The following is a 64830-nucleotide window of genomic DNA, read 5'->3' as shown; positions in this document are numbered from 1 at the left end:
GAAAACCATCATTTAAACTGAAGCATCTATAGGAAACACTAATATAAAACATAGATGCAGAACAAAACCATGAATTGAAGATCCATAAGACAAAAAAAAACAAGGAAAGGGAATCATAATCGAATTACAAACATCAACAAGGCAAACATCATGTCCAAGCATCTGCCAACTAGGGTTCCAGATCTATGAGAAACAAGAGTGAGACCAGATCAAGAAGGAGAGGAGGAGGAGGAGATGATCAGTACCTGATCGGCGTTGGGCTTCGTCTCCGATGGGTGCTCTGTCGGAGGAGAAAGCGAGATCGGGGCCGAGACTGTGGAAGATGGCCAGGGAGAGGATGACACCGGTGGAGAGACGGAGAGAGTTACAGTGCTGAGAGAACTAACTCAAACAATATTGTTGAAGAAGAAGAGACCGAGACCGAGAGAGAGAGAGAGAGAGAGAGAGAGAGAGAATGAGAGAAACACAAGACAACCATCCCCGAATTTTGACATAGAAAAATATTCCAGTCTGACTGGAATATTGTTTTATGCTAGATTTCCCACTTTATGGCATAATTTTATAGTGTAAAATAGATACCCAAACAACCATTATGCTATAATTTTGTGAAAATGTAAAAAATGCCATAATGTACGGATTATGGCATATTTTAGGCCTATCCAAATAGACCCTAAATTCCATCATGGTTTGTCTTTTGGCATTGCAAATGGGGGAGGAGGAGGTAGTGGGGGTGGTGCTGGTGCTTGTTGCTGCCTATGCTCACGCACCAACCCTACCTCTTTGCTTCATTAAATTTAGCATAGCTCCCTTGTTGCTTGTCATATTCGTCCCCTATTCAACAAGAACTTTCATGGCCTCTTCAGCGGGGTGGCATTCTGCGAGGTAAACACAATCAAAGTCAAGACTACTAAACATCTCTACAAATTTAACTATGATATAGTAGGTGTCAAGCTAAAAGAATCATGATTGTCTAAAGCTTCAAATCAGATTGTTCTATCTAAGATGCTAAGATCAATTTTAACTAAGGGCTCTGATACCAACTAGATTTGTCACACCCCAAACCCGGTCTACAGAGCCTGGAATGCAGACAAACAACCGCATACTTACAAGGCCGAGACCAATTGAGTATGCAAGGCCTAAGAACCTGTCTCAAAATAGCATAAACATCTAACATAAGTACCAATTCAAAGCGAAAACTATAACGCCTTTATACAAGATAAAAATCAATTGACAAGGTTCACAAAAAGCAAAAAAAATACAATGCTAGTGTTTAGGTCTACTAGAAGATAGAACATTATTAACTAAAAGAAATTTAGATGGCGCTTCACTCAACGACCCCCGCTAAGCTATCCGCCAATAGACCCTATGCCTGATCTAAAAAATGGTGAAAACACAATTGTGAGCTCAAAAGGCCAGTAAATAACCACTAAAAATATTGGGATCACAACACTTCTCAAAAACTCAGAATTTATGTACAAATACTAAAACATAGCACAATACTTACCAGAATATAATTCAAAACAAATTAAATCAACAAACATATAAGCTATATCAGATAATACAGAATATATGTCTCCCAATTCACTATTGTTAAAACAAAATATCAGTAATTATTTATTTAAACTCAGTGACCCGAGTTAGAGGTTTAGAATTCATTTGTTTTCTCTCGGTAACCTGAGCCAGATTGTCAGAGGTCGTTATTCTTCACAGACAAAAAAGTGTGAAACTATAGTTTCTTAACAAAGATACATGTCAAAATTGTCCGTGTTTAATGCCAGTGACAAGGTTAGTGCATAGTTGATTGGGCATTAATTTCTATGTCAACATATTTCATGTTCACAAAACAACACACTATCAAAGTTTAGATTGACCAAAATACAAAGTAATTTGCCAAACAAAATTTTTAGCAATCGAGTGATCCCATTCTTACAATATCAAAATAAGCCAGTTATTTAAATCCAAACTTGAACAGATAATTTAAAAATATAATTATCTATATATATAATTTTCAAGCAAGTTGGAGAAATATAAATAATCATAAATTAAATAAAATATCTAATAATTCATAAATTAAATAATCAGAAATTAAATAAAATATCTGAAATTAAGAAATTAAATAATCATAACTTAAATAAAAATTTAAATAATTCTAATTCAGAAAAAAATCATTAATTCAAAATTTTAAATAGTTTAGAGACAATTCCAAAAATAATAATAATAATTAAATAAACACAATTTGGCTAATAAACAGTAATCGAATTATCAATAATAAATTAATAAAATACTTAATTTTACAAATTTAGCCAGTGTCAAAAGATGTATATACATGTATAATTTATATATGGCTACTTCCCTGATGCTTGCTATATTTCCAAAATCCAAATCTTATACCAAATCAAACTTGCTGAACATGCTCTATATTTTAAAATAAATTTCAAAGACATCAAAATCTCCTCGAAACATAAACAACATAATTTAAAGGATGCTAATGTGACATGCCTCTAATTAACCTTAAAAGGCACAGCACTAAAACATGAATTCCTAGCGTGTTGTTGACCTAATTGATGGCTGAGCAATACTTAATATTCATAAAAAAGAAAATGAAATGCCATACTCCTACATGCACAAGTGGGACACCATCTTGAACCCAAGCCTATTACATGGAAATAATTATTAAAAATAAGATATTACAAAGGTCTACACTAGCATTTAAAATCAAGGATTTTGCTTTTCACAACTCTAAACATTAAAGAAACAAAGATGAAAGGTTCGGCACTTAAGAAGATAATGTAAAATGGCTTTGCAGCGCATTAGAAATATGTCATCAATGGAAGAATTTGATGTTCCAAGTGGGACGGTGACATTAAATGTCAATTTTAGAAATGGATTCCTGGGCATTTGAAAGACATGAAAAACCAATACTAATAGACTCTTGAATGGTGGTTATACATATATATATCTATATATATATATAACAACACACCTAAAACAGAGGTTAATTTGGCTTAAAAGAAGAATCCTAATTCTCCACTGACAGAAATTCAGAAAACCTAATGACAAAATAACTATATAACTTGGGATTATTTAAATGAAAAACAACATGCATCCTGAATTCAAACAAATGCAACGGAGACTCAATAGAACCTCTTGTAAACAATAAAAAAAAAAGGAATTTACATGAAGACATATGATCAAGACAGGCGAATAATTAAAACTATACACACTTGCTTAGAATCCTTAAAATAGACATAACAACACCTAGTGAAACTAAAAACACACTAAATTTAAGATTAAAAGAATTTGCACCAAATTTCAAATACATAGCCATGCCAGTAAAACTACGGTTATAGGCTAACCTTGACTTTGAAAACCACTTTAAACCTTGCTTGACAACCACGCTCACGGAGAACTTCTCATCCCTTCCACCACACCTCTATAGCAATGAATAGAGAGAAAAGCTATGAAATCTCTCTATTCTCTTTTTTCCAATTTGAAACAAAAGAATCACAAAACATGGGAGGTTGCATGGAACATGGTTCATGATTGCTGAAAAGATAAGATTGGGGTTTTGAAAAATAAAAGAGGTTTTAGATAAAACAATAAAATATAAAAATGGGGTCCACAAACTACCCCCTTCAAAAAGTTAAGTCCTTTAAATTCTCACCTGATCATCAGAAAAGATACGGGTATTTCTTCTACACCTCCGATTCTAATTCCCAAGTGGCCTCACACTCTGCGTGATGGTTACATTGAACATTGACATAAGGAATGATCTACCTTCTTAGTACTTGTTCTTTGAAATAAACTACTTTAGCTAGCCACTCCTCATATGCCATCTCACTGTTAATCTAAAAGTAGGAGAACTGTATCACATGGTTAGGATTCGAAATGAACTTCATCAGCATTGAAACATGGAACACATCGTGTACTCAAGAAAGTCATGTCAATAGTGCAAACTGATATGCCACATCACCAATGCGCTCCAAGATCTCAAACGGAACGATAAACCGAGGGGCTAAGCTTCCCTCTAACACCAAAACCGATAACACCTTTAGCTACTATTAAGAGCACATGATCACCCACTTGAAACTTCAAACTTCTTCTTCTATTATCTACATAACTTTTCTGCCTACTTTGAGCTGCTCGTAGATGATCTCTGATCAGACAAACTTTTTCCACTGTCAACTGCACAATCTCTGGGCCTAACAATCTGTGTTCTACCACATCATCCCAACAAATAGGTGACCTATATCTACTTCTATACAGTGCCTCATAAGGAGCCATCTGAATACTTGCATGATAATTGTTATTATAAGAAAACTCTATTAAAGGCAGGTGTCAATCCCGAGCACCCCCAAAATCAGTCATACAAGTCTGAAGCATATCCTCCAGAATCTGAATTATCCGCTTAGTCTACCCATCGGTTTGCATGTGAAAAGCCATGCTGAATGTCAATCTGGTTCCCAAGGCCTTATGTAAACTCCTCTAGAAGTATGCCATGAATCAAGTATCTTGATTGGACACAATAGTGGTAGGAACACCATGAAGCCTCACAAAATGATCAATGTACAACTCAGCTAGCTACCCTATAGATATGCTAGTCATGATAGCCAAGAAATGAGCAAACTTAGTTAGCCTGTCCACCACTACCCACACACTGTCTGAACATTTATTGGTATGAGGAAACCCAGAAACAAAATCCATAGCAATATTCACCCACTTTCACCCATGAATGGGAAGTGGGTGAAGAAGTCCTGCAGGCCTCTAATGCTCCAACTTGACTTACTGGCAGGTCAAGCATTGTGCCATAAATCACGCGACATCTCTCTTCATATTATTCCACCAAAAGATACTCTTCAAAACCTTATAGATTTTGGTGCTTCTAGGATGCACTGAGTAGCTGGTATAGTGAGCTTCCTCCATGATTTTCTTTTTCAACTTTGAATTATCTGGAACACAAATCTAATCCTCAAACCTTACTGAGCCATCCTCATGAACTCTGAATAGAACTTGGGTGTCGCTTTCCACTTCTTGTCGAATCTTCTACAAATAACCATCTGCTACTTATGCTGCTTTAATCTTCTCAAATAAAGTGGGTCTCGCCACCAAACTTGCCAAGGACACATCAATACCCTTTAACACCACTTGTAGCTCCATTCGTCTCATATCATCCAAGATAGACTTCTCAAAAGTGATTAATGTAGCAACATTGCTGAAAGACTTCTTGCTAAGGGCATCAACTACCACATTTGGCTTTCTAGGATGATAACTGATAGTCAAATCATAATCTTTTAATAACTCCAACCATTTCCTCTGCCTCATGTTCAACTACTTCTGAGTGAAAATGTTTTTAAGGCTCTAGTGATCTGTAAACACCTCACAAGCCTCCCCATACAAGTAATGCCTTCAAATCTTCAAAGCGAAAATCACTGCAGCTAACTCTAGGTCATGAGTGGGGTAGTTTACCTCAAGCGGCTTCAATTGTCTAGAAGTATAAGCCACCACATAACCATTCTGCATCAATACACACCCAAGACCAGTTTTACAAGCATCGCTATAAATGGTAAACCCTCTACCAGGAGTTGGAAGTATGAGAATAGGTGCATATACCAACTGGTGCTTCAACTATTGGAAACTCTGCTCGTACTTGTCGAACCACTGAAATTTTGTTTCTTTCTTGGTGAGCCTTGTTAATGGTGCTGCTAAGACTGAGATCCCTTCCACAAACCGTTTGTAGTAACCGCTTAACACGAAAAAGTTGCGAACCTCTGTCACACTAGTTGGCCTTTTCTACTACACAATTACCTTTATCTATTGAGCATCAATGAAAATACCATTATCGGTTACAACATGACCAAGGAAAGCCACTCTGTCCAACCAAAACTTGGATTTGGAGAATTTTGCAAACAATATCTCATTCCTCAAAATCTCCAACACACCCCTTAAATGCTCCTCATGTTCTATCCAACCCTTGGAATACACCAGAATATCATCAATAAACATCACCATGAACCTATCCAAAAATGGTTTAAAGGTTCTATTCATCAAATCCATGAAATCAGCCGTAGCAGGGCCGAAATGCATACTTGGACACATCTCATGCCTTAATCTTCGGCTGGTGATATCCAGACCTGAGGTCAATTCTTGAAAACACTTGAGAACCTTGCAATTGATCAAAAGGATCGTCGATCCAAGGCTATAGATATTGATTCTTTACTATCATCTTGTTCAACTCTCGGTAGTCGATGCACAATCACAAACTACCATCCTTCTTCTTCACGAACAAAACTAGAGCACCTCACAAAGAAACACTCGGCCAAATAAAATCTTTCTCAAGCAAATCTTCAAGTTGCTTTTTCAACTCTTTCAGTTCAGCATGTGCCATTCTGTAAAAGGCCTTAGAGATGTGGTTAGTTCCAGGAACTAAATCAATAGAAATCTCCACTTCCTTATAATGGGAATAGTATCCAACACCGTCCTTTCTGATTTGGCATCGATAACCATTGTAAGAAATCCTGAGCAACCACCTAAGAGTAATTTCCAAGCTTGTAGGGAGGAAATCAGATGAGGTGGTGATGCGGAATCACTCCCATAAAAGGTGAATTCTGCCGCTTCAGGGATTTTAAAAACTACCTTCTTTGCATAGCAGTCAACTACGGCATGGGAGGTAGCCAGAAAATCCATTTCCAAAATGACATCATAGTCTTTCATACACATAACATGAAGTTGGGCGAGCAACTTATGAGCAGCAATAAAAATTGGGCAACTCACGCATGCTTTATCAACAAAAACATTGATTCCCAATGGGGTAGCAACACACAAATCATATTTAGCAGCACTATCAGGAAGAACATGTTTTTGAACAAATGAAGAAGAAATAAATGAATGGGTACCTCCATAATTATATAATGCACAAGCATATGCAGAATAGACCGACAAAGAACCTGACACCACTGCATTAGAAACACAGGCATCCTCCTCATTCATCGCACAAACACGCCTCTATGCCTTGGGCTTTTCTACCTCCTTCCCAGCACGCTAACCTGAGGAAGCTTGAGGCTTCAGTGTAGGCACATACCTAGAATTCTGCATGTTGGATCCCCTCTGTGCTACAGAAAACTACTGTGGACACTTTGCAATACGACGCTCCAAACTACAACATCTAAAGCAGACCCCAGTAGTACACTTGTAATCTGTAGTCACATGAGTACCTTCACAAGTAGCATATGGCATCTGCCAGATCGGCGAGGAACAGATGGGAACCCCGAGATCACGAAGCTGGTGGTCCATTAAAAGTCCGTGACTCACTCTATCATGCTTCCTATTTAGGGTTTCCTCCACCTCCAGGCTGACGGCTTCCTAGGTTTTCAAAGTTTTTGCCCCTATTTCTCTGAAATTTCTTCTGCTGATCCTTGGTGTCACTCTATGCAATCCAGGGCTTCGCATGCACCACAATCTCTGCATAGTTGGTCAGGTGTTATGTGGCTAACCCCTACTGAATGTGTGCATGTAGGCCTTCCTCGAAGTGTCAAGCTCTGCTCTGGTTGTCATCCACCAATTTCGGAGCATATCTGGAAAGCCTGTCAAACTCCAACTCATACTCATTAACGGCCATAGTTCCCCGAGTCAAATTCTTGAACTTTCTCTCAAAATGAACCATCTTGTTCCTGGTGAAGTATTTGCAGAAAAGGGTTTCCCTCAGTTGCTCCCAAGATTTGAAAACCTAGCCCTGATGTATGCAAAGCCCTCCACTATACCAGTAGTTCGCCTGATACTTAAGCATGTACACCTCGAACTTGAGCTTTTCTTCTTCAGTGCACTTTATCACTGGGAGCGCCTTCTTCATTTCTTCTACCCAAACTTCCATTTTATCAGGATTGGTAGTGCCCTCAAACAATGGTAGACCAGATCTCTTGAATTCAATTATGGTTTTCTCCTTTAGCGCTGTAGAAGGGGACGAGAAGGTGGTGGGGGTGGTGTTGGGTGCTACCTCTGATCATGCATCAACCCTACCATTTCCCTCATCAAATCCAGCATAGCTCCCTGGTTACCCATTGTATTCGTCCCCCTTCAGCCTGAACTTCCACGGCCTCTTTAGTAGGGGCTTCCTTAGCAGTGGATGCCTATCCCAACAATTCAGCTACTTTCCTGTTAGTAGCTCTACAGGATGGAATTCTGTGAGGCAAACCCAATCAAAGTCAAGACTACAGAACATCTCTATAAATTTAACTATGATCTAGTAGGTGTCAAAATAAAAGAATTATGATTGTCTAAAGCTTCAAATTAGATTGTTCTATCTAAGATGCTAAGATCAATTTTAACTAAGGGCTCTGATATGAACTAGATTTGTCACACCTGAACTTGGTCTACTGAGCCTGGAACACAGACAAACGTCACAAACTTACAAGGCCGAGACCGAATGAGCATGCAAGGCCTCAAAATCTGTCTCAAAATAGCATGAACATATAACAGAAGTACCAATTCAATGCAAAAACTATAATGTTTGTACACAGGATAAAAATCAACTAATAAGGTTCACAAAAAACAACAAAATTACAATGCTAGTATTTAGGTCTACTCAAAGACAGAACATTATTAACTGAAAGAAATCTAGACGGTGCTTCGTTCAACGATCCTCACTAAGCTATCCGGCAACAAGCCTTACGCCGTATTTGAAAAATAGTGAAAACACATTTATTAGCTCAAAAGCCAAGTAAGTAACCATTAAAAATATTGGGATCACAACACTTCTCAATCACTCAGAATTAAAGTACAAATACTAATACATAAAACAATACTTGCCAAAATATAATTCAAAACATAATAAATCAACAAAAATACAAGCTATGTTAGATAATACAGAATATATGTTTCCTAATTCACTATTGCCAACACAAAATACCATCAATCATTTATTTAAACTTAATGACCCGAGTCAGAGGTTCAGAATTTATTTGTTTACCTTCGGTGACCCAAGCCAGATTATTAAAGGTCGTTATTCTCCATCGACAAAACGGTGCGAAACTATAGTTTTTTAACATAGATACATGTCAATCGGTCAGTGTTTAACCCCCCAGTGACAAGGGTTAGTGAGTAGTTAATTAGGGACTAATTTCTATTTCAAATACTTCCTGTCCACAAAACAACACACTATCAAAGTTCATATTAACCATATTAAGCAAAATACAAGGTAATTTGGCATCAAAAGTTTAACAATCACATGATCCCATTTTTATAATATCAAAATAAGCCAGTTATTTGAATCCAAACTTCAATAGATAATTTAAAAATATAATTATGTGTATATGATTTTCAAGCAAGTCAGAGGAATATAAATAATTATAAATTAAATAAAATATCTAATAATTTAGAAATTAAATAATCAGAAAATAAATAAAATATCTGAAATTTAGAAATTAAATAATCAGAATTTAAATAAATAATTAAACATTTCAGATCATTTTGATTCAGAAAAAAAATTCATTAATTCAAACTTTTAAATAATTTAGAGATAATTCCAAAAATAATAATAATTAAATAAACACAATTTGACTAATAAACAGTAATTCAATTATCTAGAATAAATAAATAAAATACTTAATTTCACAAATTTAGCTATTGTCAAAAGATGTATATAGATAGTATAATTTATAAGTGGCTACTTAACTGATGCTCTCTAAATTTCAAAATTCAAATCCTATACCAAATCAAACTTGTTGAACATGGCCTATATTTGAAAATAAATTTCAAAGACATCAAAATCTCCTCAAAACATAAGCAACATAATTTAAAGGATACTAATGTAACATGTCTCTAATTAACCTTAAAAGACATAGAACTAAAACATGAATTGCTACCGTGTTGTAGACCCAATTGATGGCTGAGTAATGCTTAACAATTAGAAAAGAGAAAATGAAATATCATACTCCTATACATGCACAAGCAGGACACCATCTTGAAGCCCAAGCCTATTACAAAGAAATAATTATTTAAAATAAGGTATTACAAAGGTCTGCACAAGCATTTAAAATCAAGGATTTTACTTTTCACAACTCTAAATAGTAAAGAAACAGAGTTGAAAGGTTCTGGACTTGAGAACATAATGGAAAATGGCTTTGCGGTGCATTAGAAATATGTCATCAATAGAAGAATTCGATGTTCCAAGTGGGACGCTGACATAAATGTCAATTAGAGAAATGGACTCTTGGGCATTTGAAAGACATGAAAAAACAATACTAATAGACTCATGAATAGTGGTTATATATATACATACAAACATGCATACATACATACATACATATAACAACACACCTAAAATAGAGGTCAACTTGGCTTAAAAGAAGAATCCTAATTCCCCACTGACAGAAATTCAGAAAACCTAATGATATAATAAATATATAAATTTGGAATATTTAAACCAAAAACAACATGCATCCAGAATTCAAACAAATGCAAAATAGACTCAACAGAACCTCCTATAAACAAATAAAAAAAAATTGGAATTTGCATGAAGACATATGATCAAGACCGGCGAATAATTAAAATTGTAAAAACTTGCTTATAATCCTTGAAATAGGCATTACAACAGCTAGTGAAATTGAAAGCACACTAAAATTTAAGATTAAAAGAATTTGCACCAAATTTGAGACACATAGCCAAGCCACCAAGTGTACATGCCAATCACATAATAAACTATGTGTAAAAGTAGATTGTCGGTCCATATGGAAGAAAATGAACACTAGTAGTAACTCTAAACCCAAAAAATAACCTAAGTAATCAAATGTTGTGTGTAAACAAAAGCAAGCGAAGATAGGAAAATATGGAAAATAATAGGAGAGTAGTCAAGGAAGAAGGCAATATCAGGGCATAGCATCCCTCTAGGGTTATAAAGTGCAGAACCAAAGTTGTTTATGGATGCAATCCTATTTGAACCAAGAGATTTGCAGAATTATACTAGACCTTGATTTCTCAGGTAAAGAGTAACTGAATAGGTGCATAACTGATACAAACATCCATACAATCACATTGACACTCTATGAAACCTTAGTGTGAGCTAATGACAATCTCTTAAGTAGATAAGCTCCCTTGTAGAAAGAGATTATCCCTAATCCAAATACAAAGTAGAGATGTGATGTCTCCTAAAATCCACTCCATATGATGGGAGATGAAGTCTCCAAAGTACCCTAACAAGAGATGTACTCACTATTCTCTCAAATTACAGCAAGTCTATTCTAGCTGGTATTTCTTCTCATCTTGTAGCATACCAAACATGATAGCTAGGGCTTTCGCATCGTTAGCAACTAAGCATTCAAACACGGGATTAGATTCAAATAGAAATGATTGCAATTAAGAAAATAATTAAAGTATAAAAGATCCAACTACCAATTTCAAAAGTATAAACCCTAAAGTTCAGCTATGCCCAAACATCTACAAATTAAACCTCCATTAATGGAGGGCAAGCATCCAAGATACAAATATTAGGAGAAAACATGAAAGCCTTCAAAACACCCTTCTCAATTGTGCCAATGAAGAATTGCCGGAGAAGCCCTAGGAAGCTTTCACTCACGGCGCCAAGGTGAACTTAATGGCTACAATCTTTAATCCCCTTGAATGTTAATCTAAATTCCCTTTGAAATAGCTCCTTAAGTGTTGGAGATTTGTCTCTTATCTTTCCTAACTTTGCCTCCAAGAAACACCCAAAAGAAAATTGTTGAATGTTCTAAAAATCCTCATAAGTTATATTTAGACCCGACTACTTACGGGCTGCTTGTGGGCATAAGGACGTGGTGGTAAGGGAGCTGGAGAAGATGGTCGTGAGCTATACTGGAATACTTATGGCCATAAGTCACATCCGTAAGGTCTTTTGTTTGTGTTATGCTTTAACATACGGCCGTAAGTGAGGGACAGTAAGCTTAACTTGTTTTGCTTCTTGCGACCGCCTTACGGTTGTAAGCTGTAGTCATAAGCTCCTCTGGATGATCATTACAGGCATCCTTACGAGCATAAGCCTTTCTTGTAAGGTCCTTTGAATTAGCTCTGAATCTCTCTTACGGGCATAAGCATGCCCACGAGGTTCTCTGGAATTAACTCACGGCCGTAAGGTTGGTCGTAAACTGCCAATAAGCCACCCGGTTTGCCTTATCTTTGTTCAAATGATGCCAAGAGAGCTCCAATTTCATCGTTTAAGGTTTGAAATGCTTCATTTAGCTCTCTCTCATCTTGAGATACTGCCCTAAGCTTGAGAATATGAAACACACTATATTTAGCATTGAATTTCACAATATGACTCTAATTCATGCCAAATGAGTGTTCAAAGTAATATAAATTATATGAATATTGTACACTCATCATCCTTACTTCGAAAACCACTTAAAACCTTGCTTGACAACCACACTCACGGAGAACTTCTCGCCCCTTCCATCCACACCACTATAGCAATGAATAGAGAGAAAAGCTATGAAATATCTCTATTCTTTATTTTTAATTTGAAATAAAAATATCACGAAACGTGGGAGGTTGCATGGAACATGGCTCACGGTTGCTATAAGGATAAGATTGGGTTTTAAAAAATAAAAGAGGTTTAAAAAACAATAAAATATAAAAAGTGGGGTCCACACTTGACATCAACAGCTGAAGAATAGGCCAAACAAAACACCTTACGGTCACTTTTCGACTAATAGGCTCATCCAGAGAACCTTACGAGCATGCTTATGCCTGTAAAAAGGAGCATAAAGATTAAACAGATGACTTACGGGCAAGAATTATGCTTGTCATTTAGATCGTAAGGACCAGTAAAACGAGCTTACATGGAACAACACACGTCTGTAAGGGCGACCACATAAGCCATCCATAGAAGTTTATGGTCCAGGGCTTATGGCCATAAGTTGGACCTTAATATTAAGACAAAAGACCTTACAGGTGGGGCTTATAGCTATGAGATGCCCGTAAGGCATGTAACCATCATCTCCAGCTACTTACAGCCTCATTCTTATGGTCATAAGTGGTTAGGTATAAAAAATTTTGATGAGGGTTTTTTAGATATCTTTTGATGACCAAGCTTAGGGAAAGAGAGGAGAAACTTCTCCAGGCTTTCTAGGGCAATTCTTTGAGAAGTGGAGACTCACCTACCTTCGAGGAACACCATTGGAACCTTTAAAGAGTATCCTTGGTGGTATTTGTGAAAGGTAGGAGGAGAGTCCATTGACATCTCAAGGGGAAAGATTAGAAAAAGGGGTTTTAAGCTTTCAACTATGTCTATTACCTCTTGTGAATTGTTTGATTGTTCTCCTTTGATAGAGAACTAATTTGTAGTTATTTGGGCATAGATGAACTCTAGGGTTTATAATTTAATTGAGTTTGGTTGTGAATCTTGAATGCTTTTACATTGATTATTAATTGCAATCTTTCATTGTCGAATTTAATTGCGTGTATCTATTGTCTTGAATTCTATTGTGGTGAGAGCCCTAGATTCATGTTGGATGTGCTTATGTGATGATTCAAGAGACCCACCTAGCATAGACAAGCCACGATTGAAAGAGATTATGAATTCGCTTAGAGATAGGGTACTTTGGAGTTTAGAGTTCTCCTGCCATAATCCTTTCAAGTGAATTTACGAGTAATTTCATTCGTATTGCAATCGTAGGAGTAGCTTCAAGGAGAGATCTCGATTGTACTTTGTATGAGATTAGTGGCAGTTTCTTCGAGAGGAGAATTGTCTATATTTTGAATGCTTGTTTATTCTGATGATTAAGAGTTCATAGAGTGCACTATAGTCATAGAGTTGTCTATATGAGCACCATATGGAACTAATTACTACTCACCTTGAAAAAGGGGCAGTATGTTTTAAAAAGTCTCTCGGTTTAATTTGGATTACAAGACTTTACAACCATTATCTTGGACCTAACAGGCCCTAGAGGAAATCTATACCCGGCCACCCCCTCTCTATGCTTGTTTAGCCATATTTTCTTTTACGCTTTTAATTCTTATTTTCAATTTGCTTTCACGCCTCACAACTTGTATTATGTTAATTCTCATATTAGAATAAGTACTTATAGGATCTCTAGTTCTTTATAAATCGATACCCTACTTCTTAGCACATTTTAGTACTCAATATACACATACACTTGCGTTCTTTAGGTGACAATGATTTGTCCCTATAAAAAATCTTTAGTTCCTTTGTTATATAGATAATAAAGAAAGTTATGAATTATGGCTTTCGCTTTTGAGTTTGGATCTATGACCCCTAGTTTTGTTCTGTTGTGTTATTTGCTATTTGCTTTGTAGCTCTTATTTAAAAAAGACAGTGCTCAATTATAAATCAATTAAATTGATATTTCTCAAAATAAGAATCAATTTCACTAGCTCATGTTACCGAAACCCCAACGCCGTCCCCAAAAATCATTTTTTTTTTGTAAATTAATTTTAAAATATAAGAAATAAACCTCCCTCCTCCTCCCCCTCACCCCCAATTAAATTATTTTTTGTATTAATTCATTTAAAATTGTCAGAAATAAACCTGGTAACCAATTGAATTGCCTTTTGAAAAGTCAATACATTCAATTCATTTCAAAAATTTCCAGTTTGATTAATTTAAGCATGCCTATCCTACATATTGAAGGGGTGAGCTAAATTTAGATTAAATTTACCTTTAATCTCTGTTATCTCAATCCCAGCTAAAATAATTTCATAAATAATGCTGTTATTTTTTCATTTTTTTTATGAGATTTAAAAATTCATATTCATCATTTTCAGAACTCATATACATTGATCCATTCAAGAAAACTAAAGTCTCCTATTATGAGGAATTTTCAATATAATTTCTAATTTTAAATTATTTATTTTAATTACCATTAATTAAATCCAAGGGTATGTCAATTTTTTTTTATAAAATAGATAAATCACGCTTTAGGGCGGTGCAAGTGACCTTAATCTACCTATACATTCATTTTGAGTGATATGCATTCAAATAGTCTCTTCCGTAGTGACACAAACAACATGCATAAGAGACCCGATGCTCATGCTAACAAACCAAGATATTATCATTTGATTTATTTTTTTTTTATTTTTAAATTTAGTGTGAGTAAATTTTCCTTATGAATTTTACTTGATGTTTTTTTCGTTCAGTTGATTGCAGTCTTGATGTAAATTTTCCTTATAACTTGATGTATATATGAAGGCAAACAAACACAATGCTTTCTCATCATTTGATCCCTTCTCTTCATCTCCCTTGCTGAAGGTTGGGTGGCCATGGCCTCCCAGGAGTCTCTTGAAAGGATGCAGCTCCGGCAGAGCTACCGGAATGTCTGGCACACCCCTCTCATGAGCACAATCCAGGCTGATTTCCATTGTAAATCCCTTTCTATATTCAATCTGTTGCGTTCCTTCTTGTTCTTCATTGTGTTTCTGATCTGTGATTTGGTTTCTTTCTTTTTTTTTCTTTTTGATGTGTGCAGATTGGTGTCTCTCTCTATGGTGGTGAATATTCTTGGTTGTTTTTAACCGTGGTTTTTTTTTTCTTTATATTGTTAATTTATATTGCCCGAAAGCTCATCTATTAATGTATTTTTAAAATTCTAATAATAAAACAATATGATGAATGATTTTTAGGAGGATTTTTAGGAGTTTCTAAACTGGAGGTGATTCTGGTCGGTTATGGTTAATTTTGAACCTGAGATTTTGGTTTTGTAAATTTTAGAATTGAATTAAGCCATTAAAGATGATGGTTCGGTTTTGTTCCAAGGCAACTCGGTTCGGATTCCAAATAGTTTCAAAATTTTTAAATCTTATTCTTTTAATTTTAGGAAATATATATTTTTTTAAAATTAGATTGAAAAAAATTAAACTATATTATAAATTTTAAATTAAATTTGTACATGTAATTTTTTTAAAATAATTAGTCTACTTATTTTATTTCATAAATATAAAAAATATTATAAGAATTAAATTAAAAATAGAACCGAACGGTTTAGTTCCAGGTTCTAATTCTTATTTCTAATTTGCAATAACTTTAATAGGAATTTAAAAAAATCTGGTTCAAGATTCTTACAAACTCTAAGTTATTGAATTTAGGGAGTATGGGTGATAGGTCTCCTGAGTCATGTTTAGGGAGTATAAGTAATAGATCTTCTGGGTCATGTCATATGCTTTATGCGCTAAGGGGAAATAAATGTTAGTTTTGATGTAATTAGGTCATTAAACAATTAGTTCAACTAGTGGCATGTGTAAAAAAATATAGAATTAGTCTTGTTGCATTTTAATGCTCAATTGACATGCATTCACTATTTTGGTGTGTTTGAATTAAACTGTTCATCAAGAATTTAGAGGTGCAGAAAAAAAAACATGTCATCCTTTAATTTGTTGCTAGTTGGCACATAAATTTGAATAATAAATACAAATTGACATATAACCATCAGTTTGTTTTAGGGGATAGGGATGGGATAAGAAAGTATAAGAATGGGAAGAATTCAAAATTTTGATTAAGTAAAACAAAAGAAAGATATTTATGATAAAATTATCTTAATGGCCTTATACAAACAATGGGCAGTTTAAATAGTGAGCTATGCTTAATTTTTTAAATTAATTACTTTAATTTATTGAATTAATGTAATTAAATATTTCAGTTAGATTATTCATGTGAGTCGTATTTATTTTAATTATTATAATTAATATTGAAATTAAATAATTCACTTTAATTACTCTTCGTTTTAATTACTTACTACAGTTAAGTATTTCATTTTTAAGATAAATCATATCAATTATTATATTAATATAAATTATTTTAATTTGATAAAAATTTTAAAATGTTTTATTTTTATATAAATCATATTAATTATTATTTAATTATAATTAAATATTTAACATTAATTATTATTCAATACTATTATTATTATGACTAAATATTATAATTAGATAATATGCAGAGGCAAATATAGAATTCCCCAAAAGAGGAATGGTCATTCCTTTGGTGGGGGAATGAGATTCATCTTTTGGTGGAATCATTCATGCTAAACATGTGTATAAACAACATTCCTCCTTTGGGGGAATTATTCTTTCTATCTAAACACACAAGTGATTATTGATACGAAATTCTGTCCAAACTATAATATATATCAATTGATTTTTACATGAATCATCTCTATAAAAAAATAACATACAAGTTTTAATTAAATGCTGCTAGTATATAGGGTTCCCTGTGTTGAAATATCATCTAAGATCATCAAAATCTTTGTCTTATTGCATCTTCTTCTATTCTATCTAAACTATTAGAACACATGTTAAGTGCTCATACATAGGATTTTATCATAGGCAGTTTAGTGGGAAAGTCTTTTTGATTTCCTCTACTTCTCCCATTCTTCAAGGAACATATTTTGAAAGCTTTTAATAGTGATTTGCATATATCTTGACCGAAAGTATTGATGAATTTTTTTTATTGAATATGTAATATCTGTTACTTGGGGCTGCTGACCAAGTTGACCAGAGACAAGCTGGAGACCTTTGACTTTGACCGAGCATGTTTGAGAGCCCACCAACTTCTCTTGATTACCCTTAATTTGTGGATCTGGTTGGGTTACTGTGTGCTGAATTATTGGTGTATTTGTTTAAAACTAGAGTGGAAGGCTACTTCATCTTCAATAAAAACTCCTTCTCTTCATTCTCCTTCTTCAAGCCAGACTTATCGTTGAGAGTTCTGACGACCGAAAGCAACCTTCTCTGGCAACTCTTCGGCTAGTGTAGAGATAGGTGCCTTGCCTTGTGAGTTATTTTTGGTTCTTGAATCTTGGTTGTCTATCTAAAGTTTTCCTAGCCTCTTAATTAGGGAGATAATCCTTCTTGAATTTGTGTTTGTTCATATGTTATACCTAGTGTTAAGCTTGATCTTTGTCTTGATTAAACTTTGTTTAATTTTTAGCATGTTAAGTCTGAGATTTAATTTGAGTTGGTCTTTCATGGCATGGAGTGTAATTGTCATTTTGAATTATTATATGTGTATGTTGTAACTTAGAGAATGATGGAACCTGCAACCTTATTATTTTTGTTTTGATTTTATTTATATCCCTTGATTCTGTAAGCATGCTATTTAGCAACCTGAGAGCATGTTTGATTCTTTGTTAATTTACTTCACCTTGTATTCTTATGTATCCTTGCTACATTATTTATATTTTTGGCCAATGTTTTGATTGGGTTTTTAAAGTTGTTATCTTATAGGTTTATTTGTGTAAATTTATATGTGTGGGTATATATATATATATATATATATCAATGGAAGCATGCATTTCAGTTTTTCTTTAAGAATCATGTTGTGTTGGATTTAAAAGACTGCAAAGCATGTTTCCCTGAATTGAATTATTTAGATTAATGTTTGTGTATGCTTGTAGATTTAAATGTATATTCAGGATCATAGGTTAGTGTTGATTTTGAATCTTGGAAACTAAATTGTGCAGGTGTTATTCTTTTAAAGCTTTCATGGGGAATTTTTGTGAGAACATTTAAACATGCTTCTTTTAATGTGCATGGTTGTTCTTTTGTCATGCTAGCTTTGAAATCTTTTATTTGTTGAAATTAGCTCGGGCTATAGTTGTAAGTTAGGCCCGGCCCAAAATTTGTAACCTAAGTTATATTATTCTGTTTGGGTAGATCCGTAGCGAGTTGTAGTTTGCGGGACTTGGTGAACCCAACTCTGTAGCTCGGAGCCAGGTAGGCTCTCGCACTGTGTAATTCCATATATCTGGCAATAATTACTATGTAATTATTGCATTGTTTAGTAATTTCATTTATTTATTTATTTACGTGATATTTATGTTTATTTATTTATTTTATTAATGCATTATTTACTCGGTATCTCCTTTGTCTATATTTCGAATTTCTGTGGGTTTTTAGTACATCTCTAATTCTGGCTCACCCAGCTAGGAGGAGCAAGTCCAAGCCATGTGCACATGTTTTTCTGTAGTAGTGTTACCGGACATGCGTGTCCGTTCCGACTGCGGTCGAAGATCCAGCTCCGGCTGTTGATATTCTGTTCTGTTCTGACTTCACAGTCGATGATCAAGTCTCGTGATTTTGATTTCTGTTATCAGTCAGGGAGATATACATGGCTGTTTTCTGCGTATTTTCTGTATTTTCTGATTATTTCTGTATTCTGTCTAAATTATTAATTATTCTGCTATATCTGTATTATTATATTATTTTCTGCAATCCTACTGGACCCTTGTGGCTCATATACTCTGTGAATTTTCCTTTCATAGGATAAGAACAAGCTTAGGATCAGGGGGTTGTTCTAGGGCTTCTTTAGTAGTTGTGGTCTTGTCAACACCTATTTATTGAGGTTGTGAACCTTGTGTGCTATTTTATTCTATACGAGTGAGACTTGTATCATGTTTGTGTATTTTGACATGTAAACTACTTGTGTACTCTGTAGGACTGGCATAGTTCATATCTGTATTATCCCTGTTTCTGTGACTCTATCTGTAGTCGATATTATTGTTTTTGTTCTGCTTGTTAGGGTTGACTCTAACCAGGTCAAATCTGAGGCCTTGCACCCAGTGGGGCCCAGTTCCATTGGATGCGGCCGATCTGTCAGTGGACCCGGCTTGTTGGGCTGGGGCATGACAGAATATGATTTTCTCTTTAAATAGATAACAGATCCCATCTATAAAAGAATAAGAATTCTTTATTTAAGAATGCTTCCTCCTTTTTAAATAAGAAATTTTAATGTTAGTTCCTAAATAATTGATAAACATTAAAAACAAGAAAAAATTTAAATTCAACTAAGAAATAGAAATGATGAAGTTGGTTGATTGTAGCTCCTATTACTACTATTGTTTGAGGCTATATCTCTTCCTTATAAAAGCATCCACCACTGAACAAGATTTAAAAGATAAAGGAATTGCGTCATGAACAGCTAGAACTCCCACCTGGTCCTCTATGACTTATTGATTTTTATTTGGATCATTCCCTCTTAAGTATTACTTTTTAATCTCAATCTTAAACTAAGTGATTGAAGTGAATGCAGTTAGTTTCTAGTTGTGGTTTGTGTTTAAGATGATTCGGTGGATTTTATTTCATTTCTTAGTCTTAGTATGAATGCATTACTATGCATGTATTGAAAGCTCTTGCCTCTTGTTTATGCCATTAGGAGACTTTTTATCATTGAGAGCCATCAATATGCCATATTGACTGCTAAATTGAACCTTGTTTCTTTTTCAACAAAATAAGATTTAGGTGCAGTTTTGACCTATGTAGTTTATCGTATTACTCACTTTGGTTCTTGAATTTTTAAAATGTTCACATTTATAATATTTGTATGTTGTATTTTTTATCCATTTTTTTATTTTGTGCTTTTAAAATGTTCAATATATATGGCCTAAAATATATAAATATATGATCCAAAATTATATTATTTTATTAATTTCTCTTTAATATAAAATTTAGAGCGAAAATCAGATTTTTGCTATCTTAACATCTTTTGAGTTATTTTAGAAACTATAACAAATATTTTTGATTGAGGGAATAGATAAAATAATTATATATATTTTATAATATGCCAAGTGGCAATGATTATTTTGAGAGTACAAGAGCCAAAATATATGAACCGTCTTGAACATTTTAAAAGTACAAGGACTTTTGAGGGTTCAATCCTATATAAGGCTTGATTTCTCAAAATAAATAAATCAAATAAAAATAATATATACTAGATGCATGCCATCACTAATGTTGCGGGCTTTAAAAAATTATATTTTATATTTATTTTAATAAAAAAAGCCTCGATATACGTATGAGTACGGATTATAATGTATGTAGATTTAAAATCTATGAACGTTCGTATCAACCGTTGGAATAATTTAGTATAGTTTAACTAAAAATAAAACCCAGTAGAACATATCAACCCGTTGGGGGATGGTACCATTCTTCGGGTATCATTTATTCAATTGTTCATCCAATCTTTCTTCCTATCTCTCTTATTCTCACTCTCTCTAGCTTTTAAAAAGTTGGGGACATCCCCAGGTGATGTATTCACTATATATATAACATTGATTTTGTTGCATGCTAATCGGTTGGCTTTTTTTTTCTTATTACAGCACATTTATTACAATATATACATTATGTAGTATACTATAATATTATATTATATTAATATAACATACATATAGTTATTACTCTTATGTAATTTATTAATTTTTATTTAATTGTAAGTGTATGTCTAATATATTAAATTTATGGTGTATATATATATTAATATACATATTAGTATTACTATGTAGTATATATCAGTTTTATTAAGTCTTTATACTATTAATATTTATGTGTTTAATAAACCAATCTTAAAAGAAATTGATGGTATCAATGTTTGTAAATTTCTAAGGGTATATATGTTAAAAAAAATTGAAAGAAAAAATAAATACTAAATAATTGGCCAACCAATAGGAGATGGGCAATTGTCCATCTGAGAAAAGAGTTTAGAAATTGAGATTTTTAGGGTATAAGATTAATAGGAGTATATAGGGTATAAGGATGAAAATGAACATAAAGGTAAAGTAGACAACTGAAAATGCAGTTAAATTTCTATAATACATAATTAGTGTAAAATTCTAGCTATACTTTTTATTTGTGTGGATTTGATTGGTCCTTGAGTGTAGGAACGTTGGTTTTTTTTTTTTATCTTTTAAAAATATTGGAACATGACTTTTAGTTTCTAAGGGATGATTCGTATCAAGTAAACAAGGTAAATAGGTCTATGACCTCCCCCATGTTGTGTAATAACCATGATGTATGTGCTATATATTTGTTATACCTTGTAGATGCTAAAGTCATGTTCCATAATTTATAGTGATTGCATCTACCTTCTTATTTTGTTTGGAATCTATGAATTCATGTATATATAGTGATAATATACAATGTTGTCGAACCTAGACCGATCTGGCCGGTTCAACAGGAAAAACTGGGAACCAGCCACAAAGCCAGTTCGGTCATACCCTTTGGCTCAGATATAAAATAATCCGGTCAAAAACTTGGTGATCAGACCGGTTTAACCAAAAATCGGCTGACCCAGCCGTCCAATTTAACTAGTAATCAACTGAAAAAAAAACGCCATAAGGGAGAACTCAAAAGGGAAGCAAGGGGAAAGAGACGAAGTAAAGAGAAAACACTCAGTTAGAGAGAGAGAGAGAGAGAGAGAGAGAGAGAGAGAGAGCCCTGTACACCTTTTGTGTGTCCCAATAGGCATGTAGGGGTGTAAATGAGCCGAGCCGAGCCGAGTATCACTAGGCTCGAGCTCGGCTCGAGTATATTATTTGAAGGCTCGAGCTCAGCTCGAGCTTGTTCGAGCCATGTTTTTTGTGCTCGAGCTCGGCTCGCTGAAAAGCTCAATTAGCTCGAGCTTGGTTCGTTTAAGCTCGACAAGGTAAAAGCTTTTGCAAAACAAACACATGCACAATAAACTGGATACAAGAGTTACAGTTGCAAATGAACTCACTAGCAGACTTAAGTTTGACATAGAGAAAAATATTGAAATATAATTATTTTACAAGCTTAGCAAATTTGACATCCCAGGTAATCAATAAATCACATCTTAGGCATTTGCTAGTTCATCACCTGTAACAAAAATAAATCAAATCCAATAAAATAACAGAATTGACAAGAAACAAAAAAAAACAGAGATTCTGTTTGGTTCCAGATTATCTACAATCAACTTTAACTAGATCCGACATCGTCAAATAAGACAGGCACTTGAAAAACCACTATTTTCTCATGAGAGATAAAATGTCAAGTCCACTCAAAAGACACAAAATGCAAATCAAGAGTCATAGTCCAGAATGATATTTTACCTATTCCATGTTGCCTGTGGTAATCAAACATCAAAGTTTCAACAACTCATTTTCCCTCATCATAGCAACTCCTGATTCCTGACCCCTGCAGCAAGCAATAATCATTCAATGAATGGCAGACAGGAAAATTCAGCATAAGGTTGCCTAGGATGAATCTCAAATATAAAACCCAAAAGTTGGATAGATATTTACTGATGGTGAGATATCAAAACCAGTAAATACTTTATTCTTGGAATGAAGTGAATGGTAGCAGAAAATAAGTAAATAGTAAATTATATATATATATATATATATATAAGCAAGACCTCGGTTTGTCAAAAACCACCACAGCTCTATCATAATGAATCAACAACTCAACATTTGATGTTAAAGACTACCGCTAAATGGGGGAATATGAGATAATCACTAAGAACCCCAGAAAAAGATTCAGGATGACAGGGAATATTTTCAGGGAAGATGAACCATACCAATTGGATTCACATTGCCCCAATATTCCTCAATTTGGGGTGCTCAAGAGGATCACCATAAACCTCTGAGGTTGATGCCAACAAAATCCTGAGGGAGAATTTAGAATAGAAAATTACAAAATAAACATCAGTTACTGACCAAATGGAGAAAAACCACAATAAAATTTACCTAGCTCCAACCCGCTTTGTAAGGCCCAACATATTCAAGGTACCCATGACATTTGTCTTTGCTGTCTGTCAGTTCAAATCAATTTCTTTCTGAGTTCAGTAAAGATACAAAGAAATGTGAGTGTAAAAACAAGATATCAATGGCAAGCTGAAGCCATGAATAGATAGAAGCTGATGCAGAAAACAACAGTTCTAAAGCAAGCAGTCACAGAGTTTATGATAGCCCTCCAGATCTCATTTAAGAAATGCAAGGTAAAGATCCCATTTCTAGGGGAAAAAAAAGTAGGATTGTGGATTTAAAAGTGGCAAGCTTTAATCTATCAATGAGGCAAACTAAATTACCATCAAATTCATCAAAAAAGTAGATGCGATACAACGAAGTCCTGATGGTTGAAACACTAAATACCATAAATATAAAGTCTATAAGATCATGCATTCAGATAGGAAGATGAATTTCCACATTGCAGTGAAAAATAACTGTAATTCCAGCATCATATTGACAAACCTTCACGGGATTGTATTTGTAAAAGATAGGAGATGAATGGGCAAGCAAGATGATATATTTGGTCAACTTCAACAAGCAGTGGCTCTGTGGCATCTACAAAAATGCCAAAGAACATGCGTAATTGTAATTAGAAATCAATGTAAAGACTCTAAAAATATGCTTTAACAATGAAGTTCTCCATATCCATAACTTAAACAAATGACAAAGTTACAAAGATAAGAGATATACCATGGCGAATGAGTTCAAATCTTGGATGACTAATCCATTTCCTGAGGTTGTCCTTGGACACAGTAAAGAAGTTATCAACAACAATTAGTAAAATAAAAGAACCATCATATACATCAGTCATCCAAGTCAAGATAAGGAAAACCAAATAATTTCTCCAATTTCGGGTAAAAAAATCTCTATTCCTTAATTAGAACTTGAATTACAACAATTTAAGTAACACTCAACCAATTCTCAAACCGACATTTTCTTTATTCACCAAGCGCTTATAAGCATGAATCAATCTAAGTATTTCATGAGGGACCATCTAGCATAAGAGTGTTTACAAGTACATCAATCAAAATAAAATTCTTTCAACAAAGATGATCACCTCATTCTTTTCATTCTCCATCAATTTGTCAACAAGATGAGATCCAATGAAGCCAGCACCGCTAGTCTCCAAGATCCACATATTGGACTACCATCCCAACCAACAAAGAAAAAACCAAAACAGATCAATCGCATTCACTGATAAATTTTTGAATAGAGAACACCAAACAACACGACGGAAAGAATATCAACATTTGGTGCAATATTGATTTCATATGCATAAAGACCAATGTGCTATAAATTTCATTGAAATTTCTAACAATCAGCAAACCTTGTATGTTCTTTGATTTTGTGAATTATCTTGCTCTCTCAGCCTCAATAGAGATCTTCTTTTGAAGAACAATCTTCTTCTCCTTGAGCATTGCTACTCGCTAGTGTCTGAAACACCAAAATGACATACAATTAGCAATTTAGGCAGGGCAACAGGCACAATTAGCAATTTAGCATTTAGAAATTAGGATCAAACTGAAAGAACAAAACAAACCTTCAGTTTATGAGAATAGTATATCAGATAAGCATAAAAATGAGGCTGCCATTGCACTTCACGTTCCATATCCTCTACTTTAAGAACAATGTTTGATAGGAAGAGTAATACAACATATCCAAATAAAATTTCCAAGATCCAAATACAAATAGCACAAATAACATATCCATAATTAAATAATCCAAATCAAACACAAGTTTCATCATAATTGAAAATCCAACAAAAAAGTTTCATAAATCAATGATTGAACCACCACTCCAAGCATTTTCCAAAAAAAAAAAATCAGTGATTGATAGGAAGAGTAATTTCCTCTGCTTTCTTCTCTTTCTACAATAAGAAAGTAAACATTATTAAAAGAAACTTGATATGCGTTACTTGCTATGTATGTATGTTTGTATATATATATATATATATATATATATAAATTAAGTGAAAACAAAAACACTTAATAAACATACCTTACTCTTTTTCTTCACACAATGAAGGTAACACAACCAATCACCTCCACAAATTAAACCTTGTGCAGTATCAGCAGACAGTGAAGCATGATATGAATCAATAACTCGTCCACCGTCACTAAAAGTGCATTCAAAAGCTACAGTAGTGATAGGTATAGCAAGAACATCTCTAGCCATCTTAGACAAAACACGATACTTTAAAATATTTGCCTTCCACCACTCCAAAGCGTCAAACTTGTGAGAATCTCCATCACAAATAAAGTACCCTTCTTCGAGATAAATATCCAAATCAGATTTTTGGGGAGTACTAGTTTCAACTGTCTTCACAAATGCTTAAATTGAGACCATCCTAAAAAAGAGCCACTTGCACTACTTGTGCAACCAATTGATGCAGTTTCAGCACTATTCTCAGAACCAATGGATTGATACTCAACAAGATATTCATTGTAAAGCTCATACAAACAATGTTTCACATCAAGAATATGAGTTTGTGCTTTCAAAGAATGATACATTCTAAGAAATGAAAACTCAATAGCTCCCATTTTGCACCTAGGATCCAAAATAGCACCAATTGCCATTAACAAATTGCATTCGCCTGAATATTTGTCAAACTTGATTTTCATACTTGTAACCATGTCAAAAATGAAGTTATCTCCATCTCTACTCTCTTGATATTTTCTATCTAACATTTCTTTCACACGAAAAACTTCATTTAGAAACAAGTTTGAAGTAGGATACTCACTTCCAGAAATAATATTGGTGGTGGAATTGAACACTTCAAGAATTTCACACACCTTTTCTGCCTTTTCCCAATCTTCATTGCTTGTACAACAATCATAGGTGATATCACGATCTTTGTATCTTGGAAAAACATCTTTAAACTTCAATGCAACTGATAGCATCTCATAAGTTGAATTCCACCTTGTCTTGCAATCAAGCACCAACTTCCTATAAGGTAATTGCAACTATTGCAAAATCTTAGAAAACATAATTAGCCTCCCTTCAGATTGCTTAATATAAACCACACTATCACGGATATTTTCAATGACACTTACAATCTTTGAAAGACCAAATTGAACCATTATGTTCAAAATGTGAGCTATGCATCGAACATGAAACATTTGTCCACCACAAAGCAACTTCTTATGTCTTGCAAAAGTGTCTTTCAAATTTCTAATAGCAACATCATTCTTTGAAGCATTATCCACCGAGATTGTGAACACCTTACCTTCAATTCTCCATTCTTTGCAACATTTATAAATAGCATCAGCAATGTCAATACCATGAAAAGGTGGAGTAAGATGCACATAATTAAGAACACATTTCTATAGTTTCCAATCAACATCAACAAAGTGTCCTGTCACAACCATGTACTCCATCTTTTGAGGTGATGACATCCACATATAGGTTGTCAAGCTGATTTTGTTGACATTCTTCAACAATGCAAACAACCTCTTCTTTTCATTCTCATACATAAGCATACAATCTTTCTTTGTTATGATACAAGAAATCTTTTCCCATTGAGGCATGCCCTTATGTTGCATTATGTTAAAACCTTCCTCCTCAGCAATGGAAAATGGATGCTCATGCATTAGGATCTAATGAGCAACTGCCTCTCTCATCTTCACCATGTCCAATTTGCCATCCAAAAATGCCGGTGTTATTGCTATGCCACCACATTGCTTCTCTTTTTATTCAAAACTAATTTTTTTTGTTGACTTAAAATAGATTTTCTCAACGAACACGTCTTCAAATGACTTGCAAAGTGTGTTGTGGCACCACTTGCAAGTATGGAGAGCCTAGTCTTGCAATGGACACAATGTCCTTTCTAATCCCCATTCGGAAGAATAACTTCAACATATTCAGACCAAATAGATGATGTCTTTTGTCTTTTTTTCTTTTCAAATGTCTCATCTTCTCTTGTTGTTGTTGTTGTTGTTGTTGTTGTTGTTGTTGTTGTTGTTGTTGTATTAATGTTGGTATTAGTAGTAGCATTTGGAGAACATTCATCTTCTAATGGTGGACTAGTCATTGAATTATTGTGACAAGATGACATCTACATAAAAAACTAAAAAAATTAGGTTGTTACAAAAAGCATTTCACTTGTTATAATGCGTTCATTGAAGGTAAATTGCAAGCAAAAGCATATACCATAAACAATTCTTTCACAAAGGCTCTTTTAATGGTCCAAATAAACAGCAATTTTCTTTTTCAATCACCTGCTTTGTTTATCAAAATCAACAAGGCAATGAATTACAAAATTTAACAAAACATAATAAAAATATAGAACCAACAACCCACAAGATCTGCTGAACGAGATCAATCAAAAAATTGAACTTTTTCATACTAAACACAAATTCACATCCAAATCATCACAAAACAAAGATTCAAAAAGCAATGCATATCAGTAATCTAAGAGAGAGAGAGAGAGAGAGAGAGAGAGAGAGAGAGAGAGAGACTTACTGGAGTGGATCACTATGATTTGCTTTCAGGCGACAGAGGAAGAAGAGAGCATATCTTGAGGGATTTGTGGAAGAACTAGGGAACAAAATCGAAGAGAGGAGACTGCGGTGAAGAGATTGAGATAGATGGTGAGATGGAGAAGATGGTATGTACTCATGGCAAGAGGAACGAGGTCAAAGGCGGCAGAGACAAGGTCGACGAAAACCAGAGAAGAGATCTGAGCTTGAGCGACGCCGTGACGGCCGACGAGGACTAACCGACTGGGTGGGAATCGTGGCTTGGGACGGTGGGAGGAGACGACCGCTGTGAGTCATGACTCGTGAGAGTTGGGTTGGGACTTGGGAGTTAGGGTAGACTCTTAGTTAGATTTAGATTATTTCATTTGGTTGAATCTTGATTCTTGAATGGTTATTGGTTAATTTTGAATCTGATTAGTTGAATAGTTTAGGTAATTAGGTTAGGATAATATATATTAATATATATAATGTAAGTAATCTAATATAGTTATATAATTATATATTTTTTTGTATTTAATATATATATAATTTAATATTATATAATATATATATAATTTAATATTATATAATATATATATACATATTATATAAGCCCATTCAGGCTCGCAAGGCTCATGTGCTGAGTATGTTTGGGCTCAAGCTCTGCTCGACAACATAAACGAGCAGCGCAAGCTCGGCTCGGTTCGGCTCATGAAAAATCAAATCAAATTCGAGCACTAACCCAGCCGATCTCGAGTAGCTCAAAACTAGCTTGGCTCATTTACACCTCTAGAGGCATGAGGGTTTTTTTAATACCTTTTTAATATTTTAAATAGTTATTAAATTAGTATTGTTATAAAACTAAAATTTTTAAATATTAAATTTAATTATATTTCAAATATTTAAAAAATCAAATAAAGTATTAAAAATTAAATTTTTAAATATTACATTTATCTAATTGTGTTTTTAATTGTTAAAATATATATTATTATTTTTTTATTATAATATATTTTTTTAATATTTTATTATTAACTTCAGTTCAACCTAGTTGACCTATCGACCCCTGACTTCTGAGCTTGACCGAGTCAATACCGAGGCCGGATGTAACTATCATACTAATATATATCAGAATAGTCGCCCAAATCACTATGCTCTTTACTGGGGCTAATACCTGAGAGCATCATTTTTCTCTTTTATGTTCTTGTATATTGCTCATTTTTCTCTTTTGTGTTCTTGTATATGCTAATATGCCAATACTCAATTTCTTTGTTCAAGTTCATTGGACAACATGCATTTGTTTAAGCAAATAGAAAATACAAATTTGAGTTTGTCTGATGAATATGTTTCCTCACAGTGGACCATGTGTTTCATACATGCTTCCTAGACGAGCTTTGTATAATGACTTGTCAAGGTAATATCAATTAAGAATTCCTAGTTTTAACAGTGTCCGTTACTTTTTTGCCGATTTTATTTCAAATTTCTTTTCTGCTACAGGTATGCAGGGTCAGAGTTAGGGGTGGGCGAAGGGGCCATGGCCCCCATGATTTTTTTTTAAAATAATATATATATATATATATATAATTCATTAATATATATAATATAAAAGCTAATATTTTAGAAAAACATTTTGTGAAATTTTATTGTTTGGCATTTTAATTTTTTATAAATTGATTTATATAGTTTTTTTTGGGCAAAAATCTATTGTTTGATGAGTGTACAAATTAGTATATATAGCCTAAAATATTATAGTTTTAAACAAACATATTTGTAAAATTTTATAGTTTAGCCTTTTGACATTTAATAAATTGGTTATATAGTAACACTTTTTTTTGTAAAATTTACTGTTTGACAACTTAATTTTCTAAAATTATATATATATATATATATGCTATTTAAAAAAATATAGTTTTAAGAAAATTTTTATAAAAATCCAATATTTGCCACATTCAGTTTTACTTGTTCTCAAAAAGAAATTTTAACTCCCTTTAAAATAATTTTTGGCTCTCCTAAAAAACATTTCTGACTCCACCCATGCAGGTATATCTGTTGTGCTGGATATCTGCCATGCAGTGGGTGGCAAGTGCGGTGAGTCATTGCCCAAAACTTTGCCTCTGGACAGAGGTACTACTCGTATTGATCAACATATAAAGTATGTATGCAAACAATAATTCTCTCAGTCTAACATTTAGGAGACACATTATGAATTAATCCGCAGGCCAAAGATGTTTTTGTTGTTACTGATTTATGATGACATAAGCTTCCCAAGACTTTCACTAGATTAGTGGTTGCATGGATAGAATTAGATTCAGATCCCTATTACATTGTCTGATTTGACAGGGGCACAAAAGATGGTGTTAACATGCATGTTTTGATATATTGAAAGTATAGCTTTACTCAATCCCAAAATATATCCATTTTTATTGTTTTATCGATAAAAAATAAGTGCAGTTTCTACTCATGTATAGTTCATTGACGTTCTTTTCAGGTTTTCCTCTGCTTTGGTTATTCAGTGGCGTCAACCCGTTTCTTGCTTCAAGATGAATTCAATATACAGACAACTCAATGTGATAACTGCATTATTGTACACACTTTCAGAATCTCTCTCTTAATTTCTCCTCCTTTGTTACCATCGAAACTTGAAAACAATCATTATAGTTTGTGCTTTAAATGCAGGCATTTATGATCTTTCTACGACATCTAGCTTGCCTTTTTTCCATTGTCGCATGCATTGTTGGAAGTAATGAACTTAACTATGCATCCCAGATACTCAATTGTTTGCTGATTTCGTTTACTGGACGTAAGATTATCTTTCCACTGCTCTAATCCAACAGCTTCCACTGCTCTGTATCGCCTAATGGCAATCTCATTTGTTTTGCAGGGTCTGTGCATGCATGCAGGTAAGTTGAAACAAGTTCAACTCAAACCAATTAAATTACCAATTTGCTAGATAAAATCATCTTATAAGTACTGTCGCCTGGTTGAATACAGACACAACATAAGATTGAAATGGACAAGAGAGACGGAAAGTTTGGACCACAACCAGTAATGGCAGTGCCTCCAATTCAGCAAATGTCACGCTTAGATCAGTCTGTCCCTCCATCTGTGGGTTATCCATCTCAACCAACATAAGGTTATTCCAAATATTCTTACGGCTAGCCTGCTTATCCTCCTGCTGGTGCTTACCCATCGCCTGGTTGTTCCTCTTCTAGTTACCCCAAATAATTAATGAAGAACAGTGCATAAAGCATTGAAATTTTTTGCCAATTCTGTGACCATGGTTGCATTTCCAGTTGTGATTTCTAGCATTGCTCCTGTTTCATGAATGTATGTTGTTTAGTAAGATGGTCCATTATCCTTACAATGTGTTTATGATTGGTCTCTCTCACTCTCTACATTTTCTGTAATATTGTCCTAATTTTTATCCTGATTGTTGGACATTAGTCAGACATGCCTTGTGTTCTAATTTTATCAGAAAACAAATCATATTGGAATTCTGGAAAAGAAACTTAAAGAATGGCAACAATGATTCATAACAATGAGTAATTTTTACCAACGTGGTGTATTGTTAATGTTAACCTAATGAATATATGCCACATGAGCCAACAAACAGATCTATTCTATTGAGAAATCATCTTAATGCTATGTGAGAATTATGTGGTTAAATATAATATATCATGGTGTATATAAATATAATAAAGTCTAAAATAGTTAAATGAGATTTTTACTGCGTGAGGTTCAAAGAAATTGACTTCCTCGCTTTGTTGGCAATATGTAAGTGTTAGAAATTTAAGCACGATTAACCTATGAAGCAGACAATTTATGGTCCATTTTAAAGAAAATATATCCAAAACTTAGAGTTACATGTATTAGATACAAACCAAACATATTATCAAGATCTGATTTAATAAGAACTCAAAAGCTAATAGGATGAGAAATTCAAATTTATATAATGAAATCCATATTTTTCAAATTAATTGATGTGAAACTGTTATTCTACTATGATCGGTGCTAGTTTTATTTTAAATAGCCACGTTAGAAATAAACCAAATAGACTGACATTTGATACAATGTTAATTGTAAACTAAATATATTATCAGGGCTTAATTCAATCCAAAAGCTTAAACTAATAGAATAAGAAACGTGGTGTTATATTATTCATATTTATATTTTTTAAATTAATTGATGTGAGACTATTAAATAGAGGGAACTAAGGATGGTTTTGTACCATATGGTTAATAAAAATTGAATTTTGAATTATTTTTTTAAAATTATTGTTAAATATAGTCTATTATTGATTTTTTTGGATTAATATATTTGAATGTTGAGGGCGTGGGAGGGTAGGGTTCTATAATTTATTGTATGTTTATTAAAACTTCCAATTAAAATTATTCTTTTTCGATATATCATTGGATATATATTAATTTTTATATTTGGTTTTTTTAGAATGTTTGACAAGCAGACCAAGTTTGTTATCAGTAAATAAAGCCTTTTTGGTACGTGGTTTGCTTGATTTTGCAGTGTTTTCTCATTAGCAATTGGGTTGCTTTCTTGATGGCACTGGTCAAGCATGATTCCAAAATCAGAAGTACGGCAAATTAAAGTACAATGTTTGGTTTAAAGTTGAAGATCTGTGTTTCATAAAATAACATTATCCACGAGTCAATGCTCCCCCCTTGAAAAAAATATTTGAACCACATAACTTGACTTTAAGAAAAAGAAAAATATAAATATTTCTTATAATATAATGAGTAAAGAATGTAAACTTAGGAAGAACAAGATGATGACAAATAGTTAATAGAAGCAATGTGCATGAGGTCAAACTCTAACTTGCAAGCACGCCCAACAAATTCAAATTACAAAGAAAAAAGAAAAAAGCAACAACAGCAACAACAACATCATTCTACAAAATCATGCAAACAAGTCATACAGTTCTTCACCATCATCTGACGCTCATATATATGTGTATATAAGCACATATATCTGAACCGACATTAGCAACAAGTGATTACCACCTCCAATGGCTTCCGCATCTACTTCCTTTTCACTAGCTCTCACACTCTTCATTCTAGCAACAATTGCAACTTCAACAGGAGTAGCAGCGATAGGATACAAAGCCCCACCAAAGTTGATATTCCGGCCGAGTTCTTGGTCTCAAGCTCATGCCACTTTCTACGGTGATGAATCTGCTTCCGAAACCATGGGTAAGAATTGAGTCCAGATAATGTGTTTAATTTTTATTATATTTTTGAAGTTATTTTTTAATATGTTTATATTAGTTGTATTTAACATTATTTATTGTAAAGGGGGAGCATGTGGTTATGAGAACTTATTCAACAATGGATATGGTACTGCAACCGCCGCATTGAGCTCAACGTTGTTCAAGAAAGGGTATGCATGTGGGACATGTTACCAAATACGTTGCACAGGATCAAAGGCTTGTTTTAGAGGATCTCCGATTACTACTGTGACTGCTACAAATCTTTGCCCTCCCAACTGGTCTAAAGACTCTAATGATGGTGGATGGTGCAATCCTCCTAGGGTTCACTTTGACATGTCTAAACCTGCCTTTATGAATATTGCTAACTGGAAGGCTGGCATTGTCCCTATTTTGTTCCGCAGGTACAACTCTTTTTTAATTTTGATATATATGAACAAGCTCCTTTAGCATAATAGATATATTTTGAATTATCGATCAAGACAAACACTGCTTAGCACAGTGGAAAGGCATGTGGGCCTGAGTGGAGAGGTGGAGGGTTGAATTCCTCCTCCATTAGTATTATAGCTGCATTGTGCAATACTTTAGAAATATTGTAGAAATATTTGTGCAGTACTATTTATTCAGTATTACTCATTGGGTCTCTTGTGGGAGGAGTCATATTTTACTGCCTGTTCATTTAACAACCCCGTTATGCGGCGATGCTTGTTCCCTTTGTAAACAAAAGTTATTGATCAATGATTGAGGAGGGAAATATTATAAATAATCCATGTAAAATAAAAAAAGAAATTTTCACATACACCCAGCAATAGTAGATAATTACCTTTAGCTTTTAAGCGAAAAAATTAAAGCCAACTAAAAGAGGTGACAATTTAACACAGTGTTACACTATTTTGTTTTCACATGCATGCAGGGTGCCATGTATGAAGAAGGGAGGGCTGAGGTTCTCATTCCAAGGAAATGGATACTGGTTACTAGTTTATGTGATGAATGTAGGTGGTGGTGGTGATATTGGGAGCATGTGGGTGAAGGGCAGTAAAACAGGGTGGATAAGCATGAGCCATAATTGGGGAGCTTCATACCAAGCATTTGCCACTCTTTCAGGCCAATCACTCTCCTTCAAACTCACCTCTTATACCACTCGCCAAACCATCATAGCCATCAATGTTGCACCTACCAATTGGCACGTTGGCTTCACCTATCATTCATCTGTTAACTTCTCTTGATCATCATCTCAATATATATATATATATATATATATGTTGTTTCTTTAATTTTATTGAAGCAAATATGGCTTCTACTATGGAGTTAAGGGAACTATGTTTTACTACTTGTTATTGTCCGGTTTCACTTTTTTGTAAGAGAGAAAGAGAGGCTTGTGAAGTTAGTTTTATAGGCCATGCAATCTTTGGTGGAAATAATATGTTGATTGTTAAAATTAAAAAAGGCACATGGACGCTCATTATTGTGGGCATGTGAGTGTACATGTGTACAGTAGGCATGTGAATGTGCATAGATGGAAAGAGGGATTAGAGTCATAAAAAACTTTATCTTGAGTTATGTAAAGTTTTGATCTTCATAACCAGAAAGTAAACAAGCATTCTTTGATCGTTGCTTTACTTGTTGTGATTTAGTTTTGTCTTAAGATCTAGCTTTTTTTTTTAACTTGGTAAAAGTGCTCTAATCATTTCACCATCCATCGCATCACCCACTACTTCGATGATAAGGTCAGCTCCCAGTCTTGTTTTTGCTATCAACGTGACCACCTCAGTTGGTGATTTTTAGTTCGGTGAGCCAGCCATCTATTGGCTTCAACATTGATTGGACTATTAGTGCTATGGTTGAGTTTATGCCCAGGAGTCTCATTCATCATCCTCTTCAGCTTTTTAGCCTTGAAGCATGAAGGCTTTTGTTGAAGCTTTAGCATGTGTTACTTTCTTTGTGAAGCATTTTTTTGGTGGATGTAGAGTTTCCTTGGTCTTCTTCTTCTAAATATTAGAAGTTCATTGAGATTAAAACCAATTCAAATATATTTTTAAATCAAACCGTTGGCCGTATGAATTCTTTATAGTAATAGTAATAGTAATAATAAAAGGTTCTCCCTCTGAAAGTCTGATATCATCATTGATCATTTTGAGTTGTATCTTCTATTTTAAGTAGTGTTTATAGACAAATCTTAATTTTCTAAGCCTATTCAAATAATCTTTGATGGCTTAAATTATTTGTTATGGGCTGATGAAATGTGTAGTTTTCTCAAAGTAAGAAAGTTATAATGTTTTCATACTAGTGAAATCACTAAACCTATTATGAAAGATTATGAGAAAGATGATGAGTTTTTTGAAAGGTTTGATGAATGGGATTGCAAAAATCATCAAATTCTAACATGGCTACATAGTACTATTCATCCTCGGATTAAAAGTCAATTTGGACAAGTTAGCACAACAAAAGAGGTATGGGATTTCTTACTAATGAGATATTTCACTAAAGGACGGGTTTTGGGATATAAACAACAACCTGGTCAATCTGTTCATGATTTCATATCCCAAATATTACCTATTCCCCTAAGTGAGCCATCTTTGAAGTGTAATAAAGATGTTGATAATTATGCTAAACTCAAAGAGGATATGCAAGTTTATCAACTCTATATGCTGCTCACAGATGATTTTGAGTCAGTTTGTAGTTCCCTACTTCATAGAGAGACTTCACCTTCACTTGATGCTATTATCTCAAAAATCTTATCTAAATAAACTAGACTTAGTAGTCTAAAATCCACCATTTCACTCATGCCTCAGATAATTTGGTTGCTGGAGTATCATCAACTTCAAGTAATTCTGCTTTTTTTTACTTTCACAACTTCAAAGGAGAAAATTTATATGTATTACAAAAAACATGGTCATCCCATATCTAAGTGCTAGCTATCATCTGCAACCAAAAAAGACTACAAGATCAGGTCATCAAATCCCAAGAAATTCTTTTCAAGGGCTCAAGATAGTTATTACCGCTGCCACTGCTAATGAGGGATCAACTAGTTTTTCTTCCTCGTTGATAGGGACGCAAGTGTACGTGCCGATCGCATTATAAAGTGTGCATGAAATGCAAAGTGTCGGTCCATAGGGAAGAAGGTGAATACTAATAATAACTCTAAATCTAAAAATTAACCTAATAAAATATGGAAGTGTGTGAAAACAAAAGCAAGTAAAAACTAGAAAATTTAGGAAAATCATAGGGGAGAAATCAAGGAAGCAAATGATGTCCGGACATAGCATCCCTTTAGGCTTATGAAGTATGGGACAATAGTTGTCTAAGCATGCAATCCTATTTGAACAGAAAAGTTTCCAAAAATATACAAAACCCCGATTTTTCAAGCGAACTGTAACTGAATCGATGTAGAGCTGATACAGACATCCACACAATCGCATTAACACTCTATAAAACCTTACAGTGGGTTAATGAAAATCTCTTAAGTTGATAATCTCTACGTGATAAGAGATTATCCCTAATCCGAATACAAAGCAAAAATGTGATTTCTCCTAAAATCCACTTCACATGATTACAAAGAGCACGGAGATTTTCATCAACCCACTTGAAAGGATTATGGGAGACAAAGTCTCCTAGATACCCTAACCAGAGGTGTACCCACTACCCTCTCGAATTGCGGCAAGTCTATACTGGGTGAAAATTTTTTCTCGTCATGTAGCAATACTAGATGTGATAGCTAGGGGTTTCGCCGTGTTAGCGTTTAAGCATTCAATCACACAATTAGACACAAATAGATATGATTACATATAAAAAATCAATTAAAGCATAAGAGATCCAACAACCAAAGCCATAAATATAAACCCTAGAGTTCAACTATGCCTAAACATCTACAAAGCTGGATTTCTTTCAAACTCAAAGCTGGATATCTCTTATGTCTATTTGCTATACAAAGGATTGGATTTTCCTTGCTTTGTGTTGTACTTGGATTTCTCTGTGTTAGGGTTTCTTTCACCATGTATTTTATTTCTTTTACCCTGCATTGTGTCATGTTGTCTTTAATTTTTGTTCAATGCCATCAATTATAATTATTTTGCATTTTACTCAATGTATATATGTTAATGCATGTTGATGATTTTTGAGAAGTACAAAATTTCTCAAAAAACCATTCCAATTCATTGATATATTAAATCTGCCAGCCCACATAAATCCTTCTCTAACATGTTGAAAATTTTCAAAAGTACAACAATAAGCTGAATCATATCCAACTCATCGAAATGAAAAAGAACTATTTTCACTATGAGCTGAATCATATCCCAACTCATTGAAACCAAAAGAACCATTCCAATAGAAAAAAAAATTCCCATTAACCTACTTCAATTTCCAAGACACCCTATGTTTGTTGTTCTTACACTGATATGTTGTGATGATAGTTCTGGAACTGCAAGTGTTGTAGATGTTTGATAGCATGCTATTTCTTCAGCCTCTGAACTCTATGCACCTGCCCTCTTAGCCCTTTTTGCTTGATAATTACACAACAAAGAGGATAACTTAGTAGCACATAAACTACAATGGTACGATAAATTGGGTTCAACAGGAAGACAAAGTTGTAATGGAGGAAAAATCATGTGGTATTTCGCATCAAACAATAACTCCACCACTATAGGCGCCCTACAACATATAACCAACACAAATAATGAAAAATAATCAACTGTATACAATTAATTTGCCACAAAGACAGAATCATGACAACTTTCACTTACTCTCAAAATACTTATTTTTCAATGAGAATTAGTGAGTCTCCTTTTTTCCTTGTTAGTGGAACAATTGTTTTCTCTTTTCCCATTATTGTAGTGGGCTTGTTCTTCCACTTTGATGGTTATACATCACCAGTAGTTATTGTTAGGTTTAACTCAAGCTGGGTGCCATCAGATGTGACCTAGATAAGCACCACAGTTTTGAGCGTGAGCATTTAAATAACATGGTAATAAAAGCTTAGCAAGCAAATAAGGACTAAGAAACTAAAAATATTGGGTTTGCCAGGACATCACAGCTTGTTGTGGTCTGGATTATAGCAAATAAAGATGAGTAAAACAAGATACCTCATTCAATTTTCAAAACTAGCTCAGGTATTTGTTTTTTTTTTTATTGGCAAAAGCTCATCCATATCTAATCTTGTTTAAACCGGATAACTGAAACAGGTTACCTGATTTAAACCAGATCAAATATTGGATATCCATAGCTAAATTTAAGTTTTGCTTAACCTTAGAATATTTGTTTTTTCTTTAATTTATTTTATGTTCAGGAAATATTTGACTTGAGCAAAGTTATTGTTTCAACCAAAAGAGAGAGAGAGAGAGAGAGAGAGAGGAGAGAGAGAGAGAGAGAGAATACAACTATTATTTTTTTCTTTTTGTAATTTAACTCATTTGATGGCTATATATATAAAATAATTTTAAAGCATATAAATAGGAGCACTTAATATTATTCAAATTATCTCCTAACAATGGTGCATTTGGTAAAAAAGTTTTTCTTCAAAGTACTCTTGTTTTAAGTTTTATTCCTAACATTTTGAAATTTCATATAGTTCAATGTTCTGTTTATTTATCTTTTTACTAATTGTTCATATTTCAATTTTCATAGTTGTTTTATCAGAGTTTGTGTATCTCTTTGCATTTATTTAGTTTCTATTTTATTTTAAAATTGTTAATGTTAAATAAGTAAGTTGTCAAGTTATAAATGGAAGCATTAGCTAAGGCTATACATTTAGAATGAAATATCAATTCATTAATATATAGTAATATGCTAAAAACCAAATCGAATCCAAGATCTAGTTTTCATTTTCTCTAGACCCGGATCCAATCCAATTTTTATCTTAAAAATTTGGATTGGGTACTTGATCTATTTTTTTTAAATCTGGTACCCAAAAAATTGGGTCAAAAATTTGGATAACGGATTGGATCATTGGATCCGAATTTTTTTGCTCGCCTCTAATGGAAATGTTGCACTTAACAACCTTTCATGCTTTGAAAATTTTTTCAATTCTATTTTTACACTTTCAATGGTTCTCTCTTTCTTTTTTTAGCAGGTCAACCAAGCATTCTCTCAACAATAATGGTACCAATGGTCATTCTTTACTTGCAGACTAGGGCATTCTTCCTCTTAGTGGGTTGAAATTAAACTGGTATGCACTCAATTAAGTATGTATCTCTATTAAATCATTCAGATAGGTAGTTAACTGGGTCTGGCTGACAGATTGTAATTGTTGCAATTGCATGCTGACAAGGCATGCCACTTTCAATACAAAAAAGTTGTCATTTACTAACAGTCAAAATTTTGTCACTAAAACGTCAATTTTTGAAACTATTATCACATTTATGCTATACTGATGGACAATAGACCCTATTGCAATGATAAAATAATTATCAAGTTATCCCTCGACACTATAAGTTTATATTCACAAAAATTACGATTGTTGCAATATATTTGTCAGATATATTCACAAATATGTTGCCTATACTGAAGAGGCTTTCGTCACTATATCCTTATTTAAAATCAATTTTGAAAGTTTTTATTGGCAGGTAATGCCGTCAGTATATTTGCAGTGACAGAAGCTTCCGTCACTATATCTCCATTTTAAAATGAATTTTTATAGTTTTTAATAACTGATAATGCCATCAGTATAGCTATAGTGACGGAGACTTTTGTCAATATATCTCTATTTTATAATAAATTTTTAAGTTTTTACTGACGGTTAATGCCATTAGTATAGCTATAGTGACGGAGGCTTCCGTCACTACATCTCCATTGAAAAATCAAATTTTAAAATTTTATTGACGGACAATGCTACCAATATAACTAAGCGTCCATCACTATATCTTTATTTTTATATCAATTTTAGGATTTTTACTAATGGTTAATGTCATCAATATGACTACACAAATTTTTTTTATATCAAATAATTTGTAATATTTTTTCACCTAACATTATATAAAAACAATAATAATAAATCACATTATTTTAAAAAAAATTGCTGATCAAATTGAAATACACATAACAAAAGTGTTTATAGGTCATCACTCACAACAAACATAAGAAGAAATAGCGTAGGTAGCTTTAATGGTATTTTTTAAAAACAAAAAGATTGTCAACCATTTCCATAGAAGAACAAAATGAAACACATAAACAAACAAAACTTTTGGCCTTCTTAAGTATTAGTTTCCCTAGTGTAAATCTGCTAATTAGCATGCACTACAATCATCCTAATAGCACTTCTCACCATTAACTCCTTGATTGCCTTCTTTCTAAGAGAACCAATGATCTGAGAGAAAATCAACAAAGCATTAATTTTACTAGACAAATACAACAAATAATATAATTTAGACAAATCTTTCAAAATTGTATTACATATTAATTAATAATGAGATTAGGCACTTAACTGATATATATTTTGAAATCAATAATAAGATTAGAAATAAATTCAATTAGCATTTCTAACACACCCATGAGCATGTAATATCCAAATACTCTTGGACTGACAACATCGGTTATGGTTATATATACATGTATGTATAAACCAAAATAAAAAAAATAATGGACCATCTCTTGACACATCTTTTCCCTTCCCCATTCCTCACATTTGCATCCATTATCACACCCCAAAAATGAAGCAGAGTAAGAAGATTAAGTGAACTTAATATTCAAAGTAGTAAAAAGATGGAGTGAACTACAAGCTAAGGCCACTACTATAGCGTTTAAGTCAAAAAATAGCGATTAGAGTTTCCAAAGTTCAAAAGGAATTATAATGAGATATCAATGATCAATCTTCAATCATCAGTCATGGCATTCTAAGAAAAAAAATACAATTTCTTTTAGGCATTCAATCAAACATTCTCCGTTCCTAGCCAAGGTTATCATTCTCCATATACAGCTCAATAATAGACTTCCCCACAACACATCCTCTTCAAAACCTGACAAGCAAATCTTCATCATGCAAGTCACTGGTAAAAAGAGCCTTCAAATATAAAAAGAGAGCAAGATCAAGCAACACCTATCATGGTAAACCCTCTTATAATCGAATTCCAAATCAAAGTAGAAATCTTTAGCATCCCAAATGCTTCCGCAAAGAACAAACATCCCCAAAACACCATTTTCAGAGACCCGGTGATCTTCAAACCTAAAAACAAGAGTTTTCATCTTGATGGAAACCTCCAATTTTATTCATTCAAATTCTAAAGATTTTTGCAGAAAAATTGAACTATAATTAGAATCAAGAAAAGTGTTTGTAGATTGGAATAAAATATTTTCAAGCGAAATACATTCTAAACATCATCAAAACTGTCAAAAATAAACATAAAAGCTATCAAAATCCTAAAAATCCCAACAAAATTCAATAAATGAAATAAATCATGAATCTTAAGAGATGGAACCATATTGATTTTTCTATCCACAAAAATAGGATCAATTACAACAGAGAGAAATTGTTCCTGGATCATAGCTGATGCTAATCAGTAATCAATCGAGATAAATGGAATTAATCTATAGCTTTTCTCTATTTTATTCTTGGAATTTCTCCCCAAAAATCAGCTATTTGGTGAGATGAATTCTAAAAATCTGAGATAATCACATCTCATACTTGCACCAGATTCTTGCCCCAGAATGGTCCTACCACACAAACTATAAACATACAAACTGATTCACATCGAGGCTAGAAACTATGGAATGATTGAGATGGAAAACAAATGAGGACATAAACTCACTGTCATTTTAAAATTTTAAATATCAAAATTGCAAAAGAATTGAGAAAAGCTACAATTATACCTATTTTAGAATCACTTCTCTATGAACTATAATGACAGTATCACATTCCAACCAAGAGCAACAAAATTAGTAAAGAGAATCTGCAAATGGTAACCATGATTGCATTAGAAAATTTTTATTCTAAAGCAATTAAAAAATAGGTAGCATATACAAAAAAAAAATTATAGAATGAGCATACAATTTTATTACAACAAGCTTGATTTTCATGTTTTTCCTGAGCATATAGAGTTTACTTTCAAGATCATGCATAAAAAATCTACACTTCAAAATATATTTTTTGTTTTTCATAGAAAATTTCATGTGAAAATGATGGGGATGGCCAAATGCCACCAGACCTTGCTATAGTTTGTTGTAGCCCTGAAGAACTCTGCAAGACTAAAGCCATAAACATCTTATGAAAGAAAAATTGTTGTAAATTTAAAAAACTCACGCAAAACTCATATCATGTATCTCAAAGTCATATATAACAATATATTAAGATAAAAGCCTATTTACCATAGACAGTGTCAAGTTGAAAACTTGAATTTGAAGATCTGTTTACATTTGGAGAGTTATTTGGTACACTATTAGCATCTGGAGCCTATTAATAAGATACAAAAATTATTGTTAAGGTATAATACTTTTCATATACATCACAACTTCAATATATATATATATATATATATTAAAGGTAAGAGATAAAACTTTGCGAGGAAATATCCTAGCAAAAATTATTGTTAAGGTATAATACTCAACATTTACATCACTCTTCAATATATATATATATATATATTTCTTAAAGGTAAGAGATGAAACTTTGTGAGGAAATATCTTAACAAAGAATCAATAACTTTGATTCATGATGCACGATTTACATGTGTATATACCACTAGTGCATGGGTCGTTAAGTAATACCTTGTGGGTGAGCACGGGAGTCATATTCCTTAGGGAACGACAAGAGGCTCCTAAATCTATGTTGGTTCTTAAATCTATTCCTACAAATTAGTTACTAAAATACAATTGAGGACCATGAAGTGCAATTGGAAGGAGTTGGGTAATCATATGACGATTCCATCAACATTTACTTGTGAAATAACATTAAGAGGTGACAATTTGATCTAGTATTAGATCAAAGGAATTCAAGGGCCTAGTAGTTCTAATCTCTTGGCAACTAGGTCAAAAACACTAGGAACTTAAGATGAAATACCTTCCACCCCAGCCTCCTACACTCGCCTTAAGTTCAAGAACTCCACTAGAAGGGCTAATCAAACCCTAATCCAGAAAGGTATAATTATATAAATAGCCCCTCAACTTTTTCAAACTTATCCTTTTAGTCCCTCACTTTAAATTGTAACGTTTTAGTCCCTCTACTATATTTAAATGAGCCATGTCTATTATAACCAGTTCACTGTAGCGGCATGTATTGTAGAACCGTGGAGCTATAGGCGGTCCTTTACTGTATCAGCATGTTACTATAGTGACCTGCAGTTGCAGTAGTTTGGTACTGTAGAATCCCAGCACTATAGCAGCCCGAAACTTTCCTTTAAATTCATTCTTCTTCCCTTCTTCTTTCCTCCTTTTTTTTCTCCATTTCGGCCGAGCACCCAAACCCTAGAAAAATTTTTCGGCGAGCTTTTCCGGTGAATCAAAACTTCAAACTTCTTCATCTCATCCTTTTTTGTGCAGCAAGAGCTTCAATCCAAGGTTTTCTTTCATATTTCTCTCGTATTCTTCATTTTTTGAAATCTTTGGAAAACCTAGAATACCCCTTGGTTTGGGTTGATTTTAAGCTCAAATTGAAGCCATTGATCTTGCGATTCTTTGTGGTGGATGTTTGTAAAGAAATTTCTTGGTTAGGTTTCCACGGCCAGTCTTTTGAGCCGGTTTCTATCTGTAGCATAATATTGTAACAATCCCGAGTTTACTGTATCACCGGTAAGCTTTCATTGTTTATTTGATTTCTTTGGATTAGAGTGAAGCTCTAACCCTTAGAACTTCATTGGTAACCTTTAGACCTAGCTTTGAGCCAATCCTAACATTGATTTAGGGTTGTTTTGTCGAAGGAACCTAGGGTTTTTTGGCTTGGATTTTTGTACTAATCTTTGATGTTGTTTGTTGTGATTGGCAAGGAGGTGAGGAGTTAGCTCAAGGCAAAGAGTTAGCAGAGGATTAGCTTGCGAGGAAGAGAAATCGTCAAACTTGTGAGTGGGACTATTAAGCATGACTCTATTAGAAGATTAGCCATATTTATATGTTTATATAATCTACATTACTTAATGAGTTTTTGTGGGTTATTATAAATGCTTTTGAGAAGTTTTAACCCTGGAAGGAGTTTATTGCTCGGTGCTTCTTTTATGCATTTCCATGTTGTTTCTTGTGTTGGATTATGTAAATTGATTTGTGTTAAAAAGTTGAGTTTTTCTTGTGCTTTTATCATTTCCTAATGGAAATGGTTGAGGTATTGTTGTTGTTGGTTATTGTGTTGGCTATTGTACTCCTTGTGGAGTTGTGCTTATTGTTGAGTTTGTATGGTGATATCCTACTGCAGTAGACGGTCTCCACGGCCAGCCTTTTGAGATGGTATGGTAGACTGGCTGATTAGTACTAGGGTCAGTTCAGGTGGGAGTGTAGAGTTCTGACTGGATATTCATCGGGCAGCCGTTATCACCATGCAATGAACCGATGGGTCAACATCAACTGCATGAGTACTTTGACGGCTCTAAACCTAGCTACGGCCGCAGTGAAGGTTTAAGGAGGTTTCTAGACCACTTTATGCTGGGTGAGTGTTGGGTGTTACTTTATTCTGGGTTGAGAACTATTTTGATTTACATGTTTATTATGGAAGCTTTCTTTCATTATTGGCTTATTCCTATAATTTAGAGCTCTATATTCAGTATTTTTACACTTTGATATTCTAAAATCCTAATTAAGGTAGAATGTCTTCTTATTCTATCTTTCTTGCTATTTTGTAATAAAGTTTGCTATTATATGTATTCATGTGCTAAACTAGTTATTTTATTTGTAAAATATCATATTTGGAGATTTTTGTTACTATTGTGGTATATTTCTATTAGAGTTGTGCTAACCGCCTCTAACTGAGTAACGTTAGTTTTTCACCTCTCTTTCCTCTTCCCAGTCTTTTTTAGGTAGTAGGTGCAGCTGTGTGGCAACGTGCTGAGCATTTGATACTATTATATCTTTTGTGTATCTTTTCAGTTCATGTATGTTTATCTTGGTTATATTGTTTGACTTATAGATCCACTAGTGTGCAGTAAACCTTGTGCATAGTTTTGTATCTAAACAACTCTTAAACCCTTTGTGTATCAGCTGAGTGATGTTGTTGTTGCTTCCCTGTACATTTGTAAACCCCTCTAATTCTGTTTATTATTGTGGTTGTTATTGTTACTCCTTCTGCTATGTATCAGTGTAAATATTTTTGATTCCAAATTATTGGTTAGCCTTGCGGCGCCTAGAGGGTTGAGTGACGAAGTGTCCCTCCTCGGGATCATCGTGGCGGTTGTCACGTCCGGTGGGCCTGCAGGTCGGGGCGTGACAATGTTAACCCCTCTTTTTGATGGTTTAGGGTTAGGTTACAATTCAATGTAAAGAGACTAAAAGAGTAAGTTTGGAAAAGTAGAGGGACTGTTTAGGGAATTATACCTACCTAGCTAGGTCTTAGCATATGCATAGATCTAACAAGGCATGGGTGTTCTAATGCATGGGAATCTCTTCCTCACAGCATTAATAAAATAACATCAAACAATCATGGAATGAATCCAAGACAACTATAAACAATATATTAATGCCAATAAAGAATTCACGAGTAAAAGCCGAGGTACATTGATATGTAATTCCCCTAGAATTTGGGTCCTCTAATGGGTATACAAGTATCAATCAATGAATAATAACAATCCGAAGGAAAAGAATAGCAAAAGAATTTTTAAACTAACTTCCTCCGATAGGTCATCGATGGTTGAGGTTGAGAAGATCCCAAGATCATCAAGAGAATGTCAAATCTCTTAACATGCTCTCCACTATCAATGCACGATGAATCCTTCTTGAGAAAATCACCGGAATCCACCAAATTGATTATGAAACTCGTCTCCAGCCACTCAAATCTCCAGAAATCCAGCCGCCTCTTCCGAATTCTGCAAAAAAATCCTCCTTGAATTGTAAAACCTAGGGGTATTTATAACTCGAGTCCGCCACAACCTCACCACACCTGTTTTAAAGGCCATGGTGAGTAAATTTTGTTGCTTGGGCTACAAGTCATTTCTTAGCATGGTCTACCGCTACATTATGTGAATTGCCCACAGGCGTTATGATTCATAATGGCCGCTGTGAAGGTTGTTATGACTTTTGTGCTATCTTCTATAGCTCCACACTAGCACGGCTTGGTCTCAGTTGTAATGGAAGTGTACAACGACTGTGGTGACATCTGACCAAGGCCGTGGTGATAAGTGATGGTGCTCTGATTTAGCAAGTTGGTTTGTTTTGCTTCAAAATGATTCCAGATTCACTTCTTTCACAATAAAATTAAATAAAAGCCCATGGTGAATAAAAAAATGAATTATGTACTATTTTGGTGCTAAACATGTCAAATCTCATGCTAACTGTAGTATCAATAATATATAAAATATGCATTTTCAATCACTTATCAATTCAACAAATCAATGCTCTTGCAAGACCATTGTTTTCCTACAATTTAAATTGAGAAACTAGAATTAATAAATACTTACCTCTTGATTGATCAAATAATTAACTTCTCCCATGATATCATTGACATTTTCTTCAGGAAATCTCTTATTTAACAATGAAATGACAATTGTCAATACTTGTGATTGTTGATTAATCACTTGTGATTGTAATTCTATTTTTTGCTCTAATCCATTGACATATGACTTTAAACTTATGGCCTTTTTCATTTTTTTGGGTTGATGAACCTGATTTGGAAGATGAAGCATAAGCATTTCCAATGCAACGAACATGGCCCTTTTTTCAGGTCCTTGGACTTTAACATATACATCATTTTTCAAGATCATTGTTTTTTATTAGAATAATAACTAAATTCACTTATGTGCATCTTCATTTGTATTTATAAAATCAATAAAATGAAAGAACATCTATCACATAACTAAAATGTTTGAAGTTTCAAGACATTCAAAATGATATAAGCATATTGCAAAGTCTTTAGAAAAAGAAGACATTACCACAACTTCAACTGCCTTTTCACTAACAATAGTTCCATCTTTTTTTGTACGATTTTTGATATACATTTGTGCACGTTATGGTGGTATGCCATTAGCATCTTTGCTCTTCAATGAAAATTTTTGATGGTCAAGAATTAGAAATTTATTTTTTATTTAACTTTCATTGGAAAATAAATAAAGTGTTAAACATCTATGTTATGTGAAAATAACTATTCTAATAACTTACCTTTTCATCCATAATCCTAGCAAAAAACTTTGTTCCAGTGCGATGAGGCTCCTCCAACTTTAGACTATTTGCTTGGTTTATTATACTAATTTCCTATAACAAAATAAAAAAGAAAAGTTTAAATAGTAATTCTTGTAAAGATAAAATGTTTAGTATAAATATTTTACTATACATTAAATAAACACCTTTGTTTTCTCAAAACACCAATATTCAACAAGTTTTTTGTATTGGTCTTTATCCACCCTAGAATAAGCAATTCTTCAACCATTTCATCTATTGTCAAACTTGATCAAATGCTGTAGATTTCAAGTAATTCTTCCATTTTCTCCATTTTCCACTCATGTTTTTAAATACCCAACTCTTAGCTACTTCTAGTTGTTTATGACGTATTTCTTCTATGATTTCTTCATCTTTCCTCCTTATATGATACAAATTCAAACTTTGACTACAAAAATAAGTAATTGACATACTAGTATCAACAAACAATCTAAATAAGTAATTGACTTGAAGATTGCTCAAGTTGTATTTTTCTTTGAGAGTTATCTCTATGACTAATGGGCACAATCTTCAGCCTTTTACGTTTTCCCATTATATCTAAAAAAATTTGTGAATATAATATCTTTATGATTTCTAAATAGATTAAAAATTAAATTGTAATATAGCATTACACTTAAAGCTAACACAATATAAATTAGAGAACATAGTAATATGCTAGATATGTTTTGACAAAAGGCAACACAATGTATGTTAAAAAAAACCAAGAGATATGTTAGACATATTTTGAGAAAAGGCAACACAATATATGTTAAAAAACCAAGAGATATGCTAGACAAGTTTAGAAAATTTTGAAAATAAAAAAAAAATAGAAACTAAAAGAGTAGCCTTGTCATATTTAAAATATGTCGTCTCCATCATGCTCATCTACAAGTTAATCTTCTACTTCCTCATTTGCCATCCCTTGTGTAACATCTACGCCATCATCATCATTTCTAACCCAACTTAAAGGTCACATGTAGAGTCAACATTGTTTGGAGGCACTTCTCTATTATACTATTGTCTGTCAAAGGACCATTCATCACCCATATCAAACACATCCCTAAGTTAGATATGTTTCACAACAAACCAATCTTTGTACCTTTCATCCTCTATATAAAATACTTTCATAACTTGTGAAGGCAACACAAAAGGATCATCAAGTAAATCATCCCCTTTGTGTGTGAAATGTTTGAAATTCATGAGAGTCAACAAGAAGTTGTCATCAATCCAATCACACTTGAACAAAACATCATTGTATCTACCAAAACATTGTAGCTGAATAATGTCTGTTAATGCCCCAAAATAATTATCTTCTCCTTCAATAGATTGTTTATCTCTTGTAGTAGCATAACTCGTTGCCATAGTAGTTACGACAACTCCACTATTTTGAGTTTTCAAGAATTTCTCTCATTCTTTTGTATGAAACCTGTAACAGTTTATTAGATGACCAGTATATTTCCTAACAACTTCCTCTGGATCACAAGCAAGATATTTAACATGATCAGTGATGTTTGCACTCCCCTGCTCAATCAAACATGCAACCTAATTCAATGTTACAATGTTATAATATTTGTTTAATATGTAATTTAGAATAGAAAACTAGCATAAGACTATTATACGTACCCGATTGTGAAACCAATCATTGAAAGTTCTACAATTAAGTTTATCAATCTCATATGGCAATAAGCGAGAAGTACGATTATGTTTATTAAGTAATCCTTTATGTTCCACATTAAATTAAAGGGTAAACAGCCTAAATGGTCCCCTACCTTTTCGTGTGTTTCTATTAGTCACTCAACTTTAAAAAGTTATGATTTGGTCCCTTACTTGTACTTTTTTGTTACAATTTGATCACCATGTTAATGGCGATCACATGCGGCATGTCTTTGCTCAGAGTTGGCATTTGATCTGCCATATGCCACATGTGATCATCGTTAACGGCGTATGCTCGGGTGACCAAATCATAATAAAAATTAAAAGTAGGGGACCAAATTGTAGATTTTTAAAGCCAGGTTACCAAAATAGAAATGCACGAAAAAGTAAAGGACCATTTAGGTTGTTTACCCTAAATTAAAAGTATCATTGTCAGAATTACCTCAAGAAGCATTTTTTAATTAATGGTTCATAAAATATAAATTCCATGTAAAATTAAAATATCTTACTTTCGAAATGGAGCGACTTCATCACAGTTGAATAGCATTTACCGATGTGCTTGTTCTAATGTTTGCTTGTCAAGAACAACTATTTTCACTCTTTTACACTTTTTAACTTTGAAACCATGCTGCCTTTTCTTTCCTAATGGGCACCCTTGAGTTTTAAAAACAAACTCTTCTTTTGAAGTTGTTTGTTTGTCATTTTCTTCATCATTCCGAATGGGTCGATTAAACTTTGTCTCCACTCTTACTAAATATCGTGAGCACAAAGTCAAGCACTCTTGTGCTAAATACCCTTTAGCAATTGAACCTTCAGGATGAGCTCTATTACACACAAAAGACATAAGTACAAAAAGAAACCTATAAGAAAAATAATTGAACCAAAAATCCAGTATACATTTTAACAAATTTAAGCTTATTAAATAAAAATATAAAGAGAGAAAAGCATTCCTTTCAATGGGGTACATCCATCAATAACTGATTGGACCGGCAACCTTCAATTCACTTGGCAAATGGTTGAGCAAATGCACCATAATAGTGAAGAACAAGGAAGAAATTTTTTTTTCCATTTCACACAAAAGTGTAGCAACTTGAGAGTCAAGTGACTATAAACCATGCTCATTAAGAACCTTTGAATAAAGCTCTTTGAAAAAATAGCACAAGTCTATCGTCACTGAAGCCACATTATCAAGTATAGATCCTCGAATTGATATTGGTAGAAATTCTTGAATCAAAAGATGACAATCATAACTTTTCAGCCCTATTATTTTCTATTGTTTGAGTTGCACACAACAAGAAAGATAATAAGAGTATTCATCAGAAATTTTCATTTCCTTAAGGACCTTTAAAAAAGCATCTTTTTCTGACAAAGTCATTTGGTAACAAGCTTTAGACAAAATATTTCATATTAGTGCCATGACAATCTTTTGGGTGATGCTCATTCCTTATGCCCATATCTTCTAAATCAAGTCTTGATTTATAGTTATCCTTTGACTTACTCTCTTATCCAATCAAAGTGCCCAAAATGTTATCATAAAATTCTTTTCCATATGCATTATATCCAAATTATGATGTAAAAGAAGATGCTCCCAATAAGGCAATGAAAATAGAATACTCTTTTGCTTCCAAGGACCCTCTTCCATATTGTCTAGAGCTTCTAGCTGTCTCAACACATTTGCTACCAGATGGTGGTATTGATGTTGGCCTTAAAGTTCCAAATACCATCAAATGATTGTCTATCATTACGAAATCTATGATTAGGCTCCAACCAACGCCGTTAAGTGAGGCTCAAACTATTATGATGAATTGGATGAATCATCTTCCACATTATTTATAGTTTCTTTCCAATGTTGGTTTCAAAGGAAAACAATGTAAAATTTTGACAGGCTTCTTTTTCTTGTTAGAATTGGATGAATCATCTTCCACATTATTTATAGTTTCTTTCCACTTAGAAGCTTCACATTTTGAACAAATATCTTCATGTTCCTTATCTTTCAAAAAAAAAAAAACATGCAATCATTTGAACAAGCATGAATTTTTTTGTAACCCAGGCCCAATGGTAAAATGATATTTTTAAATTTATGAAAGGACTTTGGCAATGTGTTTCTCTCTAGTAATTCATCTTTCAATAATTCCAGTAATAAAGTAAATGATTTATTGCTCGAACCATTCAAAACAATTTATATGGCATAAATGTACCATAAAAGATAACTTTGTGAAGGTAGTATGAGTTGAGTACAAGCTTTCCTCAGCCTCCTTAATCAAAGAATGAAACTGTTTGCCACCAAACCTTCTTTCATTAGCATCATTAGGCCCGTCTGTCCACTCTTCCATATTCACATCCATTCTAAAAGTATCATTCAATAAGTTATGCATGTTATGATGTAAATTTTCTTCCTTTCCATTACTTCTTGAGGTAAAGGTATGTGCACCAGATGATTCTCCATGAAACATCCATCCAATATAGCCTTTCAAAAAAACCTTCACATATTATATGATCAAATGCTTCTACTCTTGACACGTAATACATGTTTACACATTTGGTACAAGGGCACAAAATTTTTTCATTTCTAGTTGAGTGGGAAAATGCAAAGTCCAGAAAACAGACAACCCCATTTATATAGTCATCATTTGCCCTAGTTGAAAAATTTATCCATCTTGTATCTATGAAATAGGTAACCTAAATTGAATAAAAAGGTTTATCATCAAAGTTGATTTCACAATCATAATCACAAGATAAAGAGAGAATTAACATGCATAAAAAAATTAACTAAATTGAAAAAAAATGATAAAACTTACACAGGGTGGCAACTTGTAAGAACTTAGCAATTACATTAGTTGAATAAGAGAGGAAGCTTGCGATAGGTGCTATATTAGCTAACTTTGAATAGTTAGCCCTTGAATACTTGGGAGATACCAAATAAGTAGTTTGGTATTGATAAATATGAGATTTTTTTTTTCTTCCTTAGCTTTTCTAGTGATTGAACACAATATTTCTAATTGAACACAACATTTAAGCATTCAAATGCCCCAGTAAAAGAGAACACCCCCACTCATGCATCAAAAAGAGAAAACTAACATCAATTAGAAATGTGAACAAGTTACTAAGAAGTTATATTTTGGACCAAGAACTTATCAAATCTTTGGCTACACTTCATACAAGAGCTCGCAAAGGATTTAAAATATGAAATCCCACATCCTAGCCACATCACATTCATATTTAAACTGTCTAAAATAACCAAAAATAGTCACATTGCATGCCTGGTGACTTTTGAAAAATCTCAAGGTTGTCACAAAATAGGTATATCAATTATAAACAAAAAATTGATCAACTTCTCACTGAAAATATCATTATAATGATTTTTAGCTCCAACCAAATGATATATCATGACATTTTTAAGTTGACATGAAGCACAAGTATTGCAACTGGTATTCTATATTTCTAATCTGTCTTTATGAAAAAAAAGCCAGAACACTCTCAATCCAAGCCAGCAAGAGAATTGAAACTTGCTTTGCATTTTTTAAGCTTGAGCATTTCATTATTCTTCAATTTGAATAATAGCTCAAATGCCAAGCATAAAGATCCTCTAAAGCATTTCATCTAATATAAATGGTGAGAACTAAATTTCTACAATAGTCAATCATATCAATAACATATAACTTCAGTTTAAAAAAAATGACAGAAAATACAAATTAAAAATTTTGAGACAACTTTTATATTCATTTCATCATGCATTGCTATTAACTCAAATTATTTTCTCCATATAGCTATATAACAGGACAACATAGTTCATTACCAAGCATAAAAAATATGAGAATGAGTACAAGATGCTTGCAAAAAGACAATATCCACTTTGAAAATTCACCCTAGAACAATTGATACAATATCCACTTTCAAGCTATGGATGTGGCATCATGTTTATCTCATCATTGAACTTAGAATAACCAAGAAAATGAAGATATGAAAAAAAGGAAAGATAAAATGGTAATAGAAATAGGATGTGCAAGTGTACCAAAAGGTACATGTGAAGCATTTATATAATTAAGAATATAGTGAATTGAAGGTGCATGAGACAACACATTCAAATAATTCAAAAAAAAAATTACTGATTTTCTAATAATTAATTAGCATAATGACTTAATTAATAGAATTTTCATAAAGATCTTATTGGTTTGTAATCATGGGTATGATAGCTTTATGATAACATTAATTACCTAGAGTAAAGATCCTAGAAATAGTGTGCACTCATATATATTTGTCTCTCAAACATGAAAATGCCATATATACATATGTATATATACAAATCCTAGAGCCATCTTATAATAATATTTTCAAGAACAAGATGAATTCTTAAAAATGTGCAATGATTTATATTCACACACCAAAAGACACAAGTCCAAGGAGCTCAAAATATCACCACACTACAGAGGTATATAGTTATATTGCCCTCACCTCCAATGGCTTTCTAGAATCTTCTTATATTACCACAACAAAGGAAATCAAGGTAGGCTCCAAGATATGCTACAAGCCTACAACATAAGGTTTGCAAACAAGACAAGAAAAAGACAAAGTCATACATCTTAGCAAAAAAAAAAACACTCGGAAATGATCATCGTCGTAGTCCATGTTGTCATCATCTAAACACAATATATTGATCTTATTTCTATAATATAATTTGTAGTATATATATATATATATATATCCCCATACAAACACAAAAGGACAAAAGAGACAGTTTTTATCAAATGATTCACATATTTGTAAATTTTTGAAAACAAAGTTCATGGTTTAGTTTCTTTTTACCTCAAATATTTGTATCTTCACTTGTTTTTCACAAACTTGTTTGTGGTATCTCAAATTGCAGAATAATTTGAATCTTGAGATGGACCTATGCATACAAAAATTTAGCAATTCGAATTTAAACACTATGAAAAGATTAAACATTCTCTTGTATCTAGTCACTAATAATAATTTGTATCACATTTATTGAGTGGAGATATTGTGCACATAATCAAAGAGGGACCATTAATTAATTTTGATTTGTTTTCCTTCATGTCTTTTATACTTTTTCTAAAAAATGTATATTCCAACATTTATCTGTCCTATACAACCTTCTCTTTCTCTTTTATCAAGAATTTTATAAATAATCCCTCAAAAAACTAGTTTATCCTTTACTACTAAATTATCAACTAGCTTGAATAGGATGAACTAGTTGCAACACTAAACAATTTACAAGAGCATATACCATAAAAAATAAAAATAAAAATACTATATATTTGTAATTAAAGATAAATTGCAAGTAATCTCCAGGCTATTCAAATCTTGGTATTATTTAAAAACCTTGAGGTGTATAGCATATTTATTGTCATGTTTCCATGAAGTCTGATATAGTGACTTAAGTGGGAAGCCATAGTCTACCTGAATTGGAATAGCATAACAAGAACTAAATTTGCAAAATCTCCTTATGGAAATTTATCCCAATTGAACTACTAGTTTGAGCCACATCAATTTCACAAAAATCTCTTGGATCTTGTTATGTTTGGTAATTATCAGTATGATGGAAAACAAGATCTGCCTAAGTAAATCGGCAAGCAAGAATTTTTGTTTAGGTTGTAGTTTACATTTGGGTCTTCTTTAACTAAATGGAGTTGCCCCCAATGAAGCTACAGATCCCAAATGTCAAACAAAGCTTTTAAAGGTTATATTTCTAGCACAGAGATACTTTATAGGCTATAGTTGGTAATGTTAATACGTTATAGTTTTTTTAAAAATTCATAATTAAGCTTTATTTTCTATTTGAATTTGAATTGCACTTGTGCTTTTAGCATTATGCCAACTTAACTTTGTTTTCTCGATGTCATTGCAACCTTATAGATGCTTTGACGCAAATATGATTGAGATTTCAGTCGAAGTGGAGAGCCCAGATCATCACTACTATCATGTATACCTTCCACATTTTTTTTGTGAATTTTACAAATTGAATAAGACATTACAGAACCTTTCTGTAGAATTTTATTTTCTTGTCAATTTAAATTTGCAGATTTCTTTTTTCACCACAAGGAAGTTGGAAGCATATGAAGAATTAACATGGGTAAAGACAATAAGGTAAATTCAAATTTTATGGAAGAAATATAATCAAAATGCAAGAAACGTCTCTCTCTTTTTGAAGAATAATCACAAAAGTTGTTTCTTAAGACCACTCCTGCAACTTTGTTCTTAACTGATCAATATGGACTAAGCTCAAGTCTTGTGCTCATGTTATTTTGATGGAGTTATTTCTTGTGAGTTCAAAACAGAAAACTTGCTATCTATAAATCACAAGACTATGAGATCGATTTTAGTGATCACACACATCCAATTAAAGCACTTCATTATTGTTGTGGGAGTAGATTCTGCAGAGACATGACCTGATCAAGTGAGTGTGCATTTATATTTCTTGTGTTCCATTTTTTGTAGTGATAGTATTGTCTCTACGACTAAGCAAATCTAATTCATGTTACCAAGCATGTGTGCTTATATTGTTCTTTCTTCATGTTCACATATTCATCAAACCTAGAGCTATAGTAGCATTGGTGCATTATGTGACCTTGAAACTTACTATTATTTGCTGGAAAATAGCTTATCTTAAGATTTGAATCAATTTCCAGATTTGATTGATTTGATGAATGTAATGAAAGAAAACCATATGAATCATCTTCAACCGTAGGAAAAGTTTGCGAGGTAACCTAGATAGCCCACTCTATGATTAACATTAGCAAATGGCACACTTTTAATTCCCCATCAAATTCTTTATCCATGTTCATGATCACTTCCTATATACATGTTACAAAAATAATAAGAAAGTTTGTCATCTTCTGCCTTGGTGGCTTTCACAGAAACTTATTAAATAACATGCCCACATTGATGTCTATTACACAAATTACAGAAATAATGCGGAGAATTCACAGACCTCGGCCCACAACAAGTGGAAAGGGATGAAACCCTAGAATTGCTCCACGGAAGTTGCCCTTGCAACTCCAACTGGCTTATAATCCCTTGCATGATCTTCTAATAAATGAAAACAAACCAAAATAAGCATAAATCACACAAAACTTAGGCAACATCAAAAGAAAATGTGCAAGAGTGACAAAAAGTAACGCAACAAACCACATCAAAATAGGAAAAAATAATTCAAAACATTAAAATCAAAGAAAAGATGATTTACCTTATTGAAGTCTCACGATTGGCCGGAATCAAAGATCGGCCACACCTTCCCAAAATACTACACTCCCGACAATCAAATCTCAAATTAGCAAACCAAAACAAACCAATCCAGCATCAATCTAACAAACTCCTCTAAATCCAAAAACAATAATCCATACAACATTCGTAAATTTTTCCTACTAAATTCTAATAATAAAAAAAACCTAGGTTCTCAGATGGATTTCAAATCAACATCTACAAACAATCTAGTGGAAAACATCATAGTAATGAAACCCTAAGAAGAGATAAACAAATTGAAAACAAGGAAAGCAGTGGAAACCCTAGGAAGTAATAGTGGTGACGTGCATCAGAGCTTGATCGCTCTCTCTTTCCACCCATACACAAACTTCGTGATTGAACAAATTGACTGCAATATAGATATGATAAACCTGTGGTGCCTTGTGATGAAAACTCAAGGGTGATCCTTGGTGTCACTCGTCGCCCTACAAGAACGGCACCCAACAACCGCCGTGATAACTCAAGGAAGGCTACACACCGCCCAACACTCGAATTGTCATAAGAGATACAATTTCCTTGATTACACAAGGCTATACATGAATCACCAATAATAATCATACAAGGCATAGAACACGATGATTACATAAGGAAGCAAGAATTTCAGAAAATAGGTCCATAAAGTTCAAGGAAACATACAAATCACAAATACAACCAAGGTTTCAAAAAGGCAAGTATGCAAGTAATATAAGTTCAAAAAGTCAGGGACACTAGTGGATCCCCATTCCTTATACAATGCAACCATGTTCAAGAACAAACAAACATCAAGGCTCGAGATAACGAAGTCAAAACAAGCAAATACCAAGCACTTCACCTCAGTGCAACCCCACTATACACTAAAGCCTAGAAGGGTGAGTAACTAGAGTTACTCAGTGAGTGGATTAGCATAATTTTAAACAGATATAAACCCACAATATATAAATCTAAAAATATAGGCTTTCACAAGTATATTTATAGCCTCAAAGTATTTCAGCATATGTATAAACATATATATGTACATAGGTTTCATAATGAGAATAAACATCAATGTGATCAAGTGAAGTTTTCAACATTCACAAATAATAATTTTAAGCATAATACGAGTTTTCAAAAGAATTATGAACAAAACCCGTCAACAAATCATTCTTACAAAAACTGCAAAGGAGTTCACAGCATACAGATTTCCTTCGCAAGAAAACATGGTTTCAAAAAAATAATACAAGTTCGCATATCCATCATATAAATAGTGGCCTAGAAAACTTCTCCAAACTCTAGCCATGGTCATGGCTAGGTTCAGAGTAGTCAAGGTCCTCATGCCCTTGACATTGACCCACCGAGATCCTGTGTGGCGATTCTGGGTTCCCGATGTACCACCAAATTAGGAAATCTCTACACCACCTGTAATGGGCACATAACAATGGGTCCTCCACGCCACCTCTATAGGTTGTCCCATAAAGACCTCCTACTGCAGTAGATAGGGCTAAGCCCCCATCACCATAAAAACCACCCTATCAAGAACATTAAGAACGCAGGCCAACACTTTCATGTATATGTTCAAGACATGTAGGTGTCCAAATAATGCATTTCATATTCAAACATGTCATCATGTCCACATTTAGGACAAGCATTTGCATTTCACAAATAAAACCATTTTCACATCCATAAATGCCAAAATCATGATCATACGAGCAAAGGGGTTTCACAAACCATTCTCATTCATAAAAATGAGTCAAATCTGAGACATTTCTTTCAAACATCTAGAAATTTCATATATAGATCAATAGCATTGTAAACCATTTCAAACGAAACAAAATATTTATTTAGTACGATAAAGCCATGAAATAGTTTCATCAAATGATTAAAAATATTTAGAGACACTATTAGAATCATGCAATTCAACTAAACCCTCTCACAAACTTACGAGGTTAAACTCCACAAGGGTATTACTCCGCCGGTTCTTTGTCTCGAGGCGAGTTTCACCACCTAACCAAAACACAACCACACACACAAACCAAGAAACAAAAGAGAATGAGTAACCAACAAAAGAATGAGAATAGAGATGCACAAGGAGAACCCAAAATCTATATGCAATGCAATCATTATAAGAGGCCTAGGGTTGACTCAAACTTTGGTTCAAGGACTTCCAAAGAGTTTCTATGGAACTTGGCTTCATTCCAAACAAGAGAAAGAAGCAAAATTCACTGATGCTATAATAAAGCTACAGTACATTAGAGTGTATCACATCTACACGTCAGTGTATATTGCTACAATAACATTCTACATTGCTTTATCTACGGCTGTGTACCCCATTCTGAATATCCACAGAGTTACATGGGCAAGTACACGATTACACGCGCCTTGTGGTTCTTTGAATTTTTCTAGAGAGTTACACGCCCATGTACTTTTCTACCAATTTTTTCCAGTTTTCCATAGAGTTACACGGGCATGTATACGTCCATGTAATTCTCTACCCATGTTCAAAGTTTCCAGAGAGTTACACTGTTGCTACAATATCACTATTGCAGTACTACTGCTATAATGCATTTCCCTAAGTTTTCCAGAGAGTTACACGGCCAAGTACACACCCGTGTGCACTCCCATATAATTCTCTGACCATGCATTCTGCAGAAAAATATAGAAATGACTATTCTACAACTGTGTACTCCCTAGACCAAACAAAAATACTATATAACACATCCATAATAGAAGACAAAATCAAAGAAAAATCATTAATATCATACTGGGCCACTAATGCATTGAGAGAGTGTAAGAAGCTGAGAGTGAATAGAGGAATCTCAAAGAAGTTTTCTCAGACTGGTTTTATTTTATCAAAATGAGTGAATCTTAAAGGATTTTAGATTAATTAAATAAATTACTAAATATTACTATTAAAAAAATTGGGGCCAAATCACGCTTTTGGGGAGTTCATGGAATCCCATCCATATAATAATAAAAAATAGATTGTTTTCTCAAGATAGATTGTTTCTTGGACTTCACCCTCTAGTTTTTTTTATTTCTATTATCAGAAAGGTGGTTGTTCATATTTTCCTTTATTTATTTATTTATGTTTTTTTTTTCTTTACAAAGTTCTCAAATTTGTCTATATTTAAAAAAAAACACTCAACTTTTTCTATTCTTCACATAATTAAAAATTTTATCAAAAATACCACTCATCTAATTATAACGGAGGTAATATACCCCGATTCTCAGATTTTTTTTTTTTTATTATTCTTTTATAAACAGACAAAGCACTATTTACATTATTTACACTTGTAAGAAAGAGAGATTCGACTTTCCCAACCTCCCACATAAGACTCTACATGCCTTACTATTGGACGATACTAACTTTGGTTAGAATATTTAATTTTAAAAATGTTACTTTTTTAATTTTATTCTTTCCTGATATATATATATATATATATATATATATATATATATATATACATATATAAAATTAAATTAGTTGAAAGGGAGAAAAATTATCAAGAAAAGAAAAAAAAATATGAACTGTTTCTTAGTTAAGGTAACTAAGTTCATATTTTGATGAGAAATAAATTTATGGGAACGAGAACTTAATTACATCATTAAATTAAAATTAGAAAAAGAAAAGGCTATTTCACTTGTAGATTTTGATAGATTATGACAGTATTTTTTAGTTTTTCTCTTTCAAACATTCTATGTGGAAGTCACAACTTTTTTCTCTTAGAAGTTGAACTTCAGTAAATGTCTGATTTATTGTGATAGTTATAAAATTTTGTTAGTATAAATAGTCTATAATTATGGAATTTAACTATCACTATAAATAAGTGTCGGCATATGATATTTATAATAACAGACAAACAAGCGTCAGTATATATTAAATTTATAACAGTAATAAAGTTTTGTTAGTATAAACTATCTATAGCTACAAAATTTCACCGCCACTATAGAAAAGTGTTTGTATATAGCGATATTTATACCAATAGAAGAACAATCATCTGTAAATATCTAATTTATTCTAACACTTATGAACTTCCATTGCTATAGATAATTTGTAGCTATGGATTTGACTGTCACTATAGATAAAAGTCAGTATACTATAATAGCTATACCAACTGAACTAAATCCTTCAAAAAATATCTTATCTATTCTAACAATTTTAAAGTAATGTGGCAATTTTTTTGTAGTGTTTTATCCCATTTCCCACAACTGCAAGCATAATTTTCTAGTCTAACAACATACCCCTATCTTACATTCTGTACCATATTATCACAAAACATCTTTTGCCATGCTTACCCATTCCACTCAACCATCCACCTTGCACTTTAACTCTTTTCCTTTTCAGGCTTTGTAATTATGTGAGGTCCGACTTAAGTTTCCAATTCATATCATATGCTCTCTTAACAACTATCCTATTCATGACACACTGCCTAATGCCTTCATGCAAGGAAATTATTGGCTTGTTTCTAACTTCAAGAGCACCTCATTGAAGGTCTCACACATGTTATTATCCACAGTCTCAGACTTGACTACATCACATAGTAAGCTTAGCGCCAACTTCTAATTAGTTATTTCTCTGATAACTCATCCATAATCTGAGCTTTCCCTCTCAAATTTCTCATGTTTTGTAGTTTTCTATACATCTCAGGCAGATTAGTTGACTTGGCAGTTCTCCAAAAGTGCAATTAAAGTTGCCACTATGGTGAAGAACTTATTACCAGTATCTTCTTCTATAAGCCAAGTTATATGGCAAAGCTGCCTCTAACGAAACTCCTTTTTTAGTAGAATGAGTTCTAGTTCTAATCGCAATGTAAATTCTTCTGTGAAATCATCAATGGTAGGACTTCTATTTTCTCTAATAGTGTTCAATTTCCCTATGGTGAAAAGAAGAGTTTTTGTACATAAGCAGATAAGCTAATGGAACTAAACTTCTCTTTAACCCATTCCCTCACCCAACTAGGATTGACATGTCCCACCATTCCTTAATCAACTCACCAAAGCCCTCCACTAGTAGCCATGACATTTCATACCTGAAAGGCCATGAGGTCAAAAGTTGTGTTAACCAAACTCAAAATCGATAGGGACATGGTCAAAATTGATTCTAGGAAGGTTGAATTGGGTGACTCTATACTATGAATTAAACCAATCCTTAGTAATTAAGAACCAATCCAATTAGACCTATATCAGTTAGCATGGTCGTTGGTCCATGTAAACCTAGGACCAAAGAAGGGTGGCTCAATCAAATATACACCCTGAATAACTAATTGTGCAGGGTTGACATCATCTAGGTTAGGACAACCCTTGTTTTTATTCATCAAGTAAGAATATAGCATTGAAATCCTCATAGATAATCCAAGAAAGTGTGCTTTATTCATAACTAATGTAGATCTCTATCCATATTGCATCTTTGAGATGGCAGAAATTCAGCCCATAAACTAATGTACCAACTACATGAAGTTATCCAGTAGATTATGAAATTCTACTGTAAAAAAAAAGTGACTAACATGAATCCACTAGCCTATGGCAATTAAGCTATTCCAACCAATGATCATCCATCTTGCGGGCCTCCATGGTAGGATATGTAGATATTGGTCAAGATTGGTCCTCCAAATAGCTCTCCAAATGTACCAATTAAGATTGAAGAATTTTAATCCTTGGATACAACAAATGTCTACCTGGAAGTTAACTAAGCAATTTTTAATCATGAATTATTTAGCAAGCCAACCCACACCTCTAACATTCTAGAATAAAATTTTCTCTAGAGACGAAAAAAAAAAGATTGTATAAACCTATTGAGAGATCTCCATGGGTCCCTTGAAAAGGGTAATTCTCTCAGATTCAAGCAAGTGGATAGCAAGAAAACATTTAATTTTTTTTCAAGATTATCCTCAAAATTGATGCCACAAGCAACTTATTACTTGTCTAATCGCATGTTATTCTAAGAAGAAATAGTCAAGGGTTTGGAAGTTATTCCTTCATGCAAGCACTCTTGATTTTCATTCTTCTTTGCTAACCAAGTAGCTAGACCCAGAATTCATGATCCTTCTTACAATGTGATGACAATTTCTTAGCTTGATCACTTCATCAAATGATTTGAGTAACCTGTGCTAGGGAAGGTAAACATGATAGATTAGCATGTTAATTGAATCAGAAAGACTGTAACAATGGATCCCACCTTGTCCTTATTCTTTTTTTAAAGTAGCACAACATGATTCCATTAAATCTCTCATCCCAAAAATCTTTCGAGTGAGCCAGTTATTCTGGATGCTTGGTCGTAAACTTTGTTAAAAAAAACTCAACCTCGTCATGACATCGTCAGTGACAAGGGAGGATGGAGTATTACCTTTAGTCCGTCGTCTGTGTTCAAGGCTAGCATGTTCCCTTTTGGCTGGTTGTAGAAGCTGAAAGTTAGTCATAAAAGATAAGAATAAGCATGGATTGAGGGTAATAAAACATGATATGAATTGTACTCATCAACCCACACCCCAGTCAATGTGAAGCCAATCTTTTTCCCTTCCTGCTTTGCCATCCCATGAAGCCTTGAATTCTTTTTCTTGTGTACGCAACCTAACCCGATTCCAGTACTCTGTTAGCCATGCCTCCTTTCTCATGCGGCCACACCATGCCACGGTAGGGAGATGTCAAAGATCTGGGTTTCAAAAGAGGCCAAGCTTCCCTCTTTTTGGATCCTTGTGTAGCCTTGGGAGGATGGTGTGTGTGTGTGTGTGTGTGTGTGTGTGTGTGAGCTAAGGCTAATCCTTTTTTGCATTGTTGGGAGTTTGGAGGAAGTTCAAGGGTGGTGCTGGCTTAATTCTTACAATTAATCAAGTAAGCAAGCTCTTCTCTTTGATTTGATCTTAGTCTTGCTCTCCTATTCCTTTCTTGTTTTGATTCTCTATATATGAGATGGTTTAGGAACTAAAGGTGCCTACAAAATGCAAGTGCACGTGACGATCAAGTAATATAGTGTGCTAAAAGGCAAAGTTATCAATCCACGGGAAATTAGAGAATACTAGTACTAATTCACAGCTTGTCAATTAGCCTAAACTAAGATCTAGGTATCAAATCTAAAGCAAAATCTAAGAACTAAATCAGAAATAGACTCACGATAAGTCAAGCATATAAGAAGGGTGTTTGGGCATAAATTTCCGATAGGGTTTGATTAGGTTGAAGACAAGGTCACACTAGATTTTTGCAATACAGTTGAACCAAGAGAGTTCCTGAATTATATTGTCCCATATCTTAATGTGAACAATAACTGATACAAACTACCCTATGACTGCATTATACTCAATGAACTCTATCTAGAGAAGATATGGATTCAATTGTAGCCAATCTTTCTATCGAGTCTATTGACCTTAATCCCATACAAAGTTAGATTAGAATTGTTAGGCAATATCACAAAAATTAAATAACATCATCAAAGGCATGTAGAAGCAAAATAAATTTGTGATATGTCTAATTGTTGTAATAAACACCATAGTTTAATTAAAAGACCTTGAAAATTACCTCTTAATGTTTGAAAGCCTTTCGTTTGATGTGCCGAATTTTTCTTTTGGATTGTCATAGATCTTCTAGTGCCAAACGAAAGTCTCATGTCTCTAGATCACATGTCGAAATAAAGAGACAATCTCCTCTTCTTCTCCAAATAGCTGCTATGGTTAGAGAGGAAGAGAGAGCTTGGGGATTTTCTCACTAGATAATTAATTGATTGATTCTATGATTAGAGAGGAGTCATATTTATAGAGACTTCATAAAACATGATAAACATTATTCAATTATGACTTCTATTCATAATATGAACCTTCATAATATGATAAACACCATTCAATTATGAAGTCCTATTTAAAATAAGAACCTTCATAATATGATAAACATTAACATAGAAGTTCTATTAGAAATATGAGTCCTAATGTAACTAAAACCACTTTTGTTTTTGAGTCCTTATAATTTTGATTATCTATTCGACTTCATCGAATTTAAATCAAAATTTAGACTTAAGACAAAAACCCTAGACCAATTTTTAATTTCACTCATTCCATGAAATAAAATTGTAAATTGACAATTTTATCATAATCCTAATAGGAATATCTTCTTAATAATTGCTGATAGGGACGCAAGTGTACGTGCCGATCGCATAATAAAGTGTGCGTAAAAGCAGAGTGTCGGTTCACATGGAATAAAGTAAATACTAGTAGTAATCCTAAACTCGAAAAATAGGCTAAGTGATCAAATATTGTGTTTGTGAACAAAAGCAAGCAAAGATAAGAAAATATGGAAAATAATAGTAGAGAAGTCAAGGAAGAAAGCGATGTCTGGGCATAGCTACAGAGATGATACAAATATCCACATAATTGCATTAACACTCTATGAAATCTTACTATGAGCTAATGAAAATCTTTTAAGTAGGCAATCTCCCCCATAGAGAGAGATTATTCCTAATCTGAATACAGAGTAGAGACGCGATTTCTCCTAAAATCCACTCCACATGATTGCAAAGAGCACCGAGATTATCACTAACCCATTCAACAGGATTATGAAAGAC

The 64830-nt window shown here is 33.4% G+C and overlaps 1 protein-coding gene, 1 long non-coding RNA gene and 2 pseudogenes across 2 annotated transcripts; 3 read left to right on the top strand and 1 right to left on the bottom strand.

The window, feature by feature from the left end:
• Positions 1–15134: 15134 nt before the first annotated feature.
• Positions 15135–31084, top strand: LOC120284129 (annotated as a pseudogene).
• LOC120250000 lies at positions 17603–19455 on the top strand. The gene is made up of 2 exons (XR_005532929.1): positions 17603–17751; positions 18634–19455. It is a non-coding gene; the product is annotated as an uncharacterized LOC120250000 (long non-coding RNA).
• LOC120249999 lies at positions 20436–24636 on the bottom strand (annotated as a pseudogene).
• Positions 31085–32972: 1888 nt separating the features above from the next.
• Positions 32973–34396, top strand: LOC120284128 (putative expansin-A30). The gene is made up of 3 exons (XM_039290930.1): positions 32973–33156; positions 33259–33574; positions 34084–34396. The coding sequence occupies exons 1-3, from the start codon at positions 32973–32975 to the stop codon at positions 34394–34396; spliced, it is 813 nt and encodes a 270-aa protein (XP_039146864.1).
• Positions 34397–64830: the final 30434 nt, after the last annotated feature.

The sequence above is a fragment of the Dioscorea cayenensis genome, chromosome 19, assembly GCF_009730915.1.
Source record: "Dioscorea cayenensis subsp. rotundata cultivar TDr96_F1 chromosome 19, TDr96_F1_v2_PseudoChromosome.rev07_lg8_w22 25.fasta, whole genome shotgun sequence".
NCBI classification, from domain to species: domain Eukaryota; kingdom Viridiplantae; phylum Streptophyta; class Magnoliopsida; order Dioscoreales; family Dioscoreaceae; genus Dioscorea; species Dioscorea cayenensis.
This window is presented reverse-complemented; position numbering and strand designations above follow the sequence as displayed.

Bases quoted from the DNA above. Each gene is read 5' to 3' on its own strand.
- LOC120284128 (XM_039290930.1), top strand. From the start codon at position 32,973: ATGGCTTCCGCATCTACTTCCTTTTCACTAGCTCTCACACTCTTCATT. The intron at 33,157-33,258 runs GTAAGAATTGAG...TTTATTGTAAAG, and splicing joins ATCTGCTTCCGAAACCATGG to GGGGAGCATGTGGTTATGAG. The intron at 33,575-34,083 runs GTACAACTCTTT...ACATGCATGCAG, and splicing joins GTCCCTATTTTGTTCCGCAG to GGTGCCATGTATGAAGAAGG.